Source organism: Mesoplodon mirus (assembly GCF_964341445.2).
Source record: "Mesoplodon mirus genome assembly, chromosome: 14".
Lineage (NCBI taxonomy): Eukaryota > Metazoa > Chordata > Mammalia > Artiodactyla > Ziphiidae > Mesoplodon > Mesoplodon mirus.
In genome coordinates, this window is record NC_138990.1 from 48,622,984 (window position 1) to 48,694,659 (window position 71,676).

At 46.8% G+C, this 71,676-nt stretch overlaps 1 protein-coding gene across 1 annotated transcript; it reads left to right on the plus strand.

The window, feature by feature from the left end:
• The first annotated feature begins 13,996 nt into the window (after positions 1–13,996).
• Positions 13,997–40,138, plus strand: LBH (LBH regulator of WNT signaling pathway). The gene is made up of 3 exons (XM_082642806.1): positions 13,997–14,242; positions 16,831–16,933; positions 37,512–40,138. Exons 1-3 carry the CDS (start codon positions 14,217–14,219, stop codon positions 37,698–37,700), a joined length of 318 nt encoding a protein of 105 aa, XP_082498932.1. The 5' UTR covers positions 13,997–14,216; the 3' UTR covers positions 37,701–40,138.
• The last annotated feature ends 31,538 nt before the right edge of the window (positions 40,139–71,676 follow it).

The window sequence follows — 71,676 nt, forward strand, 5'->3', positions numbered from 1 at the left end:
CCCTTCTCTTATTCTATTAATTCTCATTTTCTTAGTAAGTACCTCAGACTTGGGACGGAAGCAATGTTGAAGGACAGGAGATCTTGATGTCTTGACAAAGGGAATGAATGATGGGCTCGCACTCCTAGCATGAGTCCAGGTTTCCTCCAGTGCTCTCTGGTAGCCTATAGCATCTCTCGTCAGACTGTGGGAGCCAGACTTTCCAATTAGAAAGTCTCAGCTCTTCTCCAGAGAAATGTAAACAAGAATTGTGATGAATGCAATGGTCCCAATTGTTGCTGACTCTTTATATGGTTTTAGAAAAATCATTTCACCCTTTGTTCCTAATTCTCTGATGTGTTGGAAAGTGCTAACCTTGCCCCCAGGGAGTTCCTTCCCTACCCACTTAGAGCCAACACCTGCCCTCCATCCCCACCGACCAGCAACTGTTTCCCCAGACGCAGGTCACCTCTGAGAGAAATGCTACGAAAACTTTCCACACCTCGTGGCTCCCAGGTTCCTTTTGCAGGGCTGCCTGCAAAACCCTCAGGGAGTGAAAACCCCAGAAAGAGAAGGAGGAAGGGGGCGGAGAGCTGGGAGAAGGAAGAGAAACTTGTGCTTCTGGCCAGTTCTGTTCTGTACTGTGCAGCGAAACACAAGCGGTGCCTGGAAGTCACCGTGAAATTTGATGCCTTTGAGAAGTTCCGTGGAAAGAATGACATCATGACCAACCACTCCCCCCCACCCCACCTTTTTTCCAGTGGGAGTGAGAAATAAATAGACTGACACATTTTCCAGTCAGGGAGCGATTCTGGAGAGCAAGTTTACCTTGGCTCAGGAGCTCAGGTGGGGCTGTGAGAAACCTTATCTGTGCTTGCCCTGTAAACAAGGGGCCCTCCGTCTCCCCGGAGCCTTGGCCACTGAGCAGGTGACCGCGGCAGGCAGGTGAGCAGGGCAAGCCACAGGCTGGCCAGAGCTACCGCAGAGCCAGCCTGGCCCCAAGCAGGCTGTGTTAGGTAAATATTGCCTAGATTTGACTGACAGACTCATTTACTGACTGTGGCTGCCAAGAGAAATGCCATCAAATCCACCAGATTCAAAGGTAAAACAGACGTCCCTTAATTCGATGTTTCTCAAACTGTAATGTGCCTGTGGTCACCTGGGGATCCGTTAAAATGCAGCTAGTGATTCAGCAGGTTGGGGCAGGGCTGAGAAATTGCATTTCTAACAAGCTGCGGGGTGATGCTGACGGTGCTGGTCTATGGAGCACACTGTGAGCTGGCAAAGCCTCGATGTTGAGATGGACATGTGCATTTTACACAGTCGAAATAGTTACCATTTAAGGAGCTCCGTCTGACTCTGTGACAGGTGCTGTACCAGGTGTTTTCTGTCACTGAGCTCTTTTACTCTTCATACCAGCTCTGCAAGGTGGGCATTATTATCCCTTCCCCTTCCTTGGCAGACAAGGAACTTGAGGCTAAGAGAGGTTAATTCCTGCTCTGTAAGTGTCATTTCTAAAAGCTTTCATTGCTATCTTCCCTCCCCTTCCCCGCGATCTGAAATAACCCAAAGACAAAGGATAATACACACCCTGTGTAGGGCTGGGCGTTGTCTGCTTGTGGTGATCGGCCCACTTGACATCCGAGAATGAATAATTCCTTTTGTACAGAATCATCGGGGCCAAGCACAGGACTTCAGGAATCCTGGAGTGAATGTTTGGCCCAGTAAGCCCTGGCCACAGTAGAGATAGTCACTCAGAAAGGTGGACACGTCTGGTTTTCAAATCCCTCTTGTACTGATGTGTTCACCCCTAGGAAATGCGGTTTAAGATTCTAAATACCAGGAGGAGATGCTTTGATGTGTCAGCTTGGAAAGAATGCCTCTTAAGGGCCATTTAGGACTGCAGGAGGGGAAAAAAATGCCCCAGCTTGTGGAAACACCAGCGTGAAGGCAGTTGTAATTGACTGACCCACCTGGAGATACTTAAATACCTACAAGAACTGTGATGTGCCCTTGCAACACCCAGACAACTTCCGGGTATGAACTTGCATCACGTCTGCATCTCAACAAGCAAGGCAATCCAATTAGCTGGTCCTGGCCACACACAGGGCAAAGTGGGAAAAATATGATACTCTCCCCCAGACCCTTGGAAGACCTGAATTCTGGTGACCACTTAGGAAGTCAGACTGCTCTAGAACTCCATTAGCATTTGAACCTCATCCATAGTCGTTCCAAGATGCGACCATGATTTGTACTGCAGGGTGGGGAAGGCCAGGTTCAGGTCCTCCTGGAAGCCGTTTACAACTCCATCCTTGTTACACAGAAGAAAATACTCAGAGTAGCAAGTCCCAAGACAAATTGAAGGCCTCCAAAAAGTCACATTTAATTTTATTATTTACATATTACATCATCCTAAAACGTATTTGAGGGAGTTTACGGAAACCACATTAAAGAGAGCAAAGTTTTAAAAAAAAGAGAGGGAATGTGGGAGGAAGGGAAAATAAAAGAAGAGGATTAAGCCTGGTTTGGTCAATACCTTATCAAATATTTTAAGGTCCCATGCACTTGGACTAAGTTATCTTAAATCGAGCTCTGACTTCCTAACCTACAAAGCAAAAAAGAAAAGCATGGACAGCACTCACTACACCTAGGCTATAAAAATGAAGCAACTGCTTCAGAGAAGCACAGCTATACCTGGTGCTGAGGCTCCCCATGGGGCTTCATGAGGGAGAACCAGAAGACACAGTGGAATGTCCTCAAGAGGGTCCTCAACACCAGCTCTATGGGAAATCCCACGGGTTGTTTCATGGGGATGTTTCCTCTAATGCGCCCAGTGCAGGCTGATGGCCGTGCCAATGCCTAGTTCATCGAGAGCAATTGTGAAAGATTCCAGAATGACCCCTGCGGAGGTGGCTTAGTCCCAGGATAAAAATCAGAGGCAAGGAACTGCTCTGGGAATCTGACAGTCTGATTTCTAAGCACTCCCCGCGCCTGCCTCTCTGGGAATCTGAATTCAGTCTGCTCTCCAGGTCTTGTGCCCACCTCACTTAATTTTGGGGTGTGCATCCAGAGCACTCCCAGCAAATCTGCAGACAATGAAGGTGAAGACAGGGGGCACAACCTGTAGCCCATCCCCGAGCTGGGAGCAACGGTCTGCCCGCCATGACTTGCTGGGCACAGAGCAGTCTCTTTTCCTGGGAAAGCACATGCTGAGGAGCCAGAGGACCAGTGCTGGTCCTGAGTTCACGCTCACTGACTGTCAGAACTGAGGAAAGTCAACTCCTCTCTCTGGGCCTTAGTTCTGTTGTCTGCAAAAGGGAGAAGATGGGCTGGCATCTAATCTGTCCCTTCCAGGAGGATTCCCCAAGCTGTGGTCCTCTGCGACACACAGAAAATGGAAGAGAGGCAAGAAAGCAGAGTTGCAAGCTTTGGGGTCTGTGATAGAAATGGAAATGTGCCACCTGGATCCCTTTCAGGGGAGCACCTGCTGCCCAGCTGCTGGGAGTGGGGTCAGCAGACTGCGTCCAGCTCCCAGCTCCTTCAAGGTCAGCCTCGGCTAAAGAGGGCCTCCTCTGCCAAGATCAGGCCTTCCCCAGGACTGCCCACACTGCAGATGCAGGAGAACAAAGGCCCAGGCATTTTGTCCCAACGCGGGACACTCTGACAGGTAATATTTCCCCCAAAGCTCCCCATAGGCTTGGCTGAGATTTGTTGAGCCTGCATTAGACTTCCTTCTCCGCCCAAGCCTGCTTCTTACCCTTCCTTTCATCAGTGTTGGACCCAAACCCTGTCTCCACAGCTGCCTCTGAAGAACCCAGTCTGCAACAGCTTCAGAGCACCCACGGCACAGAGACTTGCCAGATCTGACCTTCAGAACAGAAGCCTTAGCCACCAGGGACCCCAGAGTGAGAGAAACAACTAGTGTGGATGGTGTGACAACACTTATAGCCACAGCCGCAACTCAACAGGCAGTCATCACATGGACGCCCTACCCATCTAAAACTGACATGACCCTCTTCTCCCCAAATCAGTCCCTTCTGGGCTTTGTTTTTCCAGCGGATGGTGGCAGTTTTCCAGTCACCCAAGCTCAAGAACTCCAAGACTTTTCCAATTCCTTCTCCCTTCTGCTCTCACGTCCAAACAATTACCGAGTTCTAAAGCCTCCATCTCTGCATGGCTTCTCACCTTGTCATCTGCACCTCCCATGGACACAACCTCTCTCTTGGGCCATCACAGCAGGTCCCCTTCTGACCTCCCTTGCTCCAGCTTGCCCCTCCTTACTTACCGTCCAATGGTTATCCCTCTGCGGGCTCCTGTCACGGGGATGGCCCCCACTGCCCCCCGTCATTGCTCTAGGGAAGAAGAGAATGTCAGAGATACTGGAATCACACCAGTCCTTCACACCTGTTTCCCCTGTAGTCACTGGGAGGTATTTGTTGCTGCTTGTGACAAACACTCATACACAAACAAAGTGGTAAAACAACATGAATTGGATAAGTTTCTGTTTCTATTTGGATTGAGGTCAGCGTTATTTCCCTACCTTAGACCCAGAAAACAGAGTACTTGTTCAACTGCCGAGGTGCCCCTGGCATGTCAGTGTATGTGCCTGTGTGGACATGTGGAGATCCCAAGAACAAAAACAGAGCTGGGTGACTTGCTGGCATTCAATACCAGGGTATTTCTTAATGTTCCTTGTTGAACAAATAGCTTTCATCTGCCCATGTCCCCATGTGCAGAAGGGCAGGCTGTGAAGGCGGGACGCCATCTGCCTGCCAATTAAGGCTGGTGGAACCTCCCTGGGCTTTGATGGAAATGCAGCAGTTCACACACCATGTGCTTCTAGCCAAGGCATTGGCAAGTGAAAGACTAGTGCAAATACTCTGAGAAATGTGCTAGGAAGAGGGAGAGATGGGTAATCAACCATTATATTTGGCATCATCCTCTTCTAAAAGAACTGGCTTGGCCTCTCTCAGAAAACAATAAAGGGTTGCTACCTTTGCTGTTTTCTTGTTAACAAGCAACAAAATGAAATAATTGATGCCGGTTTCACTATCCCTTCTTTTTACTGTTCATCTTCAAGCAGATCCAGTAGAGAATAATTTAACACTGTACCTTTCTGCCAAGGAAGCCGAGTGTCTGCCGCTACTGCACCCTTATGTGTGACGAGCTGAGGGCAGGGAATATCAGGTCCATTTTACAGAGGAGCAAACTGAGGCCAGACAAGTAAAGAGACCTGTTCATTCTCTTATTAAGAATGTCAGACAACATCATATGTGGTGTGTAATTCATTAGTCTTTATATAGTCTTCTTTTTAAATGAGGAAATTAGTAAGAACTGGGGAACATTAGGGTCCTGGAGGTGGAGGCAATAACAGGAGAATAACCCTGGGGAACATGTGTGGAGGAGACCCCCTCCAGTGAGGAATAGGAAGTGAAGTGGGTCAGGGCTTTCAGTTGGGTTCTCCAACTACCCCTAAATAAAAAAGAGCCTGTGGCTAGGGGCGGGGGCCGCCCGCTCTCAGCCTCCTGAAAGACTGGAATGCTCTAGCTTTTTTCAATAGTAACATCAGGGCATTAAAGAATGAAGTTAGAAAACAGCCTCAGGAGGGTCTCCTTCCCTATTTCTGGTTTTCCTTTCTTTTTTTAAAAAAAAATTAATTTATTTAATTAATTTATTTTTGGCTGCACTGGGTCCTGGTTGCTGTGTGCAGGCTTTCTCTAGTTGTGGCGAGTAGAGTCTACTCTTTGTTGCAGTGTGCAGGTTTCTCATTGTGGTGGCTTCTTTTGTTGCGGAGCACAGGGTCTAGGCACGCGGGCTTCAGTAGCTGTGGCACGCGGGCTCAGGAGTTGTGGCTTGTGGGCTCTAGAGCACAGGCTCAGTAGTTGTGGCGCATAGGCTTAGTTGCTCCGCAGCATGTGGGATGTTCCTGAACCAGGGCTCGAACCCGTGTCTCCTGCATTGGCAGGTGGATTCTTAACCACTGCGCCACCAGGGAAGCCCCTGGTTTTCCTTTCTTAAGAGGATGCCAGGGTGATGAGGAATGAGACAGCCAGGTGCTCTCTCAGAAGGCAGGTGGGGATGCAAGGCAAGAGTCCTGCAGTTCAGGCTTTGATGTCAGGGTTGGGGGTGGAGGACGTGGGGGCCAGCTGCCCCACTGTCCTCAGTAGCTGGTGAGCAGTACTGTCCCAGGCTCTGCCCAAGCCCATGTGCCACGCCGTCCACTCGCAAGGCTTAGAAATCCTTCATGGAAGCCTCTGACGCCCCAGGGCCTCATCAAGCATGTGAAAGGGCATTTGGCCTTCCTCGCCTTCACGACCTGTCATCAGCTTTGCTCACACTGGTGCAGGACTTCAGCAAGGCCACCTCTCCTGGTGCACACGTGGGCTGCTTGGCCTGGCCTGGGCAGGGGTACTGGGTGCCTGGGGTCCACTTGGAGAAGTATCCTTTAGTCTAAAACTCCGTCCCTTCTTAGTACAAAGGAAGGAAGAAAATGATCTGTCCAGACTTTTTATACCCCTCCCCATTGATCACTGGCGTTAATCTGCTCCAATGCTGTCGTCAGATTCGAGCTGGGGTCAAAGATTCCCATCAGATCCCTCCAGAAGGGCTGTGACCGACTAGGGGAGTCATTTTCTATTGTGCCCATGGTTGCACCCACCCAGCCCTTCTGAGGGGTTCACTTCCTTCTCTGTCCTCTCAGGGCATGGTTTCCCCTCAGCCTCCGACCATCAACCATACTCCAGGCTTCGGGACCACAGAGATCTTCCCTCTCACCCACTCAGCCTGCCTGAAATGGCACTATTAGACAGAGACCCTGGAGGTATTGTGAGCATGTCATTCTCACAATAGTGTGAATTTGTTTGGCAGATCAAGTTCACTTGCTTGGCAGCTGCCTGAGATTAGGGTGCTGAAGAGTGGATTTTTCTTTGGAAAAGAAAAAAGATGGCTTTGGAGTTTGGGAGGCCAATATGAAGGAGGGAGCATGGGTTTCTTGAGATCAGTGGGTGCCTGAGGCGGGTCAAAAAAAAAGGTGTGAAACAAGAGGAGATGGAAAGGGGAAGTCTCAGAAGACACGATTCACATAAATTCAATCTGACCTACTTAACACTTCTGCTTAGGCCCCACCCAACTGGAGGAGAAATGCTGATATTAACTCAAATAACCTAGAGGTGAGGAAAACTGGACTGGTTTGGCTAACAGAAGTTCCAGACATTTTTCCTGCCCGAAATTTGGTGCACAGTCCATGCTGCCGAGCACAAGGCCCTTTCCTAACAAATAAGTATTCCATTCCTCGTTCAGACTTGGAGTCCTAGGGGCCTCCAGTGTCCCCTCCCAAGATCTAGATTCTTTTGCTCACTCCTGGTTCCCAGCACACCCTGGCACTTTCTCGCCCCTGGGTCTTTGCTTATGCGGTTCTTGTTGCTAGCATCGCCTTTCTCTGGCTTTTACCCATCCTTTGAGGCCAGCTCAGTAGCATCCTTTCCCTTTAGCTCCTCCTGATACCATTCATTTATTCAACAACTATTTCTTGAGTGCCTACTATGTGCCAGGCACCCTTCCAGGTGGTAAACGTACAGCAGTAAACAAAACAGACTCAATCCTTGCCCTTATAGAATTTATATTCTGGTAGTCAGCACCCTTCTCCCCAAGACAAGAGTAATCACGACACCCCCCCATGCTCACATCTCTATCACAGCAGCTATCAGATGGTCCTAGAGGGGCTGGCATCTCCCAATCTCCCCAGTGACGGACACCATGCCAAGCACCAGAGGCAGCCCCTGATTTCTTTATAAAGGGAACTCAGGGATAGAAAATCTGGTAGGAAGGGTAGAGGCTAGGGTTTTTTTTGTTTTGTTTTTTTGTTTTGTCTTGTTTTGTTTTTTAGAGGAGGACAACACATTTAGTTTTATTTCAATCAAATCACAGAGGCTAGGGTTTTTATATGCAGACGGTACTTACATAGCACATATGCTGTTTTTATTCGGCTTTATAATTATTTAGGGGATCACTAAAACAATTTAAGCATTTGTCTTAGAGCTGTGTTGGCCCGTCAGACCCTCTGTTATCACATAGTGTGTGTGCCTATTTGAGATGGTTTTGGGGGTGATGGAGATGGGAGAGAAGTAAAGACCTCCTAAAGTAATTCCTTGGAACTCCACCATCTGGCATGTAGTAGGTGCTTAATACCTCCTTAATTCTACCTATTGGTAGAATTGTTGTTGAAAGGTCAGGAAGGTGTAATATGGACCCAGCTATCTGATCCCAAGGCTGGGCACCATGTGGGTGTGAAGTACACGGGGGACTCCAGTGAGCTGGTGTTAGCTTGGGTTACAGAGTTGGCAGAGGCCTTCAGAAGGAGCTGCTCAGCGTGCATAATTCACTGCTTGTTCCTCCAAGGAGGAACAGTGGGTGTGAAATCAAGAGGGACACAGCTGGCCCTGGAGGAAGCTAGCTGACATCCTGTATATTTGAAAAGAAAACTGAAAGTGCTTTTCTTCACAAGAAACTATTGTAAGTGTTTTTCTCTTTTTTCCTAACCCCACAGGAGCCATGGAGTTTCTCTGGTCCAGAGGTGTGGGTGAAATGGCAGGGGGTAGGGTGGTATGAAGGGAATTTGGATTGTTCTGTGGTCTGTGCTCTTTGTCTAACTCGAGGAAGGTATCAGCCTGCTGGAGTCCACCCCGAGGAGCCCTCTGCTATATGATCTGTGTCCTGGTGATAGTAACCTCTTTTCTGGCTGTTAAAGTACATTCCTGTGTAGATGTGGAAAGAGAGAAAGCACGCTAGGGCCAGAGCCAGGACAGGAATGTGAGTATTTCCTTAATTGGACACGAGAGCCTTGAACTGGTTCCAGTTTTAGTGTTTTCTTTTAAGAGCCTGGACCCTAAAGATTCCATGGAGTTTTCTTTCTCTGAAAAAAATCCCTTTGGTTCAAAGCCCCCTTGATAGAAATAAAGAATAAGCCAGGGCTGAATCTCTTTGATATTTGGGAAGGCAAGAGTTCATGGGCTGCCAGATCCCAGGCTTCTTTTGGGGGTGAGAGCATTCTGGGCAGAACGTTGGAGGCTCCTCGTGAGATGCACAGGGCAAGAGCATCCACGGGCTTCATACTGGGCTGCAGGGCTCTGATGATAGGATGCAAAGCACTTCGCTCTTGAGCATTTATTAAAGCAACTTTTCTCAGCCTTATTAGTGCCCTGCGAGCTAAAAAGAGATGCTATTGCCTGCCTTATTGCTTTAGGAGTCTGAGACAGAGAGTTTACACAAGTTGCTGAGGACTTAGAGCAAAGTCAGTGGAAGGCTAGAGGCTTCTGTCCAGTGGGTTTGGGTTGCTCCGTGTGGTGGACTGCTAATTCCTTAACGGCCGAGGTGGGAGAGCGTGCCCACACTCTCAGGCCCGCTCATTCATCGTGTGCCCAGAACCCAGCTGTACGCTTGCTGGGAGGCACCGAAAACTCCATGGGGTGTGAGGGGAGCTGCTAGGACTCTGGGACCACAGCAGTGCCCACCAGGCAGAGCTTCACTGCTTGCCTCTGTTGTCTGCCCCGCAAAAGCTGGAAACTTCAGTCAGGGGGCTCCATGGGAAAATGGGGCAGTCTGTGGTTGAAATAAGTGAAAACCTGAAGCAGATGCAATCATGTCTGCTGAACCCCTTCTTTCCTCCCCCTCCACATCTTAAAAACAAGCCGTGCATCTGCTCAGTGCTTTCCAACTTACCAAGTGTTTTCATAACATTATCTCATTTCATCCTCACATCAACCCACACACATTCTTGCCTTTCAGATTTCTTATATACTCAAATGAGTTTCACTGAAAAATTGGCTAGAAACTCCCTTTCTCCCACTCACTTTTTTTTTTTTTTTTTTTAACCCCAAGCCTTTGACTGATAGTTTGAGAAATTCCTAGATTCCCAGGGTGGGAAATTTGTTTGTTCTGCCAGCCCTACTACCCTGCTGGATGGTCACAAAGGAGTCCTGACCTTTGCTATTGGAATCAACACCTGTGTATTCAGTTTATAGATTAGCTGTTAAAACAAACAAAGCCACAGAGGGGAGGATAAATGTCGCATTGTGGGGAGAATATAGGCTTTAGGACCAACAAGCCCCAGAGTCAAATTTTAGTTGAGCCATTTGAGAGTCATGTTACTTAACCTCTCAGAACCTCTTTTTTCAGCTCTAAAATGGGGCAATAGTGCCTCTGTCTTAAAGTTGTTTGTGAGGCATAAGTGTTCTAACAGATGTGAATGTATCTCAACAAACTTACTTTGTGAAGTCCCTTCTAGCTAACCCAAGAACCAGCTTCACCACTACTAGGCAAATTGCGAGCAATACTGCCTTTTTGCAAAGGCAGAAGGGACATAAAGTGTGGGAATATGTTGCTAAATGAATGTGGATGGAGACTTTTTTACTCGATGAGTAATTAGAGACATGTCCTGCATATATGGCACAGTGGTGTCTGAGATAACTCTAATAAGATATAAAGCTCAGTACCTTTATTCTTTTTTTTAACGCTTATTTTAGGTGAGAGTGAGAAGGAGCTGGGAAACTGGATTTATGTAATGTTGGAAAGCATTACAACTTGGATGTTTCAAGTTGTAAAGTTCTCATTACACTTGGATTTTTATCGAAGCAGAATTGCAATTCAACTTTCTAGTTCCTGGGGACAAAGGTAGGAGAAGGGACTACAGAAGCGTATTTAGTTCCCTGGTCTGCACATTGTAAATGCTCAATAAATGGTGGTGGTGGACTGAGGGGGTTTCAAGAGACCAGGTCGTGTGTTTGACTTCTGTTGCTGACTTCCTGGCAAGTGCAATGCAAGGCGTGGGGTTGTCGTGGAAAGAACATTTGACCAGCAGTTTGAAGGCCTGCGTTCAGGTTCCATCAATACCACTTAATAGCCTGGCGACCTTGGACATGCCACTTAATCTTTGATGTCTTCTCACCTGTAAAATGAGGAGACTGGACTCGGTGATTTGGAAAGTCTCTTTCAGCTCTAAGTTTCTGCAGCTCAATGCAACTTCATTAGTTTGTGTTTCTGTTTCTTCATTTATTCAAAGGAAGCAGGGATAGAAACCTATCTCATGGGGTATTGGGAAGAAATGGTCAGTCTGCAGGTTAAAATAACCTGTGTCTTTAGAGAGATGAAGGAAACACAGAGCCCCACAGCAATGTAGTAGAGTGGCTGTGTGATCCTTGGAAACCCCCCTCATTTATTTCAGCTTCTGCTGGCATATTTGTAAAGTTGTGCTATGGTAATCTTTCTACATTCTTTTGAAAGTTGAGATCTGGAAATGCTTTGAAAACCTACAAGGCACTATAGAGAGTATTCTGATTGAGAAATGGTATATTTGTTATAGTTGTATAAAAGTTTAGCACTATGCTTCCCATATTTTCAAATGAATGAATGCGTCATGGGGACCCAGAGGGGAAACAGAAACTATAGATTTGGGGTCCAACTCAAGGCTTACTTTCAACTGCTTCCTACTGACGGAGGTGAAATTTAGCTAAAATTGGCATTAATACAAAGTTTCCCCAAGAGGAGCATAAGATAATTACCTCAGTGTTCTCCAATGTGGGAAATTTTTCCAGAGGCCCGATAGGCCAGATATCTGCTGATGGAGGCCTTACTTCCCGTCCTCTTCTCAAAAATGAGGCCATTTTGACACTAAGAGGTGTGTGTGTGGGGGGGGTAGCTTTCTGAGTTTTGAAAGTTTCACAAAGCAATAATCACAAAGATATAATGCACGGCTGTTGGTGTAAAAGCGGCGAGACAGTCTTTCATGCCAGGCCTTGCCACGGGTTGCTACTGGGGAGAGATGGCAGAAGGCATCAGTTCTGCTCACCCAGGCTCTAGCTCAGGCACTCTCCTCTAAGTGCCCCAGAAAGTCCAGTCTGGAAACCAGTTCTCCAAGCACTGGCTTCTCCTTTGGTGGAGTAGTTGACATGTCACACCCACCCTTTGAGAAGCTTCCCCACCCTACACCCAAGGCACAAACAGTGCCCCCTGGCGGCAGTCACCTCACACCTGAAATCCCCACCCCACCATGGCACCTGTCCACAGAAGCATCATCGCCCTCCATCTGGACAGTACCTCCAGAGGAGCAGAATGGAGGTGGTACTTAGAAGCACGAATCAATTTCTGATTTATCTTGTGGGGAGGGAGTGGAGATGGGGGTGACGAGAAGCTCCTGAATTTCTCTGGTTGGAGGGAGCAACTAGGGGGCTGATCTTTTTTATTTTATTTTATTTTATTTTATTTTATTTTTTGGCTGCGTTGGGTCTTCGTTGCTGCACTCAGGCTTTTTCTAGCTGTGGCGAGAGGGGGCTACTCTTCGTTGCGGTGCGCGGGCTTCTTATTGCGGTGGCTTATCTTGTTGCGGAGCACGGGCTCTAGAACGCAGGCTCAGTAGTTGTGGCACACAGGCTTAGTTGCTCCGCGGCATGTGGGATCTTCCTGGACCAGGGCTCAAACCAGCGTCCCCTGCATTGGCAGGCGGATTCTTAACCACTGCGCCACCGGGGAAGTCCCTAGGGGGCTGATCTTGAAGCTGCATTTTCATCGGAAGTTCACTGTTTTTATTCAGGTTGTATATATAAATGACTAAAAATAGCAAAGTTAATTTTAATTTAATTATTCTTATCAATTCTTATCGATTATTTTTATTTGGGTTGGCTTGAGAGGGCTGATCAAATTATGAGGGCCTCCTCATGGCCCTGCCACTGTTAAATTCTCACCATTAATCCTATCCTCCTTTACCTGAGATAAACCTGATGTTTCTACTTTTAAGCGCATATATGTGGATTCAATACATTCACTATCTTTCAAAGAGCTGACTTCAATGCACACTTCATTTTGCCTAGTTTTGGATACCGTCCTCCCCCTGTCCCCCCTCCTCCCCCCTCCACACACACATAGACTTCCTCTGTCCCCAGTACACACTTAAGTCAGGGTTATAAAGCCATTTTACAGGAGACTCTGAGGCGGAGGTGTGAAGGCAACGCACTCCAGCCACAGAGGGGCAGACTCCCATCCCTGCTCTGGGGGCTGCGCAGCCTGACCGCACGAAGGGACTCCCGGCGTTGCAATTCCCGGGCAGTGTGGGAGGGGTTCGGCTGAAGCTCTTTGTTTCTTCTTGGAGGAGATCTGGGAGCCAAGTCTGGTGGGATGTGCGGCGTCCCCCAGCACCCCCGTTCCCCCGCCACGGGTCGGGTGTGTATGTGTCCAATGAAAAAACCCTACGACGACACCACATCCTTTCGCACACAAATCAAACCCTCCACGGCTCTCAGGGCTGCAGACCAGTCCCTTGCAAGCTAACGTGAGCCCCTCGGGCACTCGGTCCCGCAGCTCCGCGTCCCCTCCCACCTTCCCACTGCCTCTTTTTTAGCTGTGCTCTCATTTGCACGCATCTTCCCAGGGATAGAAGAGACGCGTCTCGGGCGCAGCAATCCAGGTGCCACGGGCGAGGATGCCAGGGAAAGGCCTAGTTTGGAGGATGTACGCTGAAGAGGGGTCCCGAGGTGTGGGCCGGGGACGGCGAGTGGGTACAAAAGAAGGCGCTGGTTGAGGGATGGCGCCCGCCCCCCGCGCCGAGCGGTCACGTCCGGAGCGGGCCCCGGCGACCTCCTCACACCATGGTCCTCTGCCCCCAAGTGCCCGCCCCCCGGCCCCGGAGGTGTGTGCAGGGAGAGGGGCGCGGGGCACCAACGCCCGCGGGATTGTAGGTCTGAAGTAGCGTTGACATTGAACTCCGGTCCCCTTGCGTGCGTGTGTGTGCGCGCGCGCGTGGCCACGCGCGTTTGCGTGTGTGAGTCGTGGGGTGGGAGCCGGGCTAGAAGCTGCAGCAAACCACTGCCCTCGGGGAACAGAGCCGAGCGCGCCCCCGAGCCGCCGCCAGCGGGAGCTGCGAGCGCCGAAGCCATTCATGATTTTGGTGACGTTATTCCAGGAGTGGGCGAGGGGGGGCGGGGCCTCCCGGAGCCGAGCCCCGCCCCCGCCCCTATAAATACGGCTTCCTGGGCTCTTTGTGGGGCCGCGAGCTCGGTGGAGAGCCGAGAGCTCCGTCTGCTTTGCCGACGCTGCTGGCAGTGGGGCTGTCTCCGGGAGGCGGACCGGCGAACGCCCAGTGCCCACACTCAGCAGCCTGCCGCGCCTGTCTGCGCCCGTGACATCCTTACCCGAGACGCAGTGACCGTGTTTAAATCACAAGGGCGTGGGTCAGGCTCCCCTAGGACTTCATGTCTGTATATTTCCCCATTCACTGGTAAGTATCCTGCGCCCTCGGCGGGCATCCGTGTCGCGGCCGTGGCTGCGGGGCCCGGGCGCCTGCTCGTGCCTGCTCTGTGCGAGGGCAGCGGGTGGCGCGGGCGCCGGGCACTAACCCGCCGCCCAAGCCCGAGCAGGAGTCAACGTCAAGGTTGCAAAGGTGGGGGTGGGGAGGTGGCGCTGAGAGCATCCAGACAAAGGAAGTGAACTCGAAGCCCTCACTTAAGTGACGGCTGGGAGGGTGTGTGTATGGTCGTAGTGGGGTCGGGGGAGAACCAGGGGTCACGGCTGAACCCGGCTAATAAAAGCCCCTTTGCGGAGGGCTGCAGGAGGCGCGCGCCCTGCCTGGCGTGGGGGGCTCCTGCTCTCCCCGGGCCCCTCCCCTTTTCCTTTTTGTTTGCATGCAAGTCTTGGCGTCGAGGCCGGCGGCAGCGGGGCTGAGCTGGTGCAGCGGCGGCGTTTGCAGAGCTCCGAGGGGTGAGGGAAAACGCTCTCCCCACACGTAACCCGACTGAAGCCACAGGCAGCAGCACAGTCCTTCGCTGCACCCTCTCGATCCCTTTTCTCTCCATAGCCCCTAAACCCGAAGCGCCTTGATGGGGGCCCGGGTTGGGGAGGAGCCGCCCTCACCGGGCCCGCCGGGAAGGAGCCCGGGCCGGGTGTGGAGGTGGAGGTTTGCACCCGACCGGGGATCGGGGCTGGGAGGGATGCGCCCCGGACGCCCGCCTCGTTGAAGAGCGAGGCCCCCGGCCGCTGGGACTTGCGCACCGACTGCTGCTTCCTTCCTGCGCTGGGGAAGAGGAAGAGCTGTCGGGGGGCGAGCGCTGGCGGCCTGGAGCTCGCTCCCAGGTGCGGGCGCGGAGAGCCCGGCGCCGCAGGCTTCATATCCGCGCAGTCCTGCTCAGCTCAGAAACCGGAAAGTTCATGCTTCTTGCTTCAACTTTTCGGCCCCGCGCCACAGCCGGGAGTGAGGAGCGAACGCCCGGACACCAGGCTAAGAGCCTGGCGAGAGCCCGGTGGGCGCTCTTCTGGCCCATTATTTTGGGGGTGGGCAGTAGCCTCTCCATAACCCAGGGGGAAACTGACTTTGGAGTCCTGGCTCCTGACCTTAAACTTGCCCGGAAGCCTAGCATCTTCTTTTAGTCTCCCCTCCCCCAACCCAGCCTGTCTCTGTTTAGAAAGGAGACTGAACTCTCAAAACAAAGTAAAAATTTCCTTACCCCGGAGGCTTGCGTACCTCTCTCCTCTGAGCGCTCCTTCCCTCCCACCTCCAGGTACCATATGCGTGAGACTTGGAAGGCAACTGGAGGCTGTGTGCCCCTGGCCACTCAAAACTTGCCAAGATGGTGTTAATACTCATCAGGGTTATTGTCCCCTGAGAGATTAAGGTTTGGTATTATTTTACAGCTGATTAGCATTTCATAGTTTGCAATGCTTTTACCCCCCAGAGATTAGTCCTTTACCATAACTGTGAGATATGCATTATTAGCATCATGGTAACAGACTAACAGCGCATCTGCAGCTCAGAGAGGTTATATGACCTGTTCAAGATCACACAGCACTTGAGTGGCATAGCTTGGACCAGAACCTATTGCTTCTATTTCCAAATCCTGTGCCATTTCTACTCTATGTAGTAGATGTAAAATGAAGAACAGTTTGATACCCTTGTTTCCTTAGATACAGTCTTTCTAAGGCCTACCCTACATTTTTTTTTTTAACCATGTGTAAAGGCATGATGGTAAAAATATTGACTGCTGTGTAGGGAGTACACTGACTTTGGTATGTTCTATTTGGCATTACACATTCGGGACCCTGTACGTGCCCATGGCTTGTGTGAGGATAATGGAACACTTGTATCCTGCTTACAGAGTACAAAGCACTTTCACATGTCAGCCATTGGTGGGCCAGCTTGGCCCCTCTGGAAATTTCCTTTGCAGTCAGAGTCCGGGCATCCTTAAGGCTTTTAATCCAGGGGATGTTTTTCAAGCTGTGAGCTTGCAGCTGCTGTGGCTGGGGCTAGAGAAGGAGGTTGGATGGCAGATGTGAAGCTTTCAGAAAGCTGACCCCTTGGGGCTTTAAGTGGGACATTTTGCAAAAAGGAACACCAGAGACACAGAGAGAGATTTAGGAAGGCAGCATTATTGAACTTGGTTTCTCTGAGGTTGACCTGTTATCATTATGTAATAATAAGATTCAGTTCCCCTAGAGACGGGTTGAATTGGTTTTAATATAGATAGACGGCCTCAGCTACTTACTGTTGTTGTTTTTTTTTTTCTAGTTCTGTCACTTAAAAGAAAATCCAGAGTCGCTCTGTGCCAGTAGGGACTAGTACAGGAGAGGAGGGAAGAGGAGGTTTGCCAGAGCTGTTTTCAGACAATGGGCTTTGTTGGTGGAGGTTGAGAGTCCTGATGCTCTAGGCTTGTAAGGTGCTTCCTCGGGGCATGAGCTCGTTTTTTCGGCGAGTTCTGTTTTGAACACCTCTCATCCTGCTTCCAGGCAGTCCTCTAATTTAACAGCAAAAGGCACCGAGAGTAGGCATGTGAAAGTGCGTGTGTTTGTTGACTTTTGCTCTGGGTTTCTTGGCAGCCCTGACTATCTGAGATCGGCCGAGATGACTGAGGTGATGATGAACACCCCATCCATGGAGGAAATTGGCCTCAACCCCCGAAAGGATGGCCTTTCCTATCAGGTAAGTTCAGTACTGGCTTCCTTCTGGTTCCTTAGAGCCTAGTGTCTTTTGCTGGGGCTGGAGGCAGACTTGGTTCTGTACCCCAGTGCTATTTGTAAGAGCTATGCACCCTTGAGAAAGTCCGCTAATGCCAGTAAGCCTCGGTTTCTTCATCTGTAAAATGGGGCAACAATAGTCCTTACTTCACAGAATTGTGGTGAAGATTCAACATGATGAGATGACATGGATAAGGCATTCACAGTACCTAGGAGGCAGTAAGCGTTCAGGAAGCATGAGCTGATATTATTAATTAGTCATCCTGGCTGCTGTGGACTCTCCGCTTCATGGTGGCAAAGGGGGAAGTGGTAATGTGCAGTCAGTTCAGATCAGAACTTCCCTCCCCACCCAAGCCTTGGGCAGTAGCAACATTGCTGTGAGGGGCAGCTTATGGGGAAGGGTAGTCTGGTGGAGGCATTGCTGTGTCAAATGCTGCTTTCTTCTTCTAGTTGATGGTTGACCAACTGATTCCAACAGGGTTAATGTTCAAACTACTTAGAGTTGAAGAGACCTTTCCCAGAAGGGTAGCTCTCTCAGGGATGTTATTGCCAGGATCCAGCATATAGATTATGCTGTGTGGTGGATCCAGAATATATAAGGACGAAAAAAGTGGTCTAAGTAACACCTTCAGATTCTCAGCCCAGTGCTCTTTCTGGCCTGCCATTCGCTTTCCACTGCCCGCAGCTGGCTACAGAGACCTCCACATAGCGCCGAGGCAGTGAACTGTTTTCAGATTTCCAAGAAGAGTGCCTACGTTATTACCTTCAGGGGAGGAAAGAGTCTGTTCTTAAGGGAAGATCTCGGAGCTAGGGAAATTGTGTAGGATGGCTGGCCGGGGAAGATGAATGAAGTGTGATGGCTCATTCAGCAGATATTAACTGAATGTGGCTGTGGGCCATGCACTTTACAAATGTTACTCATTCACTCTTGACCATGGGCACTGAGATGGGAATTTTTGTTCTGTTTCACAGATGAGGAAACAGGCTCAGACTGAGTGGATGACTTGAGTCTCAAACTCCAAAACCTTGCTCTTCTGATGTATCATGTGTCTGTGCCTTGGGTTTGGCTCTTGGCTGGAATCTAGACTTGCTCTGCCTTAGAACCATTCCAGGGGCATTTGTTTTGTGAAGGAAGAGAAAATAGAAAGCTGGGTGGGTGTGATGGAGGGAGGGTGATCAAAGAGAGCTGAGATGAAAGCTAAGGTTGGGTAAGGTAATTTGGCAGCAAGAGTCACCTCAGACACACTTGGGAGGTTAGAGAAGGCCCCTTTGTTGTGTGTCAAAAAGGCCAAGCCCCTTTTGCTGGCTGGAAATAAGTATTCAGGTAGCCTGAGGGGGGGAAATACCCTTTCCTGGTTGGTTTTGTACCTTCCACCCTCAGAGTGGGTCTGAGAGAGACAATTGAAAGCCCCACAGCCTGTGGGAGGGTAGAAGTTTCCTGACCTACCAGCTGGGGTGTTTTTGGATACCAGTTTCCAAGCCACTGAATCAGACTGAATCTCTTTGTGGTTACAGGTGAGGTGTTTTTTGTTTTGTTTTGTTTTGTTTTTTGTTTTTTCAGTTCTGGGTTTTAGATTTCCATCACAAAACCTTTCCAGACACAGTCATTAGTATGTCTGTGTGCTTTTTGATATTCTCCTTTTGAACGTGTTCCCGGATAAAGGGCCAGGTCCTACAGGACAGTTTTCTTGACCTTCAGGTCATTCCACTGGATCTGAGGGTAAGAGCAGGTCATCACCCAAGAAGGGGCTGCAGTGCTGGGTGAAGGCAGCTGAATTGGGGTTGCCATGGCAGGAGGAAAATAAAATCGCCTCTGGGTTCCTAAGATAACGATGCTGCCTAAGAAAAGGGCCCTCAAATCTTCCTTTGTGATGCTAGACTTAGGGCCCAGTTTTCACAGCCTCTCAGGAAATCTGCCCTGCTACCTGAGTGGGGACTACTGCACAGTTCCAAAATATCTTACCTAGAACTTCAGAGCACTCTGTCACAAGATTTCAGAAAGGTCTTCTGGTTGCCTGGTGAAGAGAAAGGGGAGAGGTGGTTATCGTCAAGCAAGCAGTATTTATTGGACACTTGCTATATGTAACATGCTATGCTGGGCATTGTAGGAAGGGTCCAGGGCTCACGTGGGAAACTAGCATGTACATAACTGGCACACAGGCCACCTGGTGGAGCAATACGAAAGCTACGGTCTGTCCAGGGATGTGTGGCAATCTAAAGGCTTGGGAGAAGGAGGTCAGAATGGGGCTGAGCCTTGAAAGAGGCTTTGAGAGGACACTCCCATCTCTAATTTTGTTGCACCTTCAGATACCCCTTGGCTTGCCCCTGTTTCAGCCAGGCGCAGGGCTGTGCAGTGAATTGGTCTGCCAATTGTCATGAGACTGGTATTTTCTGGGCCCACTCAAAGCCAGTGCCATCCAATTAAACACATTCCCACCAGAGTTCTGGGGATTGGCTGGGGCTGCACTTGGCTGGAGCCTGTCCATTGTACATGCTCAGGCTAGGCTTGGCTCTGGGGGCAGGAGATCTTTGAACTCTGTTCTTGGCATTCCTCCTGAGGGTAATAATAGTACATGGCTTTTACTGCAACCTGCTTTTCCAAGGAACTAAAAGTGGGAAGGAGACATCAATCCCAACTTGGCAGTTGAAATAGAATCTCAGACTTGTGGTTTGACCTTGAAACAAGGTCATAAAATAAATAGGCACACTGGAATTTGTCAGTTGTTCCCCCACCTTCCAGACCTACCCAGAAGGAAGCTTTCCTGATTTCTCTGCCCCAGATGTGACCTGCTTCTTCTCCAGCACCTGTGGCATTTGTGCTTAAATGATGCTGCCGTGGTCCTGCCTGACCTTCTCCCTGCCCATGTGTCCTAGGGCAGGGGATGACTTATTCCCTCTTGGTCCCCATCAGCCATCGCCCCTCCTGCAGCCCTCCCCAACCCAAGGTGCCCGCTGGCCCTGGGCCTTCACAGAGCAGGTGCTGAATGGATGGTGGTGCTTTCAGTTAAATTGAGTCTCTTGGTTCTGAAGCTGCCCACCTTCACTTCTGCCTTAGAATTTTTAAAGGGCCTCCTCAGGGTCAGATAGATGTCTTTCTATCCCCTGAAAGATTCGGGTAAGCCCGTCTCTTGTGCTTAGGGAGTTAGCATGTATAAAAATCCACAGAGCCGGTGCCTTGTTTTGTCTTTAACATTTACTTGGAGAGTCAATTCAGTGTGTGCAGTGCACGTCTGCTCTCTCACTTGGCATGAATTATGACACCCCGCGGGGTGGGTGAGTGAATGGTTACTAGAAAGTCGAGGACATGTTGGGCGGGATGGGAGTGGCGGCCAGCTCACGGGGCTGAGTGGGAGGGTCTCCATGAGGACATTTCTGCCCCTGCTGGCTGCAGCTCGCTCCCCACCCTGCATCTGTCAGCCTCCGGTTCTCTGGCCCCTGGGACGGGAACGTCTGCGCCTAATGCCTTCTTCCTTTCCCTAATTCAGGGGAGCAGGTCAGTGGCTGCCTTGCAGCTCTAGGGACTCTAAGAATGTGGCATTTCGGAATGCCTCTCTGACTGGGTCTCCTTCCGTGCTAGGCCTGAGTTGGCCTGGAGAAGGGATCTGGGCATTTGCCTGTGGACACTGATGCTGCCACCGCCAAGGGCTGTGCATTCTGGCCTTGCTGCCTAGCTTCCCCCGGCACAGTTTGCTGAGGCTTTTGCAGTTCTGTCCCCCTTGCTAAGTTCTAGACAGAGATATGGCTCCCCAGTTTTCACTTAAGACTGTCCCATCTAAAGCAACTGGACCAAGATCTGATAACTTTTATCCTTCCCAAGGCCCTTTAAATTCCTCTCTGATCAGCATACATGTCCCTCCCTGGTCACCTTTTGTATTCCTCTTGCTGTTCTTGGACTCATACTCCTACCATTCAACGGCCACCTACCAGTCAGATGAGGGGAGCCAGGGAGGATGCGCTGTAAGCCAGAGGCGCTAATTCTACATGTACCACAGTGCCCCGTGTTCTGGGCCTTCCCTAAGAGCTTCCCCTGCATTTCCCAATAGGAGGGAGGGATATCCTGGCGTTTTATAGGATAGGGAGGAGGGACAGTGATGGGTGACTTTCTCGTGCCACAGCCCTGCCGTTTGCTTCTTGCAGTCTGAGCCTCGCTTTTAGCTCTGCATTAGGACGGGTCTAATGCACTGTGCTGGCTGAGAATAGCTGCTGCCCAGATAGGAACTCTCTGCTTCTTCCATCTCCAAGGCTCAACAGTAGACTCCTTTATCTCTCCCTCCTCACTCTTTATCAGAAGCAGCAACCTCTCTCTTAAAGAACAGTCTCAGTTGAACCTCTAAAGTCAGGTAGCAGTTCGGAAACACTTTCTCTTCACTCACCTCTCTGCTGAGCCTTTCTTTATGAGACCCCCGAGGCTGGCTCTCCTTGCTACCACCCGTGTAAATGCAGGTGTTGAAATCAGTGATGGGCTGGGGTTCCTGCGCGTGTCTCTGTTCCGCCTCCCTCAAGCCCCCGCTCACAAGGCCACTCCAGGCATAAGTCATCACCTCCCTTTGTCTCCTTCTCCTGGTGCCCTTGTCTCGTTGGATACTCCCAGCTGTGGTACCCCACATGTTCTCAAGAGTTTTGGAGGCCCAGCTGGGCAGGCGCACAGAAGTCCCATGGTCACCAGGAAAACATCTTTCACATCAGACTTAAAAAAGCCTCAGTTGGCCCTGAAGAGACATAAAGCTAAAATTCCAAAGCACTTGGCAGGAGATGTCCCCCCATGGACACGACATGCTCCTGGAATCCGAGTGAGTTTTCTTTTTCCTATATCCCTACCCCGTCCACCCTGCTCCCTGCTTGGTACAATTCATAAGAACATGAGGCAAACAGGCAGTCAGGGCCACAGGGTTCAGAGGCACAGGAGTTCATGTCTTTGGGTGGCGTTGGGCCTGCGTCTGAACGTGCTGCCTCTTTCTGAGTCAGTGCCCAGGTCACGTCAGTTTCAGGTCACGTCTACTTTGTATGAGGGATCCAGCACCTTCCTTCAGTGCCCAAGGCCTTGACACAAACATGGTGTTCAGCGTTTTGGAATGCCCCTGGGTGAGGGCCTGCAGAGGGCTGGAATTATTCCCGTGGGGTTCCTCCCCAGCATACACACTGTGGTCACAGCAGGGAGTCTGTAGCGCTGCCAGGGAGAGAACAAGCTTGCTTCACTTCCCTAGCCAACGTGACACACACTGGAGCCATACAACCTGGTCTTCTCTCAAAGGGCCTGTGTTAGGCCTGAGACCTCTCAAGCGGTGGTGTGTTCATCTCTCTCCAGACCCTGGGTCTGTGTCTTAGACGGCTCTTTGTTCCCACAATGCTGGGCACAGTGTCCTGCAAATAGTTGCTTAATGGATGCTGTATGATTGATTGGACCCTTCCTCTCTCCCTTTCCTGAACTGAGAATTATCCCTCCACCTTGGCTATCCCACGGTGTGGGTTTTTATAGAATCAGCATTTTCTCTATGGTGACCCAGTCTCCCAGGTCGGATAGAGAGGAGGATTGTACCATTAGGGAAATGGATGAGTTTGGGTGGTGAATCTTGTGACTGGAGCCAAGAGCTATTCCTGGGTGTCTACTGAATGTCCTGAAATGATCTCTCAGGCCCTAGTCCTGAAATAATCCTCGGAGGATGAAGACAGGCCCTCATTCACACGGGGCCCAGAGTTGCCGGGGCTTCGTCCCTTTTCAGTCTCATAGACCCTGCACCCCCCTCGGCTGTCTCTCGCCTCGCCACCTGCCCTTCCCTTGTCCCGGAGCCCAGCTCAGGAGGATTCTTGATCAGTCAATCAACTCCTGTGTCTGCTCCCCACTCCTTGACTGGGGGAGGGCCCCTCGTTGCACAGACCTATCTTAGAAAAAAATTAATATTTGCCAAAAGTTTCTCCAGCCTGTTTTGACCTCAAGGGAAGTTTGGGAGCTCCCTCAGTCCCCTCACTTCTAGAATTAATTGCCTTACACTGTCAGAAGCCCCTTTTAGGTAAACTGTAGAGAAGAGGCACCCAAGCATTTAGCTGAAGCGACATCGACTACTTGCAACTCGGCCAGTAATTGTACTGGAGCCAATGGGAAGGAAGGTTCCAGATCTCTCATCCAAAGGAGAACTGCCCTGAGCAAGGAGGGAAGTCACAAACCTCAGTTCAGGGGGGGTTTGTCTCTAGGTCTGACTTTCTCCTAACTTGAACCTGAAGGTGGTTCCCAGGCAGAATTAATTAGTATACCTTGAATTCATCTCCTGTCTTTACTTCATAGAGCTTGAAACACATGTCCACCCTGGATTTGAGAGCATCCTTGGTTTTCCCAAATTCCTAACCATTTTCTCTAGACACAGCCCTAGGTGTCAGTTCTAATTTATCCGCAGGTGAGCATTAACCCGAGGTGTGTAGGCAGCCCCAGGCTCAGCCGCTGATCCCCATGGGACAGAGCCTGAGATGCCTACAGAGGCTCACACACACACACACACACACTCACATGCACTTACATGAACTCACACACACGTGCGCACACACACACACGACCAAAAGGGCAGACAGCAGAATGTAAATAGCAGTTGTTTTAGATCAGAGTGCTGTAATTACAGGAAAATTTTCTTTTCCTTCACCTTTTTTGAGTAATTTCATATTTTCACTGGCAAACTATGTATTTTATTATTCTTATGCTTACTTTTCAAATTTTTAAAGTAACATAGGCCCATTATGGAATTTTTATTTTCTTCTTTAAACTTTTTTTCCAGTCACCATAATCTTACCATGCATAAATCGCAACTGTTAACATTTTAGCATCTTTTCCACGGAACTTATATTTTTATATGGCCAAGATCACACAGGGTTGTGTTCTGCTTTTTTACTTAATGGTATGTAAGTCATCAGCATCACATCATCACAACTTACCTTTTTTTTATAAATTAATTTATTCTATTTATTTTTATTTCTGGCTGCGTTGGGTCGTTGTTGCTGCGCACGGGCTTTCACTAGTTGTGGCGAGCGGGGGCCACTCTTCGTTGTGGTGTGCAGGCTTCTCATTGCGGTGGCTCTCTTGTTGTGGAGCACGGGCTCTAGGTGCGCAGGCTTCAGTAGTTGTGGCTCACGGGCTCAGTAGTTCTGGCTCGTGGGCTGTAGAGCACAGTCTCAGTAGTTGTGGCACACGGGCTTAGTTGCTCCGCGGCATGTAGGATCTTCCTGGACCAGGGCTCAAACCCGTGTCCCTTGCATTGGCAGATGGATTCTTAATCAATGCACCACCAGGGAAGCCCACAATTTATCTTAAAAATGCTTCAAAGCCAGCATTTTAATAACTGCACAATGTTATAAAGTTACAACATGATTTTTTCACCATTCTCCAATTGTTGAATTATTTTTAAATTGTATATATTTTTCCCTTATAAATAATGTGATAATTTATATATAATTTTATATATAAATCTTTGTCCATAGTTTATACTATTTCCTTAGAGTCTTAGGAATAGAATTTCTGAGTCAAAAGGTGTAAGAGAGCGTGTGTATGTGTGATAATTATAAAGGTGATATTAATTCCTTTTAGAAATTTAGGAAAATATAGAGAAGTACAAAGGAAATTTTAAATGCCCATATTCCTATCACTGAAATATTTTGGTATGTTTACTTCCAGTATTTTATATGCATTTTTATTAAAAAAATAAAATTGAGGTAAAACTGTATATGCCAGAGTGAATCTTTTTTCACTTCATATAATATTGTGACTATGTTCCTGTCATTTGGTTTTCTTTGTAAAATGGCATTTCATTTTGTTATGTACCACTTATTGCTGAATATTTAGGTTGTGGCATATTTTGTTCTTACAGAGAACACTGCCTTGAATATCATTTTACACAAATCTCTGCTCAGGTCTGATTTGTTTCCTCAGGATAAATTCCTGGAAGTAGAATTACTGAATCAAAGAGATTCAACATCATTAAGCCTCTTGATTATATATTACCTTAATAACAGAAGACAAATAAAAGAGTTTATCATAGTATAAGCTCCCAGCATTGAAAGTTCTAGCAAATAGAATCTCAGGGTTGTAAAATCTATACCAATGGGATGATGGAGGAGCTTTGTGGAGAGAGTCAGAAAGGTGTTTGGTTACTTTAAAGTGTTTGGGAGATGTTGTACATCTTCCCCTACTTTGTTAACTGCTTATTTTGAGCAGAGATGTTAACAGTTAATGATGTTTAGGCACCATTTAGCCAGCATTGCAAATTAGCCAGCGACATTCTTGTCCCATAGTGGGTATGTTGACATGCTCTGTGGATTACAAATGTATATGAGCTGGCGATTCCCCTACTTATCTCCTTTATTCTGTTAATGACATTGGAGCACCGTGTGACCTTAAGGAAGACCAGGGTAGTTGCCTTGGCTTGGATACCCACGAAGGCTGAACAGATAGCACGTTTAGTCCCCTGAACCATCTTGGTTTTCCTGGGGTTCCAGGTCTGGCTTATGGAATGGTCGTGGTTTAGAAATATTGCTTCCCAGGAATCAAGGATAAACTGGGCTCTTAGAAGTAGATCTGAACATAATGGAAGTCTTGGGCCAGTGTTCAAGGGCCTTCCACCCAACAGCACTGCAAGGCTCCAGGTTCTTTGCGACAAGTCAACAGCCTAGGCCAATGTTCCAGTAGAGCCCACATATGCCTGGTGGTTTACAAAGTTAATTTAGGTGCACAGACAAACTTTGAAAATGTTAGTGTATTTCATGGTTGTTACCTATGACAAGTAATACTACTTTTCCATTTATGTAGTGATAGAATTTTATTTTATTTTTTAATGTTTTAAAAAGTGAGTAAAGAAAAAATATAATTGAGCCATAGTGTGTATGTGGACGGGAAAGCATAACCATGGTGGTGCCTGACCTCCTGTGACTGGCGTCACCGTTGTTACCATGAAGGAATTTTCTTTCTTCGAGAGTTGAATCTGTCCTCTTGGACGGAAGCATTCTTAAAGATAAGCTAATACGAAATTATGATTTCTGTATTTCTTTGGTCATTTGCCCCCTTGGATATAGCAGTTAAAGTCATATCAGAAACGTTCTTGGCTGTTTTCCTTGGCACCCTAATATTGGAGGTTTTAATGCCAAATTACTTCTTAATCAGGTTCTATGTATACACCCCTTCATGTTTTAACAAGGTGTTAAAACCAGAGGACAGCTGCCCCTGAGTTTCACAGAAACTTTCAAGGGATAAGACAGCAGAGAGCATTTTGGAGAAATCAATTTCCACATCTTTGGCTTCCTTCTGTTGCTTTTCTAAAATTGCGTTTCCTGAAGACAGGCTTCACCAGTTTTCTTTTCCTACCTTTCCTATAAAGATTGCCCTCCACCCCCTTTGTAAGAGGACCTGCTTCTCACCTACGTGAATTTTTTAAGGTGCCTTCCCAGGGTATAGAAACCTTAGGAGAATCGAACAAATGGACCATTTAAAAATGTTACTATCTAAGAAGCTTCATAAATCCCACCTATCTATAAAAAAAACAGTGAAAAATTACCTTTGTGTTTAATAATTATTTGTGGTATGTTTATTGATTACTTATATACTAATAGCTGCAATAAGCCAATCCAGAATTTTATTTTTTTAACTAACAAGCCTTAGGGTCATGGGACATAAAAACATTAAAAGCCAATTTACAAATACATCTTTTTATTGCAGAGAAGTATGAAAAAAGCTAATGACTAAAAACTTTCAAGCATGAAAATACATTAATATAAAATTCTATGGAGCAGTAGAATGGAAATACATTTTCAAGTAGAGAAAGGAATAAGATTTGACTTACGAGCTTGTTTATGAGTTTTTAAAATAGGTGATGGTAGATATCAAATTGCTATGGTGTTTATAAGCCATTGAGTACTTATTTAAAAGAGTGGCATAAAAGTTTATTTTAAAATGGTAATATTTATAATATAGCAGAAGTTTTAGGTGTCGGTTTTAAAAGGTGTGAAAGGAGACAGTTTTTGAAAATTCTTTCAATTCTTTCAAAATTCTTTCAAGATTCTTTCAGTCTCCAAGTTTGGAGATCGTGGATATAGATATTTTCCTTGGGATCAAAACTGAGATACCGTAGCATCTCAGAGTGGGAGGGTACCTTTGAGACTGGGCCAGTCTCTATCAGATGTGGGAATGCACTCTACAGTAGCGTGGCATTGGGTCACTTACGTGTTCTTTGGACACTGCCAGTGATACGGAGCTCAGAACCTTTCAGCGCAGCGGGATTATGGAGTATGAATCTGGATAACTGGTTTCTAATCTTGGCTTTGCTACTGTCTATGTCATTTCAGGCGACTCCCAGCATCTCTTTGGGCCTTGCCTTCCCCATCTGTAATGGAGAGAGTTGATTCTATCATTTTTGTTAGAAGTTGTATAATGCAGTGAAATCCTCCATTCTGATCTTAGATAGGCCCCCTGGAGTTAAAAAAAATCTGCTCTCTCTTAGACTTCATGTCAGCCTTTTAAATATTTGAAGGCACCTCTTATGTTCCCCTCAAATCTTTTCCAGTTTTAAAACATATTATCCTTCAACCTTGACTTATGGAGTCGTCTTTGTGAAGGTATTTTTTCTCCAGCCCATTGGCTCTCAAATTTTTAAATCTCAGTCCCTTTTACTTTTTAAAAAATTATTTAGGACCCCCAGAGATATTTGTTTATGTGGGTTATATCTTTTGATATTAAAACAGTTTTAAATTTTTATTATTTATTAATTCCTTTAAAATGACAATAAAACCATTACATGTTAATATAAGTAATGATTTTTAATAAAAATAAATATATTTTCCAAAACAAAAAAAAAAGTTCAGCACAAAGAAAGGTTTCACATTTTTGCAAATCTGTTTGATGTCTGGCTTAATAGAAGACAGCTAGAGTCTCACATCTGCTTCTGCTTCCAATCTGTTGTGATTGGTGTTGGTTGAAGTACATGAAGAAAATCTGGCCTATGTAGATATGTACTTAGAAAAGGGAGAAATATTTTAGTAGCCTTTTCATATATTTTTCTTTGATATTTTGGCAAAACTCAGTAAGTGGTAGTTTCTTAAAGGTTAGTGGTAATGTAGAATCTGAAACCTTATCAATGAACTTTCTGTACTCTTACATTAAAATTCATTAGCTTATCTTGCACTTTGAACGAATCTTTTACCCATGCTTGTTTTCGTAACATGCTGTACTGATCATTTGGAAAATATAGGTTCGCTGAGTTATGCAGATCTTCCAAAGTTAACACATTTTGTTACATAATATCAAAAAAATCACATTAGTTAATATCTCCACTGGTCTCATCAGAAATTCTTCAAGTGATAGGAAACTGTCAAGATTATGGTGGCTGATACAAGTTTTCCAAAGTTCTAATTTTTGCTTGAGACCTCAGATTTTATCATTGGTAGCAAATACCATCAGTCATTTTTTGGAAATATCAGGCTCATTTTCTTTGAAATATCAGGCTCAGTTCTGCCAAACACCCAAGTCTGAATAACCATGGTTATTGGTCAGTCATTCTTTCAACGAAAAATGGTGTCCCATGGAAAAAGTGGCTACTTCAGCTCGCAACTCAATCCCATAAATGCTTTTCTGCGAGACAACCATTGTGCTCTGATGTGCACCAGAAGTGTTGTATGCCAGCTTTGCATTTCATCACAGAGTATATTAAAACAACATGTACTTAACAGTCAATGTTTAATAAAAATTAATCTTTACTGCTTTATCAAGGACACGAAGTTTTGTTTTTTTTTTTTCGGGCCTGTCACTGTTGTGGCCTCTCCTGTTGCGGAGCACAGGCTCCGGACGCGCAGGCCCAGCGGCCATGGCTCACGGGCCCAGCCGCTCCGCGGCATGTGGGATCTTCCCGGACCGGGGCACGAACCCGTGTCCCCTGCATCGGCAGGCGGACTCTCAACCACTGCGCCACCAGGGAAGCCCAGAGTGTTTTTGTTTTTGTTTTTAATTGCGCGTGGGAGGTGGTGAAGAATACAATGACCACCAGCACAGTTTGCTGCTGCCTCCATCATTAATTCTTGCTCAGGTGCCAGCAATTTCACCCACCGTTGCTTTTTATACCATTAGTGCAAGTATCAACACAGGAAAAATGGCAAATAACATCTTAGTATTACTAAGAAAATATTTTAACTCCATGGACACTCTGTCCCTGAAAGGAGCTCAGGAATTAAGCTTTGAGAACCACTGCTCTAGACTGAACAGAATGTGTCTGATCAGACGCCAGCTGGGCATCACCTCCCTGTTAAGCACAGATGGTGTAGATGGCCTCCAAGAGATTAGCAGACCTCTAGGAACATAGCCCTGTTCGCTTCAATGTTTTCACATCAATACTGCAGTTGCAATCAACTATAATCTCCAGGCCTCTTTTACTGGACCTACTATCAAGCAAGGTTTCCTGTTGGAGAGGGGAAGAAAAGTTTTTAACTTAAAGAAAGATGTAAACTAGCTGATGACCTCACTTTGGGAAAAGGTGAGTTGGAGGTGATGGATGTCATCCAAGTGGAGACTTTCACAGATGGTGTGAAAGGGCAGTGAAGCCATGGATTGGAGAATCATCAGCCTCAGATGGACAGTGGAAGCCAGGAAGCTGCCTGAGTCCAGAGAAAAGCCTAGGGTGACACCAAGTCCAGGGAGGGCACAGGGAAGGTGAGGTTAGACAGGTCAGGTGAACCTGAGCAGGGTCATGAGAATCAGGAGAGAGTGTAAGTCTTGAAGCAGGCTGGCCTGGTAGTGTGCTGCAGAGGTCGTGGTGACTGAAGCCCAAGCAGGGCCCTGGGGCTGGGCTGTAAGCAAATCCTCAGAGACCTGAGAGTGGTTTCCAACCAGCGATGGTTTTGGAAGCCATGTAATAGGGGAACCCCAGACAAGAAGAGAATGGGAGGCTATGGGACCAGGCTAAATAGTCAAGACTTTTGTCTCCAAAACAAAGAATGAGGGAATGGTTGGAAATGGCAGCCCTGTCAGTCTGGGCTTTCTGAGAGAGGGTGTGTGGCTGTGGGACACCTGGCTGGCACCAGCAGGAGAGAGAGAGAGAGAGAGAGGCCATCCCCCAAGGCCCAGAGATGACTGGGAAGCATGTCTTCTTTTCAAAGGGCAATAATGAGGTAGTCAGGGGGGATATTTGGATGGGGGTATTTGAAATCATTCTATGCCAGATAGCCGCAGTGTTTTCTTACCACCCTGGAGAACTTTGAGAGATGTTCTGTAACATTACAAAAGCCCCATCAGCTCGCTGGGCCCGAAATATCTGCAGCAATTAGTGCTAATTAATTGGAATTTGGAACTCCTGACTTGCAGGATGGGTGTGTGTTGGAGAGATGTTTATGAAAGATGGTGTTTATCCAGAGGATTTCCTTTTCTTTTAAGTTTCAAGGCTGGAGGCTTAAGCATCTTTAATCCAAAGGAAGGAGATCCAACAGTTGTTATAAAGCCCCAAATCTCTGCTCAAGTCTCCTGTAGGATTAGAGACACCAGAGGAGTGTAGGAGAGGGTGAGGTGGATAGTCTATAACCCCAGTCCAGGGGAGATTTGCGTGACGTGAGTCTCAAGGATGGAGAATGAGGTCATTAGCATCCGAGTGCAGATGGGAGAATGTTCTTCCCCATCCCCTGAATCTAGGCAGTAGCCACTGTGCCCCTTTGCTATAATTCTTTCTGTTCTTGCGAGCCACATTTCACTTTGAAAAGTCAATAAAATGCAAATAATGATGATGATGATAAAATAGCAGGAGGCAAGGATTTCAAAGAACGTATTTCTTGCCTTCACGTACTGTTAGGGGACAAAAAGCAGGGTGTACTTTTCTTTTGAATTAGCTGCCCCTCATTCACTCAGCCTTTGTCAGAGCAGGATGCTGGTAGAGATCTGCCCATTGTTATAAACCAGCCCTTCCTAGGAACGAATAAACACACAAGGCCAATCCATTGTTATTCTCCAGGAAAAATAAGAAACCCAGACGGCAGGCCCCTAGAGTAGGCCGGGGGAAGGAGAGGAGGATGCGTAATGGGGAGACTTACGCTGCAGGGGCTTCCACTGAAAGGCCAGGATCTGGACAAGGCAGTGGCTTCCATTCCAGCTGGCCTAACCCATGCCCTGGGAAAAGAGAGGTACTGTAGGAGAAGTGATGAACCATTTGTCCAAAGAACCTGGCCTAGACTTTGTGAGCACAAGCCCAGGAGTGCTGCTGATTTCCTCCGGTCCCAAGCCACAGCTACAGACGTTCCGGTGCCTTACTGTAAATGCTCCCTGGGGACCCCAGCTTTACCTAATAAGAACCATCATTAGGAATTTAAAGTTTATAGAACATACAGACATACCTGTATTTAATTCTCTCCAAAGCCCTATAAGATGGGAATTAGTAGTAATCCCAATTTATAAATGAGGAAAAGAGGGCAATGGGCCTCCAGATCTTTGAGCCTGTTGGGTTCCATGCTGGCACTCAACCTGAAGCATCATGTAATCCTTTCAGCAATACTGTAGAGTGGAAATTCCTTCCTCATTTTACTCACGAGGCAGCTGAGGCTCAGAGAAGTTAAAACGACTTGACCCCAGTCATAGAGATAATAAGGCATGGGGACAAGAGAAAAGCCAGATCTTTCAGACTCCTGGTCTACCGGTGGGAGTGGTGATTTTCCATCACAGGTTTGAGGTTCATTTCTACCCCCTCCTCTGGAACCAGAGAGGGGAGAGACACACTGTGTGGTTTTGGTTGCTGAAGCAGATTCCTCTTGGGGCCTTGGAGAGCCACGTGGTTATTCATCACAGGCCCTCTGCCCCACCTGGCCTCTCCCCCCCAACCCCAGCACGCCCTTTCCTCTGTTCCACCCCAGCAAAGACGAGCAGGATGGCCAAGCTCCCTGGGTCTCAGCTTGCAGAACTGGTAATTAGCCCTTTGTATCTAGTTAACCACCTTTCATCTCCTCTACCTGCTGGTGTCCGCTTTCCCTATTAGCATCTCTCAGCTCTTTGCCGAGCCCTCCACCTTCTTTGTGGCCAGCTCGGGTTGTTTGTCGGGGTGATGGCTGAGGGACGCATGCACACAGGGGAGGGCTGCTCCAACCAGAGTCGCTCACATTTTCCATCCTAGGTGCCAGGCATCTCTCTCCTCTCCCACCCCAGAGGCAGCCAGGTTTAGGTCACCTGGCTTAGAGGCAGACAGTCGATAGCTAGGCCCCCAAATTTCGGGCCTTTGGAGCCCTGGTATTACCTTTCAGTTCCCCTCCATGGGTGAAATGGGAGCCGACTGACCGGTGACTTTTATACTTTCAACAAAAGCCTGCTGACTAATTCCTCATCTACAGGAGCTCACCTTCAACCCCAGACTTCTCTGCTCTCAGGCCTCCCATGTCGGTCTATTAGCCAAACATCCTGAGCTTTCCTGGACGGTCCTGCTTTCACTGTCCTCATATTTATCTATTTATTTGTGTAGCTATTTCAATTTATATTAACTTTACATATTTCATATAAATTTATATTAATAAAAATGAAAGGGAATTAAAAATTTTAGCCTCAAGTGCTTAAGAGACAGTGACAGTGGCTGGTGTTTACTATTGGACAGTGCAGATAGAAAATATTTCCATTATTGTGGAAAGTTCTGTTGGACAGCTCTGATCTACAGGCAGAAATTCCGGTATATTGGCATCCAAACTACATCTCACAGACCATTTCTTCGCAGAAGGTCCTAAAGCTCCTTTGACCTTTTTTTTTTAAATTTATTTTATTTATTTAGTTTTGGCTACGTTGGGTCTTCCTTGCTCCGTGTGGGCTTTCTTTAGTTGCGGCAAGTGGGGGCTACTCTTTGTTGCAGTACGTGGGCTTCTCATTGCGGTGGCTTCTCTTGTTGCGGAGCACAGGCTCTAGGCATGCGGACTTCAGTAGCTATGGCACATGGGCTCAGTAGTTGTGGCTCGCGAGCTCTAGAGCACAGGCTCAGTAGTTGTGGCACACGGGCTTAATTGCTCCACAGCTTGTGGGATCTTCCCGGACCAGGGTTAGAACCCGTATCCCCTGCATTGGCAGGCAGATTCTTAAAACCACTGTGCCACCAGGGAAGCCCCTCCTTTGACCTTTTGAATGAACTCATTTGAGTTCCCAAAATGTCACATCCTGTTGGGATTGGAGGCCACCTGGCAAAGGATGCCTTTGAAGAAGTGTCCCCTATAAAATTGACCATTACCAAGTTTGAATGCCTGCTGTTCCCCACAGTGGGACATGCGGGACCCGGGATGTTCTTGGTGCATGTGATCTCCAAGATGTCATTTGCAAAGGAGGGAACTTGGTGTCTATTAGTTTCATCCAAGCCATCAGCCCTGGCAGCCGAGTGTAACAGCTGGATGTGGAGTCCAGTGTTGGTGGACAGAGGACGGGGCAGGGCTGAGAGAATCACAGCTGGGATGGGTGCTTTGTGATCTGTCCTGCCCTGGAGGGTGAGGGTGGGAAATGCTTCTCAGAGCCTCCCCATCTTCCTTTCTGGACACCTTAGAGAGGAGCCTTTTGCTTCAGAGAGAAACGAAAAGGATTTTTTCCCCCTTCTCCAGTCCAAGGAGAAGGGGCGCTTTGGGGTAAGAGGTTTAACCAGAAGCAGTTTCTTTTTGGAACAGGGGCGGTGCTTTATTCCTGGCCAGTTCCTGCAGGCAAACAGCATTCTGGGCTGGCCTGCTGCCCCAACTCTACCTGTCATGTGCTTGGCGAGTCTGACTTGAGTCCTTTTTTCCACTGCCTTCCCCACCCCGTCAAACTGCCGTTGCAACCTCTCATTTTTCTGCTGCCTAGATGATTAAAAAGCATGACTTAGTGGAAAAATCTTGACCTCCTTGGGGTCAGCCTCTTAGGCAGCTGTCAGAGATAAGATTGTACTGGCAAAATACTCAGCTTTGCTTTGCAAGGCTTTCTGTCTGGATGTGAGGAAATGAGAAGCTGTTTGGTTCTGGGTGCGTTTTGTTTGTCTTTGGAGAGAGCTACAATTTTCAGAGGCATAAATTGGTATCATCTGATAATACAGTATAATCTCTGATGGGAGGGTTAGAGTATTATAGTGATTTTTTTAAATGTAATTAACAGGCTTTGTAAAAGAAAAAAAAGGTTTTTTTTCCATGGCGCCTGCTTTGAGCAATTCAGGGAGCAAAGTTCTCTGGCAAGTAAGCAGTATCAGAAGTTCAATGCTCAGACTTCCCCCAAGGACTTAAAAGACTTAATTGTGTGGCTCCTGGTATGAAAGGCATTGTTTGGAGTTATTTTAATTACTGTGTTAGTATTGCTGCCTCTTGCTTGGAGTTTGAAACTGCTGTTGGAGACTGCTCTCGCAGTCCTGTTGAAACTGCTCCAAAGAGGACATTCCAATTTGACTTTAGCTTATGTCTTCAAAGCATTTTATCATCTCTGTATTTGCCCAGGATTTGCACCCACCTAGTGAGACCAGAAGGCCACTTCACTTCTTAAAAAGAGAAACTGAGGTCCGGGCGTTTCAGAGGTCTTGGTTAGGGTTGTACAAGTGATGTCAAGGTTGATGTGGCTTGACACTATGTGTTGTCAAATGAGCGCCTCATTTGAAGTCCTGTGGGTCTGAGTTTGGGTCCCCGTTCAGCCGCTTCCTAGCTCTGTGGCCTTGAGTAAGTCACTTGCCCTCTCTGTGCTTCAGTTTCCTCATCTATAAATAGTGATCACACCACTGCATACTTCAGAGGATTATTGTGAAGATTGAGATTCTGCTCAGCAAATGTGCCTGGCGTATCTTCCATCATCAGCAGCATCCTTATTTTAACACTTTTCCCCCTACTTTTAGTTAAAGACGCGTTTCCAGCTTAGAACAAAATCATATGCTCTCCACCCTTGTCGTCCTCTTCCTCCTTCTGCTGGCCTTGCCGCTGCCTGTCTCTCTGGCTCTTCCTCAGCGGGGGCGATCCTAGTTAGGAGCCGGGCGCCACCTCTCTCAGCCAGGGGGTCACAGCGCAGGCCCAGCCCTGGGCTCGAGGTCAGAGGGTAGAGGCAGGGGCCCAGGGCTGTCTTGGGCCAGGTGTCCATCCCCTCTTGATATTTCGCAGTTCTGTCCTTGAAGATTTAGAACAACTGTTTGGACTGGGCAGCTCATCTTCTGGACCTATAGCTGCCCAGATGGTCATCCTGGGGCCTGAACTGCCAAATGGGCCATTAAAGCCTAGGGTCTTGGGCTTCCCTGGTGGCACAGTGGTTGAGAAGCTGCCTGCTAATGCAGGGGACACGGGTTCGAGCCCTGGTCTGGGAGGATCCCACATGCCGTGGAGCAACTGGGCCCGTGAGCCACAACTACTGAGCCTGTGCGTCTGGAGCCCGTGCTCCGCAACAAGAGAGGCCGCGACAGTGAGAGGCCCGCGCAACCGTGATGAAGAGTGGCCCCCACTTGCCACAACTAGAGAAAGCCCTCACACAGAAACGAAGACCCGGCACAGCCAAAAATAAATAAATTAATTAATAAACTCCTATCCCCAACATCTTAAAAAAAAAAAAAAGCCTAGGGTCTTGCCCACCCTCCCTGGTCAGTTTTCTGTGAAGTGGGCATGTTGACCCAGTGGCGTCCATTCATTGTTCAAAAGGCACAGGTGTTGAAGACAGGAGATCTAGGTTTGAATCCTGGCTCTTCCTTGTGACCCTCAGAGCCCCAGGGTCTCTCTGCTCCTGGGCAGCGGCGGGGGGTGGGGGGGAGGCCTACAGGAGGGATCTGAAGCTTTGTAAACTGTAGCATACTTTGCACTCATGGGGTTCCCCTCACTCATGGCCAAGGCTTGTGCTCGGAAGGGCACCTGTGTCCTTACCCACAGCAGGGGGCTCCGGCTCCCCAGAAGAGAAGTGAGGAGGGGCCCAAGTAAGCCACTTGACCTTTTCCCTGCTCGGCATGTGGGTCTGTGCGCAGAGCCCAGTCCAAGGGCTGACCTGCAGGGCTGGCTGCATCAGGAAGAGAAAGCCCGCAGGGGGGGCGTCATCTTTCCTCGTGCCTCCCTTCACCCCACTAGCCGAGCCCCTCCCTGCCTTGTTTTCCTCCTGGCCACCATTACGATACTGTTTATAAGCCTCGTTAAGTCTTTAATGATGCCTGGTTGTGCAGCTGGCTTAAGACTTAATCCCCCAGCAATAGGGCTTTATTGGATAAATGGTTAATAATCACTCGTCTGCAGGGATTGGGGAGGTTGTGTTGAGGCCCCTGATTCCCGGAAGCCCCACGTGGCCCCTGACATGGTCAGGGACTTGATGGGGACAGCACTGCATGGGGCTAGGTGCAGTAAGATTGGGTACCCTCATAACACCCCAGAAGTTGGGAAGGCCTGAGTTTCTAGGAGAGCACTTCTACTACCTCCAAGGAACAGAGCCAGGCACAGGGAACCCCCGGGATCTCTTCAAATGTGTGTCTCCACCCCCTCCAGGGTCTGCTTTCCTTTCTTTTGCCATTAACAAGCTGTGTGACCCTGAGCAAGTCTCCTGACCCCTCTGGGCCTCAGTTTCCTTATCTATCAAATGGAGAGGTTGGAAGAGATGGCCTTGCAGGTACCGTGTGATTCTGTGAGCCCCAGCGTCCCAGACAGTCTCCTCTCTCTGGCTCTCTGGCGTGTCCCCGAGGGCTGTGTGTGGCAGGAGACCCATTGGATTAAGTACTTAAGCTGCTGGGAGAATTGGGTCAGCTGTAGTCACAGGGCAGTGTGCGCAGAGGGAATCCGCAGAGCATGGATTTTATAGCCTGGTTTGGGGTTTCTCCCAGCTCTGGTCAGGACACACAGTAGGCATCAGAAAAAGGAACCTCGCTGACAGGACTCTGGAAAGACAAGTAGACTCTTTCAGGTGTAGAGCCGTCAAGGAGCCAGGTGTTGTTTACAGGTGAAAAAAGAGCCTGGGATTATGTTCCCATGTGCCTGTGTCTGGGGCCATGCCTTCAACCCTGATTTGACTTTGACTTTACAGCTACAGCGAGATCAGAACCCGTCTCCTTGAGGGGCATGTGGTATTGGCCACGGACTTGGGAGTCAAACAGACCTGAGTTTGATCCCATTCTACCACTGCTCGTTTCCAGGCTGAATGATTTGGGCAACCTCCTTCTCCAGGAATCTCCTGGGATTCTTTCAGGTGGCGTGAGCAGCACCTATGCTTCTGCCTGACTGTGTTGGGTCCAAATTATATATGTAAAGTGCCTGGTAGGTGCCAATAATTATCCTGGGAGGAACTTAATGTTATGGCACCTTTTGTATGCATTGTACTTCTAGAGTAAAATGCTTGCTGCAAATGGAGATGTGACTCACTGTGGACATGATTTTGAGTTCTTTTATCTGAAAACAAGACCAAAAAGTACAAACACAAATTTGGCACTGCCATGAAAACTTTCAGCTTCAGAATTAGTCTGGGTTTCCTTTGTTGCCCCAGAGTTTGTTCCCTGGCACCTGCCTGATGCTCTGCAGTATCCCACCTGCTGCTCCCCGGTATCCCAAGGGTGTAGCACGGTCTCTGGTGTATAGCGGGGGCTTGGTCCTGCACGTGTACCTGACGGGGTTCTCCGCTTTTATTTCAGATCTTCCCTGACCCGTCAGACTTCGACCGCTGCTGCAAACTGAAGGACCGTCTGCCCTCCATCGTGGTGGAGCCCACAGAGGGGGAGGTAGAGAGCGGGGAGCTCCGGTGGCCCCCCGAGGAGTTCTTGGTCCAGGAGGATGAGCAGGACAACTGTGAAGAGACACCGAACGAAGACAAGGAACAGTAGAGTCCACGCCGGCTCCCACAGGGTCGCACCAGACAGCATCTGTACCTGAACTGTGTTCTTTCCCACTACCATGGAAGGAGAGCATGAGCCACAATAGTTCTGAAAAAGTCAGATGATGGCTTCCGTTTTGCACCTGCAAATCACTGAGTTGGTTTTCTTTTCTTTTCTTTTCCTTTTTTGAGATGTCGGGCAGCGGAGCCCTCTGAGACAACATGCCAGACCTTTGAGAAAGGAAGCTGCTTAGAGCAGGGGTTGGGGGGTGCGGGGAGGCGGGTGTCTTGGAGATCTTTATCTGAACTCAAGCAGGCTGGGGGCAGCTGTGGGATTCCAGTGGGCTCTGGGGGTGGGCTGGGATGGGGGGATGTGCAAAGCTAGCAAGGAACGTCTGGGGCAAGAAAACAAACAGGAGATGAAAGAGAAAATACACATTTTAAAGAAAACATTGAGCAGAGAAGTTGCAGCCAGGAAGTACCTACCCAGCAAGCATTCGCTCTGGCTGCTGGGACATCAGACAACAAAGTCTTCATCTCTCTCTAGTTTTGCCCACTGCCAGCCTTTGTTTTTGTTTCAGGTGTGTTGGTCTGTAATGGGGAGGCAGGCAGAGGAGAGCAGTGGAGGCTGGCTACCTGCAAACCAGCTGGAGGTGATGCCGATGCCAGGAACACCTCCCGTTTCCTTCTCCAGACCCTCTCCTTAGGCCCTAGCAGGTGCACGTGCTCCTGTAATCTGGAGGTTTTTAAAGAGGCTGCAATGTTGAGTGCTCCCCTGATTTATCCTTTTTGCCTCCCAGCCCTTCTGGAAGTAGCGAGAGCCCTTCCCACCCTTGCTGGAGGGCCTATGTAGATGCTTGGACACCAAGGTCCATCCCCACCTGCTCCCCCCAGACTTGCTCTCCCTTTGGGCAGAGGCACAGAGTGGTGGGCTCCCCCAGGCTGGCCCTTCCTCCTCCTCATCTCCACCCTCCCAGCCCTGGCACAGCAGTCAGGCTGGGTGGCTGCCAGCCCTGCCGCAGATTCCAGCCAGCCTGGCCAGCCACAGCACCCATTCCCATGTGGGGTCTTGGCCTCTTTTTCCGGTGGGAGCTGGGTGGCGAATGGAGGAGGCTTTTTCTGTTTCTTGTGGGGGAAGTGAGCTTTAACGCAGGTCCTGAGAGCTGGCAGAGCCTGGGAGTTATTGGATGGCAGTGACAGGCTCTCATGCAGCAGCCTGGGGATTGAATTTGAAACTAAAGGGTGTCATGAGATCTTGGGCTTCTTCCACGGTGTTCCTGGATGCAGGGGGGAGGATGAGGGAGCATCATCCCTCCTCACCTCCCACCTGACCCCTGCAAGGGCAAGTTGCAAGAGAAGGCTAGCTTGGACTTAGAGCTTCTCGTCATAGTTAACCATCTGGAACTGCAAAGATTGCAGGACGAGCCCTTCAGACCATCTCTATCTCAGAGCAGGACAGTGCAGCCAAGAGGTGCGCTCAGGACCCTCCCTGGGGCTGAACTCGGCCAACGGAGGCACCCACCATGTCCCCTCAGGGCTCCAGTCAGTCCAGCCTGATCCCAGCGGGGACATGCGTGTAGAGTTGTACTTAATACCTCAAGGTTAGTGTGGCTCTGGAGAACGCTGGTGCAGGAGGACCAGCGTGTGCTGTTGTCGCATCAGCAGGACTTGGTCCTGGGAAGCCAACGCTCACCCCCTCACCCCTCTGCCCCCAACCTCTGTGTTGTCTGCTTGTGTTGCACACACCGATGGCAATAACTTCCTCCAGCTCCTTGAGCAAGTGGGAGAGGCCTGCAGCCTGCCCTGCGAGGGGGCTTCTCGCTCTCCCTCTTCTTCTGTTTTGGCTGCAGGGAGCCTTTCCCAGTTACCCTCACACCCCGCAGCTGCAGTTCTCATCCCGTGCCTCCCTGTGTGGATGGGGTCTTGCCTTTGAAAATCCCACGTTTCTGTGTCCCCCTCTCACCTGCTCCCCTGTATCATCTGTCCTGGTCTTGCCGTCTGATGGGAACGTGCTTGTAAACTGCATAACAAATCTACTTTGTGTATATGTGTGTTTATGGGGGTGGTTTATTATTTTTGCCGGTCGCTAGACCCCTTTGTACGGTCACGTGGAGTCTGAGCAGGCCAGGGGCTGACAGCTTGTCAGGACCCTCAGCGGCGAGCCCCTTGGGGCGACCCAGCTGCTCTTGGACAAGTGGCTGAGCTCCTGTCTGGCCTCCTCTTTTTTTTTTAAAGTAACTTGTGTGTATTTCTAACTGATGCTATTGAAACAAAACAAAACAAAACAAAAAACCCCCTAGTATTTCAGTAAAAATGCCTGTTGTAAGATGAACCTCCTGTAACTTCTATCTGTTCTTTTTTGAGGCTCAGGGAGAAACTAGCATTTTTTTTTCCAAACTACTTTTTGTCACTGTGACAGTTGTAAATAAAGTTTGAAAATGCTTTCCACTCTGGTCTGGTTGCTTTCTTGCTTGCTGCTCCGTTGGAGCAGACAAAGCACAGGAGCTACGCTTGCAGGAGGCTGAGTTCGTGGAGCCCCATGTGAGGGTCCTTACGTATCTCACCTTCTGGCCCTTCTGGGGTGAGCCCACCCATGGTTTTTATCAACTGGTTGAATGAAAGCAGCTTTTTTCTTCTATGCTAGCGGTTCTAACTCTGGATGTGCATCAGAGTCACCAAGAGAGCTTTAAAAAAATACAAATACCTGGATCCTACCCCCACAGACTTGCATTTCAGTTGGTCTGGGGTGAGGTCCAGGCATTAGCATTTTTTAGAATCACCTAGATTTTAACACACAGCCATGGTGGCTGTTGGTTTTTTTAAAATTTTTATTTATTCATTTTTAGCTGCATTGATTGGGTCTTCATTGCTGCGTGTGGGCTTTCTCTAGTTGTGGTGAGCAGGGACTACTATTCATTGCAGCGTGCAGGCTTTTCATTGTGGTGGCTTCTCGTTGCAGAGCATGGGCTCTAGGCACAGGGGCTTCGGTAGTTGTGGCACGTGGGCTCAGTAGTTGTGGCTTGTGGGCTCTAGAGCACAGGCTCAGTAGTTTGTGGCACACGGACTTAGTTGCTCCACGGCATGTGGAATCTTCCTGGACCGGGAACCCGTGTCCCCTGCATTGGCAGGTGGATTTTTAACGACTGTGCCACTAGGGAAGTCTCACAGCCATGGTTTTAAACCGCCCTTCTAAGGGAAGAGAAACATGCAAAATATATTGTAAAGTTGTTCACAAAGACTGGGAGTGAATGAATGGGCGTGTATATAGCTCAAGAGAAATCCAGGAACCATTCAAACCATTGACTGAGTGCCTAGGACTTATCAGGCATTGTTAAGAGTTTGGGTGAACAAAATAGCAGTGGTCGCAGCTCTTAACTGCACTGCTTTAGTGTAAAATTAAAGGAAAAACAGGTGCTCTAAGAGTAAGTGTCTGTTGGAAGGGTCAGGAGAGGCATCTGAAGAAGTGACAAGGGGTAGGAGAGGAAGGGCGTGAGGTGCACGGAGAGAGTGCTTCCTGCAGAAAAGGCTTGGGATGAGCTTGACTGGAGGGAATGGGGAGGAGGAAACAGTGCAAGGAGGGATGCTTAGGCCTGGGTGAGGAGTTTGGGTTTTATTCTAAGTGCAGGGCCTAGGACAGTATCATTTACATTTTTACACAATCTGGCTTTATGGAGATGGGATTGGAGCGGGCAAGATGGAAGGCTAAGAGACCAGGAAGGGGGCTTCATGGAGGTCAGAGTGAGAGAAGGTGGTGCTTTGTGGAAAGGGTTTTTGGACATTTGTTGAAACTGAGGCTGGCTATTTTTGCCTTCACTTAGCCCACATCTGGGCTCTTAACCATGGACAGTATAAGTAATCAAGTGATCTGTGCTGAGCTCAATTGATATTAGTGGAAGATCAATCCATTTTAACATTATTAGCCTGTCAGACCATTAGATCTATGGGTCTGCTGCCCTGAAGATAATGTTCAAGCCTTGACCATCCTCATCTTGGATTGCCCTCTGTGTCCCCCAAACAGCCTGAGGATAGAGCTTATTACAACACAGCCTCCTTGAACATAGCCCTACAGAAAACTGTTTTTATTCACAGATGATATCATTTATGTAGAAAAATGCTATGAAACCTATCCCAAAAATCTACTAGAGCTGACATGTGAATTCAGCATGGTTGCAGGATCTAAGATCAATATACAAAAACCGACTATATTTCTATATACTAGCAATGAATAATTGGAAGTTGAAATTTAAAATTCCACTTATATTAGCATCAAAACATAAACTATTTAGGGATATGACAAAAGATGTACAAAACCTATTCAATAAAAACTACAAAATACTACTGAGAGATATGAAATAAGACCTACGTAATCAGAGAGGTATACCTTGTTCATGGCTCTGAAGACACCATGTTGTTAAGATGTCAGTTCTCTCCAAATTGAGCTATAGATTCGACACAATCAAAATCCCAGCAAGTTTTATTTGCAGAAATTGGCAATCTGATTCTAAAATTCCTGTGAAAATGCAAAGGACCTAGAATAGCCAAAACAACTTTAACAAAGAACAAGGTTAGAGAACCCAAATCTCAGTTTCAAACTTTATTACAAAGTTACAGTAATCAAAACATTTAGCCTTGGCATCAAATAGACAAATAGATCCACAGAACAGAGTCCAGAAATGGACCCAAACATAAATGGATGATTGATTTTTGACAAAGGTGCCAAGGCAACTCAGTGGAGAAGGGACAGTCTTTTCAACAATTGGTGTTAGAACAATTGTACATCCACATGCAAATACCCCCTGGGGATGGAAACATGAGTCTTTACTTCTGTCTCCCATTGTCTCCATGTGACTTTCTAAATAGAATATTTATTTATTTAGGAAAAAATTCATGTTCATGGTTGGTCAATCTCTTCAATGCTGTCCTCACTCCACCCCAGGTCACCACCTCTGTCCCTAAAGGAGGAACATCGGTGGCAACTGGTGACCTTTGCTGTGTTATTCAGGATGACTTGTATTCAAGTCCTGCTCAGCCCCTCCATATGTTATCTGGGGCCAGTTTCTTAATGTCCAGGATCTTCAGGTTTCTTTTCTAGTACCTCTTGCACAGGGATGTGAAGATTGAACACTCAGTAGGCACTCCACAAGTCAGGGTTTTACCTCTCCTCCCCTTAAAGATCTAAGGAACCGGCCCCTGCCTTCTCTCCCCTGTTTTTTGCTCTGAGTCCTGTGTGCACACCAGAGTCAAGGAGAACTTCAAGGTGAAGACAGCTCCCTACTCACAAATGCACCTCCCTTAATCTGCCTCTTTTATTTCTCACCATGAAGGAGGGGAAAACAGGGAGAAGAAGGGAACTTTAATGCCTTCTGTCCACCGAAATATTGGAGAGGGAAGGGAGAGACATCTCCCATCAAGCTAGGCCTGATGTCTGACTCCTTTTTAAAGAGGAGATCTTTGGGCAGAAACCTGTTTGAAATGATGCTTGAGTTTTGTGTAGAGATTCCAGGTGTGGGTGACAGCAAATGCAAAGGCCCTGTGGTAGACATTGACTTGACTTTTTTGAGGAATGTCTACAAAACCAACAGGGCTAGAGTAGAGGAAAAGAGAAGTAGCTGAGGTCAGATATCACAGAGAAGAGTTTAGAATCACTATTACCCACTCTGAGAAGCCCACTGGGGATGGAAGCAGGCTCATCAGGCATCCCAGCCCCTGGAAATCCACTGGTCAGCCCACCCAAAGTTGTCTGACCAGGTGGCAAATGGCAGTCAGTATTGATGGACCTGAGGCAATGTCACTGCCTGAAGGGGCTTCTGGATCATCAAAGGAGGATTAAATTAGGTAGAATTCAGTTTGTACATCTTTCCTCCAATTACTGAAGTGTGGTTACGGCTAAGAGAATGGGCTGTGAGCTCAGGGCCCTGGGTCTGTAGCTCAGGCCTGCCTCTTACTAGCTGTGTGAACTTAGGTGAGTTACTTTTCTTCTCTGGGCCTCACTTTCCTCCTCTGTAAAACGGGTACCTACCTCACAGAGTTGTGGTGAGGTTTAAATGCACTATTACAAGTAACATGCTTAGAACTGTAGCAGGCACATAGTGAGTGCTCAAAATGTTAATCATTGTGGCAAGCAGAATACCCCCAACTCCCAAAGTTGTCCACATCCTAATCTCAGGAGCCTAGTACTCTGTTATGTTACATGGCAAGTGGTAATTAAAGTTGCAGGTGGAGTTAATGTTGCTAATCAGCTGCCCTTGGCTTGGGAGAGCCTGGATTATCCAGGTGAGCCCAATCTAATCACAAGAGTCTTTATAAGGGGGGAGGCAGAAGCGTGAGTGTCAGAGTGAAAGAGAGAGCTTTGAAGACGGCGGGAGGGTCCACCAGTCAAGGAATGCAAGTACCTCTAGAGGTTGGAAAAGGCAAGGAAACAGTTCTCCCCAAAGCCTCCAGAAGGGACACAGCCCTGCCGACACACTGACTGTAGCCCAGTGACGCCCATTTTGGACTTCTGACTTCTAGAACGGTAAGATTATAAATTTCTGTTGTTTTAAGTCACTACATTTGTGGTAATTTGTTAGAGCCACAATAGGAAACTAACACAGCCATTGTTATCATATGTTGATGGTGATGATGATATAGACTTTTCCTGTGTGGCCTCAGAGAGCAGGGTGGCAATGGACAGGAGGGGGTTTCAAGCAGGCCAAGGCCACTGTCCAGATTTAGAGCCCATGCTGTCCTAAGGCTGAGTCTTCTCTGGGTGTCACCAGGCAGAGGTATCTGTCAGATGGAGGGGGTACCACTGCACTGGGACTGGGTAAATTTGAGGCTGTAAAGAGCTTATTCTAGAATTTTGAAAATTAGTGATTGATGTGTGTCATTATAGCCTATGTATCAGAATATTCATTAGAACACTCCTTTCTCCCCATTTACCTGCATAGAAGGTCCTGCTTTGAAATGTTATTTAACTTGCGCTACTTCTGTTGCCATTTCCAATCAGAAAAATACGGATTCACTCTTTTCTAATGTCGGCTACCATTTATAGAGCCCTGGGCTATAGGTTTACCATCATTTCTTCTAACTCTCACAACAGTTTTACAAAGTGTGGGTTTTTATAGAGAGAGGTGTTTTTTTCTGTACAAACTACAATTAGCAATGATGGAAATTATACAAGGCAGTGGAGTTTCGGGACCTCATCTTTCAAATCCCATTACGGTGGCAAGTGATGGGATTATTTGCATTTTTGTTTCCTTCCAGTCATTGTCCCTCATACTTACCAGAAAGTACTCAATGTATGTTTTTTTTCCCATGAAGTAGGCATTTTTAATGTTATTTTACAGATGAGGAAGCTGAGGTCAGAAGGCTTTAAAATATACTGAAAGCAGGGTTAGAATCAATGATATGCTGGTAAATGTGTAAGAGCTGGCTCTCAAGGGAAAAAAACCCAAAAAACCTGATTTAAAGCTTTTGCCAATTTCCATGGCATAAATGCTCCCACTCTGGTTTCGTGCCTACATATGTACGGATGTGTGTACTGGGTCATGAGAAATTGTGCTGCTGTCAAAACAGTTTGAGAGTCACTGAGTGAACCTGGCTTTCTAGAAAGCAGTGAGTGCTTTTACCTTATAGAGTTGTAGGGTGGGAGAGAGGCAACTAGAGAAAGTACCTTTATACCCTTCTCTGCAGAGGAAATGGGGCCGAGGCACCCAAGGGCGGGGCCGGGGTGGCCTGTGTTGAGGGGACCAGCCAGAGAAGAAGGCCACGATGCCCTTGGCCTCCTCCTCCAAGGCCAGGGTGAAGCTCCAGACAGCCCTCAGATTGCCTCCTGAGCACTGGAGGGAGGGACCCTTGCATGAGGGAGGAGGAGGAAGCTGCACAGGAAATCCTGGCTGTAAGTTCAGTGCTGCTGGAACCCACCACAGCAGCTACCAGGCAACCAACAATAGCGCCGTTAGATAAAAATAACCCATGGGCTCTGCAGCTCTGCCGTGCGGGGCAGGGGCATGCGGTCTAGAGGGCTGGATTCTCACCACTCTACAGCTGGGGTCATGCTACTTGGCGCCGTGCTATGCCTTGATTTCCTGATTGCTAATTAGAGGGCAGTTTTTCAGCTGGAGGTCATTTGGGCTGGTGCCAGGAATGGGGCCCCTTGCCCCCAGGGTCTCTGCTCCCCTGCACTCCTACACAGGGTGATATACAAAATCGTTCATGCTAAGATCTTGAGATCTGAATGCACCACCTCTCCCAGGTGGACTTTCATCTTAAAAGAGGGCCCCAGCCCAGGAGGGCTTACCTGAAGCCTGTCTCGATGGGGGGTTGGGGGGATACGCGTGGAGTGAGGACAGAGGCGTTCCCTGCAGCTCTCTCCCTTGGCTATGGGCGGGGCCTGACCCCGAAGCACCTCCCACTGTGCCCCCAAAGTCCTCTCTCCAGGCTGAAGAGAGAGGCTTCCTGTTCCCCTCAGTGCTTGAGCTCTGCAAGTGGTCAGTCTCCCTACACACTGGGAAATGGAGGGAGGGGCTGAGGTCAGGCCCAGTGTTATTTTACTAGAGCAAAGCCTGCTGAGCATCAGCAGCCAGCTCCGAAACACAGAGACTAGGTGCCCCTGTTTGCTTCTGGCCTCACAGTTTGCTGGCTAATAATCTGGTTTTTAGCCTGCTTCCCATCCTCTCCTGCCCATCCCAGAAGCACCTGCATCCCCCAAGGACAACAATATTACACGGCACTGCACTCTACAGTTAACAATACACACTTCTGATCTTTCATTCACTTACACAGCACTTTTTTAACCTGGGCACATGGGTAGAATTCAGGGGCTCATGTGAATTTGGATTGGGACAGAAAGTACATCTATATTTTCATTAACTACTAAGTGAAATTTAGCCTGTCCTGCTATTAGGGATGTAGGCAACAAACCACTGTAGTGTCAGCAGCACCTGTAACTGTCACGCATAGAGATCACAGGTATTTTCATTTTCACAGCACACTTGTTGCAGGTATCATGAATTACCATTTGTAGTCATGGCTACCTCAGAATATCACACCTGCTGCTTCATTTTGTTAAAGCATTAATAAAGGACATTTATGACTTTGTCACAAATGCTTAGCTGTATCTCAGCATAGTTGATTTTCTTTGCAACACTTTGCATTTTATTTTATGCGTTTAAAGCATTACTCTGAGAAGAGGATTAAAACTTTTTCCAAAAGGATCCAAAAGCTGCCAGAAGGATCTATGGCTCCAGAAGACGAGGAAGCCCCTGAGGGCCTGGTGCTGGGTCCCTGAGCAGAGCTAGAGTACAGCATGCAAGGGCAAGGAAGCCTCACCCATAACCCCCAGGGGCGCAAAGCCAAGAGAAATACACATAAGCAAATAAGCAATTGCAAACTAGCCTGATGGGTGCCATGAAGGCAGAGACTAGACAGAAGCCATATCTAGGATGGCCACGAAGTAGGTGGCCGCTGCCGCATTTCAGACTCCAGGGAGTCACAGCCACATCAGGCTGAAGAGGAGAGAGCCCATCTACCTAACTGTCCTGGGGTCCCTGGGTGGGGCAGCTTCTCCCTGGACCTGCTCCATTTCCTTGCCAGCCTCAGCCCAAGGCCTGGGAACAGGGTGATGAACTGTCCCCACTGCGTTGGCCTGAGATGTTTCCCAGAATGCAGAACTTTCAGGGCTAAAACCAGGAGTCCTGGGCAAACCAGTATGGTTGGTCACCCTACTTGGAAGCCAAACCCCACCCTTTTTACCTAGGACTAATTCAGCCACCTGGAATTTGGGTCAGCTTATTCCCTTAAGCAACTTCTCTGTCCATCTCTGTCTGTACCTGTCTCTCTGGGTCTGTCTCTGACTCTCATTCTCTCCCCACCTACCCAGTTTCTGCTTTAGCTCCCAAACCAGCCAAAGTCTCCCAGCTCCTGGCTATAAAGTGATTTGAACTTTTTATTCCCCTGGGGGCCTGCCGAGCACTACTTGCTCTCTGTTTTTAATTGAGGTATAATTTACATAAAGTCTTCAGTTCCCACGTGAATAGCTCAGTGAAGGTTTATACACCCATAAAACCGCCACCCAGGTCTAGATATAGAATACCATCACTCCCCAGAAGGGTTCCGAGTGCCGATTTGTTGTCAATTACTCCTCCAAAGGGTAACCACTATTCTGACCCCCGCCACCTTCCTGTAAATGAAATCATGGGCTCTGTATCCCTCAGGAGCACACCTCCTCCACCTGGAGCTGCCTCATGTCCCAGTGTTGCCAGCCCAGCTGGGAGAAACCCTCTTCAGCAGGACCGTAAAGCAGGAGGGACAGAAAATGTAGGGGAAACTTTACACCTTATGGCTGGAGGGAATAAATAGCCTCATTTTCAAGTGACGACACCAGGACTCAGAGAGACGAGTCACTTACTTGGTCCTTTTTTTTTTTTTAACAACTTTATTGGAGTATAATTGCTTCACAATGGTGTATTAGTTTCTGCTTTATAACAAAGTGAATCAGTTATACATATACATCTGTTCCCATATCCCTTCCCTCTTGCGTCTCCCTCCCTCCCACCCTCCCTATCCCACCCCTCCAGTCGGTCACAAAGCACCCAGCTGATCTCCCTGTGCTCTGCGGCTGCTTCCCACTAGCTATCTACCTTACCTTTGGTAGTGTATGTATGTCCATGCCTCTCTCTCGCTTTGTCACAGCTTACCCTTCCCCCTCCCCATATCCTCAAGTCCATTCTCAAGTAGGTCTGTGTCTTTATGCCTGTTTTACACCTAGGTTCTTCATGACATTTTTTTTTCTTAAATTCCATATATATGTGTTAGCATATGGTCTTTGTCTTTCTCTTTCTGACTTACTTCATTCTGTATGACAGACTCTAGGTCTATCCACCTCATTACAAATAGCTCAGTTTCGTTTCTTTTTATGGCTGAGTAATATTCCAGTGTATATATGTGCCACATCTTCTTTATCCATTCATCCGATGATGGACGCTTAGGTTGTTTCCATCTCCGGGCTATTGTAAATAGAGCTGCAATGAACATTTTGGTACATGACTCTTTTTGAATTATGGTTTTCTCAGGGTATATGCCCAGTAGTGGGATTGCTGGGTCCTATGGTAGTTCTATTTGTAGTTTTTTAACAGCCACTATGGAGAACAGTATGGAGGTTCCTTACTTGGTCCTTCTTTTGGCTAGCAGTGACTGGGCTCAGGGACACAGCCTACTGGGGAGGCAGAGTTGGGATAAGAACACAGAATCTCCTTCCTTTAAGCCCTGCAGCCTCCTTTGGGCAAAAGCCAGGGCCGACTCCTGCTGTGGCGAGGAGGTTTTGCCTGGGAAAGCTGAGCAGGCAACCTGTTCCTTCTGTTTCACCCCCTGCCCAGATCCCCCAAATACCTGAAAGCCCAGGGTTGCAGAGTGGTGGTTCTCAATGCTTACTGCACATTAAAATTACAGAGGAGCTTTAAAAAGACTCAATGCCCGGACCAATGAAATCAGTGTCTCTGGAGGTGAGACCCAGGAGCCAGCAGTTTTTAAAATACCTCAGGTGATTCCAATATTCTCAGGCAAGTTTGTAAAGCAACAGCGCTTCTCAAAATTTACAGTGCATGTGAATCTTCTGGGGCTTTTGTTAAAATACAGATTCTGATTCAGCAGGTCTGGGGTAAGGCCTGAGATTCTGCACGTGAGGCTGATGCTATAGTCCAGGAACCGTGCCTGAGTAGCGAAGATTTAGAGGACCATTCTGTATCCCAATTCTTCTTCATACAAATATATTTTGCAGTGATACATTTTCCAGTTTGTCTTTTAAATATAAGGCTCACCTAACCACACCCCCCCAGTAATTATATATTTACCCACCTTTACCAGGAAAGAGTACAATGATTTATCATGTGCTTTCTATGTGCCAAACATTGTCCCTCATCAACTTTGAGGATAGAGAAATAAAGAGGTTAATAACATGAAAATATGGAGTAGAAACAGAGAACAGAGATAAAATATCTAATATACATCCAATTGGGGCTTATGAAGGTGGTAAGAAGGAAAATAAAAGGGATACAATATTCAGTAAGAAAATGGATAAGGAGGGAGTGGCCAAGATGGTAGAGTAGGAAGACCCTGAACTCACCTCCTCCCATGCACACACCAAAATTACAACTGCTTACAGAGAAACTGTTGATGAGAATGACCTGAACACTAGCAGAAAAGATCTTCTAAAATTAAAGATATAAAGAGGGAACCACAACGAGATGGGTAGGAGGGTGGAGATGTGGTATAGTCAAGACCCACACCCCTGGATAGGCGACCCACAAACGGGAGGATAATTACAATTGCAGAGGTTCTCTCCAAGGAGCAAGGGGTCCAAGCCCCACATTGGGCTCTCCAGCCCAGGGCTCCTGAACAAGGAAGACTAGCCCTCAGAATATTTGGCTTTGAAAGCCAGCAGAGCTTACTTTCAAAAGACACAAAAGACTGTGGGAAATAGAGACTCTGTTCCTCAAGGGCACACACACAATCTCACATGCTCTGGGACCCAGGGCAGAAGCAGTAATTTGAAAGGAGCCTTGGTCAAACCCACTTCCTGATTTTGGAGAGCCTCCTGGAGAGGCAGGAAGCAACTGGAACTCACCCTGGGGTCATAGATGCTGGCAGTATCCATTTGGGGGAGTTCATTCTACCATGAGGCACCATTGTGGAATACTCCCTATAGCTTATTAGCACTGGGACATGGTCCTGCCCACCAGCTGGTCAACACCAGTCCTGGGAAGCTTGTGGCCAAGCAGCTAGATGGACAGAAACATAGCCCTGCCCACCAGCAGACCTGCTGTCATAGGACCACCAGAGACATAGCTCCACCCACTAGCAGACCTGCTGTCATAGGACCACCAGAGGCCCCAGCTACCCTGGGGTCTGGCCCCACCCACCAGAGGGCTAAGGACCCAGCCCCACCTACCAGTGGGCTGGCACTAGCCCTAGGACTGACAGGGCCTTGCAGCCAGCTAACCCAGGACCTGGATTCACCTACCAGTGGGCTGGCACTAGCCCTACGACTGACAGGGCCCTGCAGCCAGTTAACCCAGGACCTGGATTCACCCACCAGTGGGATGGCACCAGGACTGAAACTCCACAGGCTGTACAGCCAGCTGTGCCAGGACCTGGCCCCACCCATCATTGGCTGGCAACTTCCACACCAGGCAGGGCCTGGCAACCAACCAGACCAGAGGTCAGTCACACCTAATAGCACGTCCACAGTAGTCAGCCCACCACAACAGAAGGGCCCATGCAGCGCACACAGAGAGCATTGCTAGACTATATGGGTCTGGTGACCAGAGGAGAGTGTGTTGCTGGGCCCCAGAGGATGTCTCCTTCATAAGGTCACTTCTCCAAGATTGGGAAACATGTCTGACCTACCTAATACATAGAAATAAAAGCTGCAAATTAGGCAAAATGAGGTGAAAGAGGAATATATTCCAACATATTCAAGAAACAAGATAAAACCCCAGAAGAAGGACTAAGCAAAGTAGAGATAAGCAATCTACCCAATAAAGAGTTCAAGGTAGTGATCATAAAGATGCTCAAAAAGCTCAGCAGAAGAATGGATGAACACAGTGAGAAGTTTAACAAAGAATTAGAAAACATAAAGAACCAAAGGTAAAGAATACAATAACTGAAATAAATACACTAGAAGGAATCAACAGTAAATTAGATGATACAGAGGAATGAATCAGCAAACTGGATGACAGAGCAGTGGAAATTACCCAAGCTGAACAGAAAAAAGAATTTTAAAAATGAGAATAGTTTAAGAGACCTCTGGGACAACATTAAGCATACTAGCATTCACATTGTAGGTGTTTCAGAAAGAGAAGAGAGAGAAAAGGAGACAGGGAACTTATTTGAAGAAATAATAGCTGAAAACTTCCCTAACCTGGGAAAGGAAACAGACATCCAGGTCCAGGAAGCACAGAGTCCCAAACAAGAACAACCCAAACAGGACCACACCAAAACACACTGTAACTAAAATGGCAAAAATTAAAGATAGAGAATATTAAAATCAGCAAGGGAAAAGCAATAATTTATGTACAAAGGAACTTCCATAATGCTGTCAGCTGACTTTTCAGCAGAAACTCTGCAGGCCAGAAGAGGGTGGCACAATATATTTAAACTAATAGGGACTTCCCGGGTAGTCCAGTGGTTAAGACTCTGTGCTCCCAGTGCAGGGGTCCCAGGTTCGATCCCTGGTCAGGGAACTAGATCCTGCATGCCACAACTAAGACCCAGTGCAGCCAAATTAATTAATTAATTAATTAATTTAAAAAAACCTATAAAAAAATAAAACAATAAAAGAAAAAAACCCTATAGCCAAGAATACCTGCACAACAAGACTATTATTGAGATTAGAAAGAGAGACCAAGAGTTTTATAGACAAGCAAAAACTAAAAGAGTTCAGCACCACAAAACTGGTTTTACAAGAAATGTTAAAGGGACTTCTCTGAGCAGAAAAGAAAAGGTCACAACTACCTATATGAAAATTATGAAAGGAAATAAATCTCACTGGTAAAAGCAAATATATAAAAAAGATAGTAGATCAACCACCTGTAAAGCTAGTAGAAAGGCTAAAAGACAAAAGTAGTAAAATCATCTATACCCACAATAAGTAGTTAAGGGATTCACATTAAACATGGGCAGTGGGAGTGGGATTTAGTGAAAAAGCAGGATTGTTAAAATGCATTTGAACTTAAGAAATCAGCAATTTAAAATAACCATATACATATATATATGGTTATATATAAACCTTGTGGTAACCACAAACCAAATATTTGTAATAGATACACACATAAAAAAGAGAAAGGAACCCGAACATAACACTAAATGTAGTCATTAAATCACAAGAGAATAGAGCAAGAGAAGAAAGGAATGAAAAAGAACTACAAATACAACACCAAAACAATGAACAAAATGGCAATAAGTACATACCTATGAATAAGTAATTTATATGTAAATAGACTAAATGCTCCAATCAAAAGACATAGAATGGCTGAATGGATACAAAAACAAGTCCCATATATATGCTGCCTATAAAAAACTCACTTCAAATCTAAAGACACACAGACTGAAAGTGAGGGGATGAAAAAAGGTATTCCATGCAAATGCAAATGAAAAGAAAACTGGTATAGCAATACTTATATCAGAAAAAAATAGATTTTAAAATGAAGACTGGAACAAGAGACAAAGAAGGACATTACATAACAATCAAGGCATCAATCCAAGCAGATATAACTATTGTTAATATATATGCATTCAACATAGAAGCACTTAAATAGATAAAGCAAATAATAACAGACATAAAAGAAAAATTGACAGTAACATAACAATAGTAGGGGACTTCAACACCCACTTACATCAATGGACAGATCATCCAGATAGAAAATCAATAAGGAACCCCTGGCCTTAGATCAGCAGCCCCGAACCTTTTTGACCACAGGGGCAGCTTTTGTGGAAGACAATTTTTCTACAGACTGGGATGTGGGGGGGATGGTTCAGGTGGTAATGCAAGCCATGGGGAGTGATGGGGACTGGCAGATGAAGCTTCACTTGCTTGCCTGCTGCTCACCTCATGCTGTGCAGTCTGGTTCCTAACAGGCCTGGGGGTTGGGGACCCCTGCGTTAAATGACACATTAGATCAGATGGATTTAATTTATATATATAGAACATTCCATCCAAAAGCAGCAGAATACCATTCCTTTCAAGTGCACATGGAACATTCTCTAGGATAGATCACATTCTAGGCCACAAAACAAGTCTTAATAAATTTAAGAAGATTGAAATCATATCAAGTGTCTTTTCTGACCACAATGCTATGATACTAGAAATCAACTACAAGAAGAATACTGCGAAAAACATGAACACATGGAGGCTAAACAATATGCTACTAAAAACCAATGGGTCAGTGAAAAAAGTCAAAGAGGAAATCAAAAAATACCTAGAGAGAAATGAAAATGAAAGCCCAACTATCCAAAATCTATGAGACACAGCAAAAGCAGTTCTAAGAGAGGAGTTTATAGTGATACAAGCCTCAGGAAACAAGAAAAATCTCAAACAACCTAGCCTTACACTTAAAGGAACTAGAAAAAGAACAAACAAAACCCAAAGTTGGTAGAAGGAAAGAAATAATAAAGGTAAGAGAAGAAATAATTGAAATAGAGACTAAAAAAATAATATAAAAGATCAATGAAACAGAGATATGGTTCTTTGAGAAGATAAATTGATAAATGTTTATCCAGACTCACCAAGAAAAAAAGAAAGGAGCCCAAATAAATAAAATCAGAAATGAAAAAGAAGTTACACAGAGGATCATAAGAGATTACTACAAACAATTATATGCCAACTTAGAAGAAATGGACAAATCCCTAGAAATGTACAATCTCTCAAGACCCAATCAGGAAGAAAAAGGAAATGTGAACAGATCAATTACCAGTAATGAAATTGAGCCAGTAATTTAAAAATCTCCCAACAAACAAAAGTCTAAGACCACATGGCTTCACAGGTGAATTCTACCAAACATTTAAATAGTTACCACCTAGCCTTCTCAAACTATTCCAAAAAATTGCAGAGGAAGGTACATTTCTGAACCCATTCTATGAGGTCAACATCACCCTGATACCAAAAACCAGACAAAGATATCGCAAAAAAAGGAAATTACAGGCCAATGTCACTAATGAATATAGATACAAAAATTCTAATGAAACGATTCTAAAATTTGTATGGAAACACAAAAGACCCTGAATAGCTGAAACAACCTTGAGAAAGAAGAACAAATTTGGAGGTATGATGTGCCCTGATTTCAAACTATAATACAAAGCTACCATTATGAAAACATTATGGTACTGACACAAAAAGAGACACATAGATCAATGGAGCATAATAGAAAGCCAGAAATAAACCCACACTTATATGGGCAATTAATTTATGACAAAGGAGGCAAGAATATACAGTGGGGAAAAGATAGCCTCTTTAATAAATAGTGTTGGGAAAACTGAATGACTACATGCAAAAGAATCATATTGGACTGCTTTCTCACATCATAAACAAAAATAAACTCAAGATGGATTAAATATTTAAATGTAAGACCTGAAACCATAGAACTCCTAGAACAAAACATAGGCAGTATGCTCTTTGACATTGGTCTTAGCAATATTTTTTTGCATCTCTCTCTTCAGGGAATAGAAACAAAAACAAAAATAAACTAATGGGACCACATCAAACTAAAAAGCTTTTGCACAGTGAAGGAAAGTATCAACAAAACAAAAAAGGCAGCCTACTGAATGGGAGAAGATATTTGCAAATGATATGTCTGATAAGGGATTAATATCCAAAGTACACAAATGACTCATACAAATCAACATCAGAAAAAAAAAAACCCGATTAAAAAATAAGCAGAGGACCTGAAGAGACATTTCTCCAAAGAAGACATGCAGATGGCCAACAGGCACATGAAAAGATGCTCAACATCACTAATCATCAGGGAAATGCAAATCAAAACCACAATTAGGTATTGCTTCACATCTGTCAGAATGGCTATTATCCAAAAGACAACAAAGAACAAGTGTTGGCGAGGGTGTGGAGAAAAGGGAACCCTCGTGTGTTGTTGGTGGGATTGTAAATTGGTGCATCCACTACGGAAAACACTACGGAGATTCCTCAAAAAATTAAAAATAGACCACATCTGAGTATTGAGCTGAAGAAAACAAAAACACTAATTTGAAAAAATATATTCACCCCTATGTTCACTGCAGCATTATTTACAATTGCCACGATATGTAAGCAACCTAAGTGTCCATCAATAGATGAGTGGATAAAGAAGATGTGCTGTATATATACAATGGAATATTACTCAGCCATAAAAAAGAATGAAATCTTGCCATTTGCAACAACATGAATAGACCTAGAAGGTATTATGCCAAGTGAAATTTGTCAAACAGAGAAAGACAAATACTATGAATTCACTTATGTGTGCAATCTAAAAGGCAAGCATAAAAAAACAAAAACGGAGTCATAGCTATGGAGGACAAGCAGGTGATTGCCAGGGAGGTGGGGGCTGGGGGAGGAGAGAAATAGGCGAGGGAGATTAAGAGGTACAAACATCCAGTTACAGAACAAGTGAGTTGTGGGTGTGAAATATTTTATATAGTGTGGGAAATATAGTCAATAATAATGTAATATCTTTGTGTGGTGACAGATGGTAACTAGAGTTATTGTAGTGATCATTTTGAAGTGTATGGAAATATCAAATTACTGTTGTGCACCAGGAATTCACATAGTGTTGTAGGTCAGTTATACTTCAAAAACAAACTCAGAATAAAAGAGATCAGATTTGTGGTTACCAGAAGCAGAGGGTGAGAGGAGGGGGAATTGGATGAAGATAGTCAAAATGTATAAACTTCTAGTTATAAATACTAATAATGTAATGCACAACATGATAAATACAACTACCACTGATGTAGGTTACATGGGACAGTTAAGAGAGAAAATCCTAAGAGTTCTCATCACAGGAAAAAAAAATTGTTTTCTATTTCTAATTTTGTATTTATATGAGATGATGGTAATCATTATGGTAATCATTTCTAAACTTACTGTGTTAATCATTTCATGAGTATATAAGTCAAATCATTATGCTGCACACCTAAAACTTATACAGGGCTGTATGTCAATTATATCTCAGTAAAACTGGAAGAAAAAAATAAATTTTAAAGAAACAAAAAGGAGAATGGATGAGAATTTGTCATAAATCATTAAATAGAATAATCCATAAATTTGAGAAGGCTGCTGAATCCCCTTAAAAAAGATGAAGAGAAATACACACCTAGACTAAACAAATTAAAATTTAGAACACCTAATATGAAAAGGAAATCTTAAAAGCAGCCAGAAGTAAAAAGATGATTAACTTCAGTGGAATTAATAGTAAAGTGACTCCTGAACTCTCCCCCGCTTCCTTGATGCCCACAACAAACTAACTTTGAGGAACGATAGCCCCCATTTTAATAATGAGTAACTCAGAAGCCCATAGTATTAAAGGCAGTTTTAACTCTAAGGCACCAAGGCTCTTTTGAATAAATAACCTGCTCCTTCCTACCCACCCCTTTTTAATTGTATTAAACTTTCGTATATAAATAAAAATTTACCTTGGGATCCAAACCTCACCCAGTCTTTAGTGCAAACAATTAGAAAAAGGTCCTGCCATTTTTCTAATCTCTGCCTCAGATCTCTTGTTCACTTTCAGTTCCCTGATTCCTTGCCCTGCCAGCCAAGACTTCACGGAAACTTCCTTCTCAAACACCCCTTCCATCTCTCACCAGTGTTTCTGCCCCACCCCAGCCTGGCTCCATTGCCACACCCCAGGGCTTCTCACCAAGAAGGGTAGCTAGAGCAGCCCAGCTAGAATGACCTGAAACAGCTGCCAAAAGTACCACCCCAGTCCCAGCTTGCTTTTCCATCCTTTACCCAACATTGCCAGCTAGGATTGGGTTATGGGATCCTGGCCTGGAGGGGTCCCTGCAACAGTCCTGTCACCCAAGAGAATTTCCCCACAGAAATGAGGGCTGTGCCCCTGGCAGCATGATGCCAGTCTAAGGGGCTGTCCTCCTGTCCCTTTGCCTGGGGGAGGATGGATGACAGCACACATCAGTGATACTCAGCAGACCTCCCCAGCTGGTTGTGTCCATGGTCACACCCTAGCAGGCTGTGAACCAGCAACCAGTTAATGAATAAAGCAGGTTCTCCTTGGAAGCCTGTGTCTCTGTGGTTGGTGAGGAGAAAACCATGAACCGCTACATTTTGTGGAATACCTGGAAGGTTCTATTACATTGTCACATCTGGGCATTGTCATAGGGGCCATGGCGAGCCAGCAAGGCCAGCTCTCTGATGGGGGGCAGCCTTGTGAGGTGGTGAGCGAATGGATTTGAGAGTTAGACAGACCTGGGTTCAAGCCCCAATTCCTCCACCGCTCCCTAACTGGCCACGTGACTTCAACCTCTGTGCCTCAGTGTCCTCATCTATAAATTGAAGGGAGATAATAATAATTAACTGGAGTAATGATTGTAAAGATCAGGTATGTATAACATCTGGCATTTAGTATGCATTAGGTTTAAGCAATTCTCTACTGTTATGAGGATGACGTGAAGTGATCCACGTGGAAGGGGCCAGGCCCACAGATGGGGCTCACCAAATGTTATAGGTCTTCTATCCCTTTCTTGATGACCATCTTTCTGATGCTGAACAGCCATTTCTCTGTTCTGCCTTCATCCCAGGTACAAAGGAGGGGTGGGTGGGTCTGAGGGTCAGGCCTGAGCTCACAAGCTTCCAACCCCCTACTATGGCCACCCTTCCCAGACAGCCTCTGACCATTCGCAGCCTGGCAGCTTTGCTAAAATTCCTGAGACCAAAGAACCTCTGACCTTGGGCTTGGGGGTGGTTATCTTAGGTGTTGGGGGTGGGAGAGAGAAAAATGTTGGCATGTGGACTGGTTCACAATGGCCCCAGCTCAAAAGCTGCCATGGATAATCACTGTTTATCAACTCATTGGAAAAAATGACTACAATTACATTTCACACATCAACAAAAAGGAAAAATAAAAGCCCCATTGGAATGTCTGAGTCACTCCTCCGAGCCTTTAAATTACCCATTCGTTATGACCCTTCTCCTCGCTGCTCCACACCCCCACCACCCCCGCCTTGCAGGGATGTGCAGTGCCCAGCGGGCTGGCATTTACCTGATGCACCAGCCTGGCCAAAAGTCCTCATGGAGCACCTAAGACTCTGTTTGGGGGCTTAAAATAGACCTCAAAGGGTTATTAAAGAGATCAGTGGGGCTCGGGCTCTGGGCTGACTGGCGACATGGGTGTGTCATTTACATATGTGTACAAAAGCCGGGAGGAATGAGGAGGAATCATGGTCCACAGGAGCCATGGTGTCACTTGGTGCCAGCGTTTGTGCACAGATGTAAAGCTTGTTTAAAAACAAATGGCTTCACTTAGGAGAAGAGGGTGGGAGGACTGAGCAGTGACCCCCACTGAGGCGATGCCCTCTTCTGCTGCCAGGTGTGTGCAGTCCCACACATCATTTGAAGTAATCCAGACGTCCCCTTCTGAAAACTGGGTATAAGTTAAATACTGATCTTTAAGATCACATTTTAAATTCACAGGAACAGTGGTTTTAAAAGCATTTTGTAGGGGTCATGCACTCCTTTGAGAATCTGATAGAAGCTACAGATTTTCTCTCCACAAATACCGACAAATTCCAGGGAGTTCACGGGCTCCCCTGAGAGGAGGGGTGTCTCTGGAACTGAAATGGCTCTGGACAGACTTCTCTGTGGGGGACTTCGTTTGTGAAGTGTCCTCTGTCCTAGGAATCCCACAACCCACCTCACTTCTTGTGTGTGTTTTATAAGACTTCATCTTGGCAAGTAGTGTCTGTTCATGGAAAGAGAAGTAGCTCTGCCGCTGAGGCATGTGGGTCCCTATCCCAGAGCTCCCTTTCAGCTCATGCAGATACCAGGACATTCCTTCCAAACCAGGAAATCAATCAGGATGACCTCAGCACAAAGTGCCCATTGTCGGGGCCTGATGGGTCACCTGGCTCTTCACGGGTCCCTCCTTGAGCCACCAACACCAGGACTGTCTTAGCTCTCTCAGCCGAGCCCATGTCCCTTGTCCCCAGTAGGGAATACTGTTGGAGGGCACGGAATGACAGGTCTCCAGGATGAAAGTGTATGCTCGATCATACCCAGTGCTTCAAGAATCTTGGCCATTGGCCATTCATTCTTCCACTTGGTCATTAAATCTGCGGGCTGTGTGGGCGGGGAGCTACAGGTCCAGGCTGGAGAAAGGCTGTGTTTACAAAGCAGTTTCATGCCCGCCTATCTGTCTGTGAACTTTGGAACGCTCCTCCACCACAGCAATACAGTAACGCTCGTTAATGAAATAATGATTTCTTACAGTTGTAGGACATTTTACCCCGTGCAGAGTGCTTATGTATAGATTCTTTTTTTTATTGTGGTAAAATGTACCATTTAAACCATTTTAAGTGTCCAATTCAGTGGCACTAAGTACATTCACTATACTGTGCAACCATCATCACCATCTATTTCCAGAAGGTTTTCATCATCCCTAACCGAATCTCTGAGCTTCTGCCGCTATTGAATTTGCCTATTCTAGGTACTTCATGTAAACGGAATCATACAGTATTTGTCCTTTTGCCTACAGTTTAGGTCACTGAGCATAATGTTTTCAGATTCATCCATATTGTAGCCTGTATCAGAATTTCATTCCTTTTTATGGCTGAATAATATCCCATTGTATGTATACACTGTGTTTTGTCTATTCATCTGTCAGTGGACATTTGGGTTGTTTCTACCTTTTGGCTAGTGTGAATAATGATGCTGTGAACATGGATGTATAGGCATCTGTTTGAGTTCTGCTTTCAATTCTTTGGGATATATACCTAGGAGTGGAATTGCTGGATCATATAGTGACTTTATTATATTCTCCTGTTGAGACTGGATATACCATTCTTGATTATAACCATTTTAAACATGAGGATACTGAAGCTCAGAGAAGTGAAGGAAGTGAAATCACTCAATGGAGATTGCTAACTTAGGGACTGTAAATATTCCTGCACCCAGAGGTGGGACTAGGGTGAGACAAGTGAGGCATCTAGGGTACAAAATTTAGGAGGACTCTCAGGTTTGTGTGTCCCCCCTTTGCCAGGGCCATCTTAAACATGAGACATGGTAGGAACACTGCCTAGGATCCTTTTAGAGGCCATGAAAATGTTTTGTAAGTCAGCTTGGATTAAATTTGTCTTTATACCAAGTTGAAATATAATTTTTCCTATATATGTCTTAGTGGAGGGAAAGGATAACAAAAGTGCAAGTGCCCAGGACCCCAGAAGTCATGGTTCCTGTCCTGAGAGTAAGCTTCCTGTTAAGGATTTAAGGAGCCTCTCATTTTCAGGTTCCTATGAGGAAGAACCCTGATCTGTCATGAGCCCCAGAGTGGGTGCCTCCTTGAATTTTGTGCCCTAAGCCCCTGGTTTGCCTCACCTGGGCCTGGGCCTGCCTGGGTCTTGACAGGCTGAATGGTTCCTCCTGGTTTGCCGGGCAACGACATCTCAGGCCAAGATTATGTTCCTAAAGTAAGAAGTCAGGCCAAGGAAGCCAACTTTAGTCATAAAAAGCTATGTGTTTGCCCATGGCGGGTCGCTGGGGGACCACAATGAACCCCACTGCATGGCAGCCCTCACTACTACTAATAATAAGCCCTCACGCCTTATTCCATTTCAGAGAGCTTGTCACACCTGTAATTATTCTTACTTTACCTAGAAAGTCTCTCTTTGTCTTCATTCCCAAACGATTAGCTAACTCTGCCAACCCACAAGGGCCAGAGAAGGAAAAATTGCCTTTCTAAAGGACTGTGTACTGGGTTCATAATCTTATTTTTTCATCCATTCAGGGACCCCACTGGTCCCCACTTCGTAAGACACAATCACTTCACATTCACTTCTGCAGGGGGAAAGAATTTGGGAAGACAAGATATATTTTACTTATGAATTAGTTCATTCAGCAAATCTTCATTGAGCACCTACTGTATGCTTAAGCAATGGGGATACAAAAGTGAACAAAACAGTCAAAAATCCCTGCCTTCATGGAACGTACATTCTAGGAGAGGAGATAGACAGTAAAAAAATAAATAACTAACAAAGCGTATGGTGGGCCTGACAGTGAAATGTAATGGGGAAAATGAAGCAAGTGATAAGGAACATGAATGGGGCTGGGAGTGCAGTTTTAGGCTTTAGACTGGGTGGTTGGGAAAGGTCTCACAGAGAAGGTTACATTTTAGCAAAGACCTGAAGAGCAGGAGGGAAAAAGCCACACGGATATCTGGGAAGTGCATTCCGGGAAAGAGCAACAGGCAGGTGCAAAGGCCCTGAGGCTGGAGCGTGCCTGGCAGAGGGGAGTCACTGCTGTGTCCCTGCGGGTGGACGCCTCTGTTCAGCATCAAACAGTTTGTAATACCCCTGCTGAGGACTCCAGCTCTCAGGTGTCAACCCACAGGGTCCCCATTCTCTAAGCATCAAGGGTGCAGTTATGTTTGCTGTCCCTCAGCCTATTGGATCCTGTCTTCCAGGAGGTTCTGTTAGCGGTCTGGTCTGTTCTCAGGTACGGCTGTGACGGGCCTCTAGAGCCACATGGTGGGCCCATTTGCACCCCTCCCCCCACCACCTGCCACACAAACACCTACAGAAGCAGAGAAAACAGTTGGCGAAGAGAAGGTGAAACAGATGTGCAGAGACAGGAGAGGGGCAAGACCTGAGGCAGAGAGGCTGACACAGAGACTGGGGGACGGGTGCTGGGAGAGAGGCCGCCTTTGGGATTCCTAACAGCTTCAGGGTCCTGATTCCCGTCCCTCCCTAGAGGGGCCCCACTGGCTCCCACCCTTGGATTATCTGCTCCCACCCAGCAGATATCCCTGTATCTGCCTAATGACTCCCCCCACCCCGCCCCCCTTCGTTTCTCCTAAGTGAGCTCCAGAACCTACCTTCTGGGATTCTTCCTCTTCTAGCTGTTCCTGTTTCACACCTAGAAGTCTTTCTGCCTTTGGCCATCTGTGTCCCTGGAGGAGTGGGACCTACCGTGCGGGCTGCCGGCTCACTTTAGGCGGCGGTGAAGCGGGGAGCGTGGCCTGGACTCAGTTGCCCTGGGTCCACCCTCCAGCTGGGCCTCAGACGAGCTCCATAAACTTGGACGAGTCAGCTGAATTCCTTGAGTGTCTTTCTTCACCTCTACCGTGGAGGCTGTAATCCCTGCCCTGCCTGCCTCTCCTCACTGCTGTGAAATTACAACAAAACTTGTGTGGAAGGGTTCTACCACTTGTCCAATGTGAGTGGTGGTGGCCCTGCCCCCCAGCCATGGCCATGACTTAGCTGGCTTCCCTGGCCCAGTGCCCTGTCACTCAGCTGTGCGGCTGAGCCTCCACCTCAGCCTGGGTTCCACCCAGCCGCTCTCTCCTTCCTGTTTCCTCCCTCTCTAACCCTTGAAGTTTTCCTACTGACTTGGTTACTCTGAATCAGGCCACCCTCCGTTGGCTTCTCAACAATCTACATTTTTTCCTAAAGCTCCTTTTGCTCTGTGAAAGTCCCCACCCTCCCTGAATGACTGGGCCCGGCTACTACCCTACCCACCCTCTCGGAGGCTCATCCACCCCTAGGCACGCTCATGTCACAAAGAGAAAACACCTTTTCCCCGGCATTTCAGACCAAAACCCCCAGCTCAACTCATTGTCACGAACAGCGCTTTGGGCCACCAGCAGGAGGGAGGGCTGCGAATTCTGTAAAATTGCTCAGCTATCTCTTGAACCCATGTTTTTCTCCCCATAACCATTCTCATTCTTCAATTTAAGTCACCATCCCCTCTCGAGACTATTGCCATAATCTCCTGGCTCTCCTACCCAAATCTCTTCTCTCTCCCCAGCCGAGCCATCATCCACCCCGTCCCCAGAATAAGCCTTTGAAAAACTGATCTACCCAGCCTCCTCCTGCCTCAAAATCACCCATGACTCCAAATAGTCTACAGGATGAAACTCCAATTCCTTAGTTTGGCATCCATAGCCCTGGTGAAAGCCCTTCCTTAGCCTTCTCTCCTATACTGCATGCTCCAAGCAATAGGGCAGGCAGCCTCTGAGATGGCCCCAATCATCCCCACCTCCAGGTACTCCCAACCTTGTATCATCCCCTCCTCTTGAGAGTTGCTAGGCCTGGTGATTTGCTTCTACCCTATGAGTAAGGCAAAAACAATGGGGTATGAGTTCTGAGACTAGGTCACAAAAAGACTGTGGCTTCCATCTTGCATACCCTCCCTCAATCTCACTTGGTCTGAGGGAGGCCAGCTGCCAGGCTTTGAGCTGGTCTGTGGAGAAGCCCTCATGGCAAGGAACTGAAGGAGGCCACAGGCCAAAAGCCAGTGAGGAGCTGAGGCCCTCAGTCCAATAGCCTGTGAGAATCCGAATCCTGCCAATAGCCACACGAGTGAGCTTAGAAGCAAGTCTTCTCCCAGTTGAGCCCTCAGATGAGACCCCAGCCTTGGCCATCACGTCGACTGCAGTCCGGTAAGAGATTTTGAAGTAGAAGCACTCAGCTAAGCTCTGTTCGAATTCCTGACTCCAAACTGAGATCATAAATATTTGTTGTTTCAACAAGTTTGGGAATAACTTGTTATACAGCAAGCCTCACTAAGTCTCACTACATCTCAGAAAGTCACTCTAGAATTTAACACTACTGTTTATTTATTTATTTACTTATTTATTTTTGGCTGTGTTGGGTCTTCGTTGCTGCGTGTGGGCTTTTCTCCAGTTGCGGTGAGCTGGGGCTACTTTTCGTTGCGGTGTGTGGGCTTCTCATTGTGGTGGCTTCTCTTCTTGTGGAGCACGGGCTCTAGGCACCTGGGCTTCAGTAGTTGTGGCTCATGGGCTCTAGAGTGCAGGCTCAGTAGTTGTGGCACACAGGCTTAGTTGCTCTGTGGCATCTTCCCAGACCAGGGCTCGAACCTGTGTCTCCTGCATTGGCAGGCAGCTTTTTTTTTTTTTGCTTTTTTTTTTTTTGGTGGTACTCAGGCCTCTCACTGTTGTGGCCTCTCCCGTTGTGGAGCACAGGCTCCAGATGCGCAGGGTCAGTAGTCATGGCTCACGGGTGCAGCCGCTCCGTGGCATATGGGATCTTCCTGGACTGGGGCACGAACCCATGTCCGCTGCATTGGCAGGCAGACGCTCAACCCCTGCGCCACCAGGGAAGCCCCGGCAGGCGGATTCTTAACAGTGGTTAAGAGGGCATGGAATGACAGCAGCGCTCCACCACAGTAGGGAAGCCCTACTGTGAACTGTTGATCAGCATTTTCTACAGGCTTGTCATACAGCCTCACATTTTCCTGTTTCCCTGGCCACCTCAGTCTTCATCTTTCCATAAGAGATAGTGCTCATCCCAACTCTTCAAATTTCCAACACTCACCCACCCTCAAAGGCTCCTTCCCAATATGCACCTGCCCCTTACTCCCAGTAGATGACTTCATCAAGAATATGAAAGCTATCAGAGGAGAAGTCTCTTACCTTCCGCTCTAAAGAGATAGAGTTATCCACTTCAGCAACCAACTGCTCATCCTTCTCTCCTGTGACTCCTTAAAACGGACCCCAATCCCTCTTCCAGGGCTCTGGGTCCCACCTTTCTCCTGTATCTGCAACCCCTCCCTCTCCTTTCCAGCATTTCAAGCCACTCAGTTCTCTCCCATCCTAACAAACATTTCCTTGATCCCACAACCCCCTCCAGCAACCACCACCTTCTCTGTCTTCTTTCTACAACCAAACTCTTGGTGTGTCCCCTATCTTTCCTTCCCTCCCATTCACTCCAGTCTGACCTTTGCCCTAACCACTGCACCAAAACACCTCTCTCTAAAGTCATCAAGGAACTAGAGGTTGCTAAATCCAATAAACATTTTTTAGGACCCCATCCTTTTGACCTTCAGGAACACTGAAATACTGATTCCTTTAGGCTTCAAGGCTCCCCCAGCCTCTCATTTATGGGTGCTGTTGCTAACTTCTCTCCTCTCCTCATCCTCCAGGGCTGCAGGACCACAAGCTCAGTCCTGGGCCCTCTTCTTTCCTCCCATCCCACACACTTCCCTTTTGCTAGGAAATCCCAGACGCATCTCATTTACTATCTCTACATCCATGACTCAGATTCATACTCCTAACCCAGACTTCTCTGAGCTCAAGATCTATGTATTCAACTGCTTGCTATCCACGTAGATGGCTCATAGGTACCTTACACTCAACATGTCCAAACTTGAATTCATGTCATGAACCTCGCAATTGGTGCTCCCCAGTGTTTTATTTCTCAGTGAATTGCCCAAGCCCAAAACCTGGCTATCCTTCTTGGTTACTACTATCTATCCTGCCTCCTAAAAGTACCCATTGTTTGCTCTGCATCTCCATCACCATTAGGCCAAGCACCATCTTCTATCACCTAGAGTAGAGCAATGTCCTTCTCTTTTCCTTTCTTTTTCTCTTTTAAAAGCAATATCCTTATAGCTCAAGTATTCTCAACCCTAAACATACATTAAAGTAACCTGCAGAACTTTAAAAAAAAATCACTATTGCCCAAGCCTCATCCCAGAAGTAAAAAAATCTGGGAGTGGGCTCTAATCATCCTTATTAAAAACTCTCCAATTAGGGGTTTCCCTGGTGGCGCAGTGGTTGAGAGTCTGCCTGCCAATGCAGGGGACACGGGTTTGTGCCCCGGTCCGGGAAGATCCCACATGCCGCGGAGTGGCTGGGCCCGTGAGCCATGGCCGCTGAGCCTGTGCGTCCAGAGCCTGTGCTCTGCAATGGGAGAGGCCACAGCAGTGAGCGGCCCGCGTACCGCAAAAAAAAAAAACAAAAAAAAAACAACTCTCCAGTTAAATCTAACTTACAGCTAGGATTGAGATAATTGATCTGACTGGTCCCCACACATCCATTATGGCTCCACTTCATTTTCCACACAGCAGCCAGGGAGGGGTCTTTTCTGTAATGCCAATCTTATCACATCACCCCCCTTGCTCTTAGGATAATGATCAAAGCCTTCTGGTCCTGCACCATCTCATTCGGCCTGCCTCCGATAGCCTGGGAGCCCTATCCATTCGGAATACTTTCAGATGTTCTGGACCCCATGCTCTTCCTACTTCGGAACTGTCACCCAGGCTGTTTCTTCCTCCTCGAATGCCTTGCCTGACTAATCCCCACTCATCCTTCAGGAATCAGCTTAACTCTCTCTTTCCCAGGAAGACCTTTCTTGATTCCCAGATCACATGGGACCCCTCTCTCTTTTACCCCATTCATGCTCCCATAGCTCCTTTCCCTTCCCCTTCACAGACTTGGCACAATTGTAAATACAGTGATTTGTGTGATTTTCATTTGCTTAATTTCTGTTTTTCCACTAGAAAGAGAAAAGGATCTTGCCTGCCTTGTTATTTTCTGCACTCCTGGCACCTAACCCAAGTACCTGGAACCGAGTAGGTTTTTAATAAAATTTTACAAAATGATAATAAAGAAACACATGTTCCTTCATGCCCCCTAGTCTGGTATATTTTTCCATCTGCATAGAGTAGGCACCAATCCTGTCCACAGCCTCCTCAGTTTTTTCCTTGGAAAGCTCCTACTTATTCTTCATGACCCAGTGAAAAAAGTCCTTCTCCACAGTTTCCTCCTTCTCTTAAGCTGACAGTCTTTTCTCTCTTGTGGTATTTTTGCTTATGGACTTTCATCCTGCTATAGCTGGACTTCATGATTATGTCTCTTTCTTCTGGTGTTGATAATTCATTTGCTGGATGAATGAACAAATCAATGATATAATGGGATCACATTACTTAATTGTAACTTTAATAAACACACATATGAATTGCCGCACAACATTGGTGCTGGTCAGACTTAAAGTTCTTGTGCACAGTTCTTGTGCTGCTCTCCCCTGGCCAGAGCTTGTGGGATTTTCTTTTTGGGCCTCTCCAGACAGGTCTGGAGCAGTTCTTTGATACAGGCTACCGGGTGGGCTTCTAGGGTAGGGAAGGCCATAGGACTCTCTGCCCCTGGGGCTTGGGAAGAGGAGATAGAGTCTCAGCCCCGTCCCCCTTCTCCCATTATTGGTGAGCTGTTTTCCTGGGGGGAGCATGACTCTGCTTTAGACCCTGACTTGGAACACTGAATTGTTCAAAGCCAGCAGACCGATTAAGGTTGTAGGTAGAGACCAAGTCCAGGATGGAGTGAGGAGATGGTCCGCCTGAAGGATGAGGAAATGAGGAAGAGATGCTTCGTGGCCAGGCTCCAGTTGCCCTAGAATGGGAGTTTCTAGTATTTTCCAGCAGCTGCTCCCTCCTTTCCAAGGCACTCAGCCTGAGGAAGTGCCTCCGCACCCTCAGAACTCCTGCTGTACCGTATGTGAGTCCTGGCCCCTGGCAGCTGGGTGAGAGGCCCCCTGTGTTGGTTCACGTCTGCTGACCAAGTAGAGAGAAGCAGAAGCAGGGCCGGGCAGGGCTGGGGCAGCCATCTGGGGAAAGGCAGCTGAGGGCCCCTTCCAGCACGGCCCCACCCTCCCTGCCCTCAGGCCCTCTTTCTCTTCCCCTGACCAGCTCCACTGCTTGAATTACAGGGGTGATGTGCAGGCAGGCAATGCCTTTGGAAAAGGACCACCTGTAAGGTGTTAAAAACAGTGCTAGGGGTGGTCAAGAAACGCCTTTTCCAGGTCAGAGAGGTGGAGCAAGGTTGACATTGGGAATGACATTAGTAACAATAGGAGCTAATGTTTATTGAGCATTTCCAAAGTACCAGGCTAAGTACTTGATACAACTGTCCTATCTGAGAACCTCCACCTCCTCACATGCCTTCTGAGAACCTCTGCCTGTGGTGGATGCAGGGCTAAAGTGTATGTGAGGTGCCTCTTTGGCCCACCTTGACCCTCTGAGCCTCACCGTTTCTGGGGCCTTTGGCCATTGATTGTGTTCCAGCTGCTTCTGAGGTGACCAGCCCAGCAGCAGCTTGGCCAGCTTGCAGTGGGCACAATCTTGCAAGGCCTTCACCTCATACACCTCTTTCCTATCATGGGGCTTCCGTGTTGCCTCTGAGGTGTGAGGTGCCACTAATGGGCCTCAAACACAGAACCCCAAAGGGTAAGAACTTAAACCAGTGGATGCAGGAGACAGTGGACACATTTCCCCCCTTCCTTCCCCGGAATGGGCTGTCCTGAGACTCAGAGGTTCATACAGACTCTTGGAAGATGGTCCCACAATATCGAGCAATCGGTCTATTCAGTCTAAGTGAGGCCAGCTCAGAAGCAAGCACATGTTGGCCGTCCTGGCTTCCTTCCTCACCCCAGTTTTCATTTGCTCTTCCTTCACAAGAACTGCAATCCCTAATAAAGCAGTAGCATATCAGCGTGTGCCTTGAGCTCCGCTTTCTGAGGTACCCAGGCTCAGGCAGGCTAGTGGGGAAAGGAAAGAAAAAAATAAAGATTGGTGGAGAATTCCAGGCCGAAGAACATGGGTTTTGTTCTGTGATAAGATGGAGCTGAGAGCTGCAGGAGGATAACTCTCTTAGGTGGGTGGAGGGTAGAAGTGAGAAAACAGCAGCTCAGGCAGGAAGTCTGGTTGGTGGCCATGGCACTAGTCTGGGAAGAGCTGGGCTGGTCAGGCAACTTTGGGGTACTTACTCATCTGGTGGCCTGTGGGTGACTGTTCATTTCTGGAAGAAGCAGTGGGAGAGGGAAAGAAATTACGCCCTAGCTGTGGAGCCTCACGTAGCCTTGACCTATATATCCTGCCATCTGGTTACATCTGAGAGTGTGTCCCTTACTCTCTTGGGCCCCACTACCTACGTGGAGATTTCCATGCCTAGTCAAGTGTGGAGGGTTATAGGTGAGCATCCCTGGTATGAGACTTTGAAATCCAATTCTGGTAAAACATTGCCTAAAATGACTAAACATTTCAGAAGTGCTACTCTGAGTCCAAAGCTCTTTGCCCCCAGAACAGGATAATCTTAGCCCTTGTGTTCCCCCTCTCCCCCCGCAAAAAGAAGGATTTTCTGATAGAACGGCCAGTTAGCCTGGGCCTGATAGAGCTTCCTTGGTCCAATCCTGCCCCATTGGCCTTGACTTCATCCCTCAGGGGTTTGGCTGTCCTGCTTCCCCATCTGTCTGACTCTACTCAGTGCTCACCAACACGCATCATGGAAGCTCCCCTCACAATCGCAATGCTTCCTGTTGAGACAAAGGTAATCACCCATAGCCATGGCAGGAAGTGCCAGAATCTGAGATTCTGGCTTTGCCTGCATGGCCAAGCTTTGGTGGAGGAAGGACTAATTCAGTTTGAACAAAGTAGGCAGAATTGCTCTCTACCAGGCCTGAGCTCACACTCAGGACCTGGGAAAATCTCTACGTCTGGATGGCTCAGAACTCTCAGCTTGCTAACATTCTTCACCCAACAGTATAAAAAATGGTTTGATTAATAGGAAATAATACCAACACCATAGTCCCTCAAGGGGGCCTTGAGCTATACTAAGCTCTCAGGTCTCCTCCTGGCTTGAGAGCGGTCCTGACCTGGCATCTCTTCCAGTCACTCCCTGTGGGCACTTTTCTAGAAGCCAGTCCTGCCCTGACATGAAGACAAAACCAGTCTTTCACCCAGATGCCTTCTCTTCTCCACTTTCCCCATTGGCTGCCCTTACCAGGCTGGGTCACAGTGAGTGTTGGGGACTGCAGATGCCTCGCTCTACAGCAGTTCATGGAGGGAGGAGATTTTAGCTTCCCAACAAGGCAAAGTGTGGGAGGAACACTGCTGACATCTTTCTTTGTTCATCCCTTCCCAACCCCCTGCCTTCTTACTACTCCCATGGTCGGAGAAGAGGTTTCTCACAGTAGTGTGACTATGACATATTTTTTTCCATCCTTTTTCTTTTAAGCCATGTGTGTCTTCATATTTCAATTTGGTTTCCAATAGACAGAATATAATTAGAGCTTGCCTTTTCAAAGTCCATTCTGACAATCTCTGCTTTCGAAATGGGACTGTATATACAATGTACATGTGATGTTATTATTGCTATGGTTAGTTTTAAGTTTACGATCTTTCCCTTTGTTTGCCACTTATCCCCTGTTTATCCTATTTTCATCTTCTTTTAGGTTAGACTGTTTTCTATACTTCTGTTTTATTTCTTAAACTGGCTTATGACTGATATCTTTTTATTTTATTTTTGATGGCTTCTTCAGGGTTTATAATATATATCTTTAATTTATCATAGTTTACCTTCAAATAATATTATGCCAATTCACATAAAACACAAGAACATTATAGTATACTTTCATTTACATTAGCCCCACCCCCCAGCCTTTTGTGCTACTCTTGTCAAACATTTTACTTGTACATATAATATAAACCCCATAATACATTATTATTTTTGCTTTAAACAATCAAGTGTCTTTTAAAGATATTTAGAGTTTAAAGGGTTTATTTTTTAAAGCATTTATTCATGTATTTCACCCTTACCATCTCTTCATTCCTTTGTGTGGAACCAGATTTCTATTTGATTATTTTCCTTCGGCACAAAGGGCCTTCTATAACGTTCTTGGGAGGACTGGTGATCAATTCTTTCTGCTCTTGTATGTCTTTAAAAAATCTTTACTTTACTTCATTTTTGCAAGATATTTTTACTATGTAAAGAATTCTAGGTTCACAGTGCTTTCTTTTGGTTCTTTAAAGAAGTTGCTCAACTGTCCTCTGGATTGCATTGTCTCCAACAATAAGTCTGCTGTCATTCTTCTCTTTGTTCTTCATGGCTGTTCTCTGGTTCTTTTAAGATTTTTCTCTTTATTACTATTTTTAAGCAATTTGATTACATAATCACATACATTGGTGTCCTTTTTTTTTTTTTTTTTTCATGTTTCTTGTGCTTGGTGTCCATTGAGCTTCCTGGATCCTTTTATCAAACTAGGAAACGTGTTTAAGCTGTTTCTTCCCTCTAACTCTCTACTTTCCTTTTGGGGCTACAATTATTCCTATATTAGGCTGCTTGAAGTTTTACTTCAGCTCACTGATACTGTATTTTTTTCTTTAGCCACAGTGTCTAATCTATTGTTATTCCTATTCAGTATGTCTTTTGTCTTAGACATTGTAATTTTGTTTTGTTTTGTCTCTAGAAGTTTAATTTGGGTCTTAAAAAAAAATCTTTCATGTTTCTCCTTAGCATGCTTATGCTTTCCTCTATCTTCTTGAATATATGGAGGATATTTACAATAACTTTAAAAATGTTCCTATTACTTCTACCATCTGTGTTATTTCTTTTTTTCTTTCAGTTTTATTGAGATACAATTGGCATAGAGCACTGTATAAGTTTAAAGTGTACAACATAGTGATTTGACTTTCTTACATCATGAAATGTTTATCACTATAAGTT

Excerpts from the sequence above, each read along its gene's own strand:
- LBH (XM_082642806.1), top strand. The coding sequence starts at position 14,217 with ATGTCTGTATATTTCCCCATTCACTG. Across the intron at positions 14,243-16,830 it reads GTATATTTCCCCATTCACTG|CCCTGACTATCTGAGATCGG; the intron begins GTAAGTATCCTG and ends GTTTCTTGGCAG. Across the intron at positions 16,934-37,511 it reads AGGATGGCCTTTCCTATCAG|ATCTTCCCTGACCCGTCAGA; the intron begins GTAAGTTCAGTA and ends CTTTTATTTCAG.